Source organism: Sinohyriopsis cumingii, unplaced genomic scaffold, assembly GCF_028554795.1.
Source record: "Sinohyriopsis cumingii isolate HCF-2022 unplaced genomic scaffold, ASM2855479v2 utg000379l, whole genome shotgun sequence".
In the NCBI taxonomy this organism is placed as follows: domain Eukaryota; kingdom Metazoa; phylum Mollusca; class Bivalvia; order Unionida; family Unionidae; genus Sinohyriopsis; species Sinohyriopsis cumingii.
The window spans coordinates 298,076-370,164 of NW_028315894.1; the positions used below are offsets into that span (position 1 = coordinate 298,076).

Sequence of the window (72,089 nt, forward strand, 5' to 3'; positions counted from 1 at the left end):
CAGACATACTGACAGAGATATGGGTAGTAATGTAGTTGAATAGGTTATACGTAGGAATGACTGAATCAGGGAGTGAACAGAAAAAGAAGAGGCAGATAGATCGTTTTCAAGATGGATATTTAGATTCATAGATAGATTGCAAGATATGTATATAGAAATATTGTCCACCTATCGGTTTGGTTTGGTTTGGTACTTTACCAGCACAGCCATTCAAGTAGGTTACTTGGTGTCAGAACAAACTGAGATAATTGTAATGACCAATGAAACACATTAGACGAACAGGGCTAATGGAACTAGCACACACACATCAATCCATCAACCAGTATCTCTCTCTCTCTCTCTGACACAACAATTATTAGGTGGTTACATCAATAGAGATTGAAATATTGCTAGAATGGTTCAGTTGAGTCCTAAATGTGGTCTGTCCACAGAAGGTATTGTAGAGAGGAGCCACTGTATACGTTTACCGTAAATATCAAAATAAGACATATGCGAACGAATGTGGGTACATGGGATTTAGAATGAGTGGATATTATGGGTATGTTTTTATATTTGTTTGAATTCTTCATCTTTATTTTTCGATTTCTTGAAGAGTCGATAAAACATTATCGTGTAATTAAATAGGGCAGAATGATAGTGACCACACACAAACAATAAAATATAAATACATATGGATTGTTTATTATACATTATGATAAAAACAATGACAATGACAGTATCATTTAAAATGTACAATATGTAAACAAAGTAGGTCAAAACTGACAATACTGCTTCTTGAAAGAAAATCAACAAGGAATGAATCATGAAATCTTTCAAAAATATCATCCATTGTTATATGGAAAACAATTATTTCCTCACGGAACTAAACACTGCATGAAATCTAAACTATAATCTTCTGTCATGTGTAAAACAAATGAAGAAATAGTTTCAACTATTATTAGGAAAAAAGTTAGAAATCAGTATTCTCATAGTTTAGTTGCACCTACTTTCCTCCATCTCAAGATAACTGACATTTTTAGCCAAAAGTTTCCTATTTCATGCCAATTTGATTTACGGGTACTTCAACAATTAATGCACGGTAATTATTTTGCGACAAATGATCATATTAATACGCCGGATTTTGTCAAGGCTGGAGTTTTGATCCTGTATTTATCAGTTTAGATATCAGGTGATATAGATGATACCGGTGCGGTGAAAAACGTATAAGACAGTTATAAAATAATGATGTTGTAAATACAGTCTTATCGGTAAATGTAACATTTTTCCAACGAAATTCATGCGTTAATACAATGGAATAATGTACATTCTTTTCAACGGAAAGCATTTATATGACGGAAAGAGAGATACAAGGATATGAACTTTAAACACAAAAAAGTTCACTTATAATGAAATATATTTATAGTAAGTTGCTCCAATCCTGTTTATTGTAAGAGAGGCTTATTGAGAACTTTAGGCTATTAGTCTTTCTCATCAATTCAGTTGTAGAAAAATAACATCAGGTTTAAAGTCGTCTGCAAAAGTATGTTTCCTAATTTGCGTGAAAAAAAAAAAAACACAACAAAACAACACGCCCCCCAAAATCTTGGAAACTTCGACAGGTACGTTAAAGATATATCTACCATTTTTTGAAATACAATGTTAATTGATGTGTATGTACAGAGGCAAATATTATCGACCTCTCAACAAATGTGTTAACTTTTAATTATATATCAATATATGAATATTAGAAAAAAAATATGAAACAAAATTTGAAAAATATAATTTATATACACCGCTAGAGAAATAAAAGAAAAACACTTTTGAAAATTTGATTGTCTGCTTTACGTGAGTAAACACCTGCATTGTTCTTTTGAAAATATGTTCCATCAAATTTTGTTTAATAGCTTTGTATATTTATTTTGAGTACCAATATTAATTTATTTCATCGATGGATTATTTTCCGTCTTATACAAAATTGAGCAGGGAATATTCCCAATCATTTTAGATAAAATAACTTCAACATTTTGTTCTTTGAGTCATGTAATTATAATTTACTAGACTACAGCTTCATTGTACATTCGCAACACTTAAGTCCTTTTACGGTATACAATATAATTATGTCTAAATGTCAGTTGCTATCTGAATACCATTACCAAAATTACATAGAGCGCAAGTCACAGAAAAAAAATGTTGTTGTTATTATTTTTGTTTTAACACCATTTTTCGGCACAAGATAGACTATATATGGCGGCCGAGGAAACCCCGGTGAGAACCATCGATCCACAAGAAAACTACTGGCAAGGTTTCTCAAATACTTATACTGGCGAGCCAGATACTTGAACCCACCCAGACTAAGGTGAGATGTCAGTGATCGGTAAAAGTGCGCACTTTAGACCACTCGGCAACCCGGGGACCCATGACAAAAGTAGGTTACAGTTGTGATATTATATATGCATTAGTAATTTGCAACAGTGCAACTTACACATGTGAAATTAACACAAAGCCCACACTGTGTGTGCTATATGGAAATATATACCTTTTGTTTCTAGTTTTCTAATTCATAATTCAATAAAATACCTAAGTATACCATTTATAGGTCCATCATGTTTTTGTTCTTGTCATTCATAATGAAAGATAATCTTGTTAAGACATTGCCTCCATCTGGTAGTTGACAAATGTTCTATTTTATAATATATGGTGATATTGATACTTGGGAGGTAAAGCCGCCTATTGTGATCTTCGAATCTTAGAACCTTCTCCTGTACAATGGTGATCAAGGTCTGTTGCTTGACAATCAATGATGGCTTGTTGATCTCATGGTCTGGTTTGTTCCTTGAAAACAGAGGCTAAATGTGTTGCGTATAGGAGAGGCAGTTCTTCATAATCTTAATCGGATTCTCCGTGCCTGGTATTCCTCTGCTCTACATTTGAATTTTCATTTGTTTTATTGACTCTTGCGTCACTGTAGACGGACAATACCGACTGTCAAGAAAAAACTATTTTTGTTAATTCCTTTGGATTGTACTATTTGGGAAAATACAAAAAAAATATGTGATGAGTAAACATATAAGATCCGATGGTAATGGGTGCAAACAAATAAAGTAGACCGTTCTGAATAATTGTTGTGTGACTCTTTGGTTCGTTGAGAAGTGACCTAAGTGATTATCGTATATAAACACTTGCCAGGTATCCAGTATTAATTCGGTATTGGGACATGCATATTGTGAACATTACTTTACATCGAATTGCAATTTTTATTAAAGAAATATATGGGGAAATTATAATTGCATTGCAATAAATGAACATAAAATTGTTTCCTACACTGCCTATATGCCTATATATATTTAGAATCGATACATTATATATATATATATATATATATATATATATATATATATATATATATATATATATATATATATATATATCTATATATATATATATATATATATATATATAATGTTTTGATTCTGAATAAATAATTTCGGCGACTACATTGAGAGAAAAGAGAGGAGAGACTGATTGATTGGATGGTTAATTGGTTGGTTTGTTGACTGATTGATTGATCGAATGATTGATGAATTGATTTATTTATTGATTTATTGATTCCGTATGACGCAGAGTGCAATCAGCCAAATAAAAAAGAATAAACATCTGAAAGGAAATATAAATTATAAAGAATATAAAATGTTATAAATATTAAGCACAGTATACGACTGCTACTACTAAATATCTGTGCTGAGTGAACTCTGCATATCTAGCATGGAAATATGGGAAAACATTTATACCGTTCGGTAAATATGACTTAATAGTAACTTCATTTTTTGAAATAGTGAAGATGTAATATGAACTAGCGGATAGAAGTACACAGAACTATATGAATTCGCACTAAGCATACTTTTCACATAAATAACAGGAGTAGCAAAACACATTAGATATCAGAATGGCCACAGTCAAACATTTCTTATGCACATTTTCAACATGTATTCAATGGTTGTGAGAAAAAGATAAAAATGCATAATTTGATCATTGCTGATAAGAAATAGTAACTCTTGGGATATCGTTCCCGAAAGATTATTATCAAAATAAATATTGGACCAAATATCTATATAAAAGTAAACATGCACACTGAATTTAACCAATAATATGGCACCTAAGCCTGTCTAGGTCTGGTGTAAAGAAAATGCATGCACCTACGAAATGATCAACTACAGAAATTCAAAACTTTTGACGCTGAGTACAAACAATCACATCCGCAGACGAAACCATTTTAATTGTGATACTGGCAACAGCTCCATATTATTCAAGAGAAGCTTGAAATTGTCTAGCTACTTCCCATATTACAGATCGAATCAAACTTCAGTTATGCAATGGCTACTGATATCTATTAATTGAGGCGTATTTGTATACATTTCAAAGCATTTTCATATGGTGTATAGACTTTGTAGTTACTTACACGTTTCCAGTCAGTTTATACCTGACCGGGAATTGATCTTGATGTATGACAAATGCACCAAAAAATCCTCATTTAGATCAATATTTAGTATTTGTCTATAAATATCAGGAATAAAACTATTTTGTTTTATATTGACTCTTGAGTTCGGATAGTTGAAATAGCGAAGTAAAATACGTGTTTTGTATGGTAGACTACAAACAATCTGTATAGCTGCTACAGAAAAAACAATTAATTTATATCCCGTAGGCGTGAATGGATAAAGCACCCAATAAACTCAATGAATATCATTTCGTAAATATCTGTATAATTCTTGCATCGGTGCGTACATCAGATTTCGCAGCCATACAATTAGCGAGGTAATGCAGTAGTTGTGTGCGAGTTATTCTTTGAGACTGGAGTAAAACTGTACTCATTAACCAAAATATCAATAAAACGTAACAGAGATCTTAAACGTGTATATTTAGTCTCGTTAACTCTAGTATCATTTGGTTTGTATTTAGATGCATTAATGCTAAAATGTCTAAATTAGTATGTTTCTAGAACAGCTGCATATCCCAAGAATCTATGCATATTTATTCGCTTGCAGTCAGATGAGCTTTCATTAAAAACAATAATATTATTTTTTTGGAATTGTATCTGAATCTCAGCTTTACAGAGTACTGAAAACCTGTCTTCAGTAAGTGATCCATGGCTAGTTTTGAAAGATTCGAAATAAGCGTATCATTTGCTACAGTCGGTCAAGGACACGGATTGTGGTTAAAATATCAATTACTTCATTGATAATGACAATGCGAATCCAAGGGCATAACATTCTGCCTTGCCACGTGCCCTTCATCATCATAATCGGTTTGAACTTTTTCTTGAAAGAATACTACTCCACTTATGAGAGAGAGAGAGAGAGAGAGAGAGAGAGAGAGAGAGAGAGAGTCGTAAAATGTGACCTCGTCAATAGTATTGTACAGGTTTTCCTGGGACATTTCCTCAAAACATTCACGTCGAAGGTTATTTAGCCTTTCAGATTTGGCGCCAACAAAACTTTCATCGCTATTAATTTTCTTGTCTTTTCGAACTTTTGCATACAGAACTTCCAGTCCGATTCCATTTTCACTCCTGCTTATGTCGCCGGGCAAATTTTCTTCAAAGTTAGAAAAGCGTCTCATCTTTATGGCATCAGATTCTTGTGTACCATCCATATGCCTCTTACCTATTATATTTGAAGGGGAGTGCAATAAGTGTAAAGATAAGCCACTCCTTAGTGGGTAAAAGGAGTCTTGTGCTGAGTTCCAGATAGTATGCAAACTCCTAGATTTTCTTTTATGACTTGAATCCATTTGTTTGTAAAGTATTCTGGGTGTAGTTTCATGTGTGTTTGGGTGTGGTAAGGGTCCATTCTCTATCCTGGAAATCCATTGTGACAGTTGTTCATTTGTGGGTATTGGAGGATTCGCCACTGGTTGAGTCAATATTCGGGAATCTGTTTGCAATGGATATATTGGCGAGAAAATGATTATTATTAAATTCAACGAAGACGTTAAAATTTAATATAAAATACAGGGCTTTGAGAAATTTACGACTTTGATAACTGTATTAATCTGTGTATATGCAAGTCAGTGTTATTTGTATAACGGAAGCTACGGAATAATTGTCGTCAAACTCGAGGAATTGTGTGCAGCTAGCTCACGTAAATATGATTCCACATCTCCCAGTCATGCCCCATGATGGTAGCTAGTATATATTATACAAAATGGTCTGTCTCTGATAATAGTGTGAGTACAAAATGGCCAACATGAATGTCTTCTGATAAGGACCATACTATTTATTAAGTCTAACAGCAATCCACTAAAATCGTTTACAAATTCTGTCACATATTGTATCCAGCTGTAAGTATTAAAGGGCATAAACTTACAACAGTAACGGCAGAGTAAAGAGTTTTAACATGGACCTAATTTAATATCGATCTACATCCCTTCTACCCACCCACCCAATCGGGATCAGTTGGGTTCACAAAGTTCTATCTTACAATCCATTTAGCTGCAAAACAAAAGTAGAATATAACTCTAGGAATGGTTGTGTGAGGCTTGTAATTAGTCGATATTGGCCATACTATGCATACAATTTCAGGCGATCCATTAGAATTAGACTAGCTGTGATCGCAAGTTTCTATCATACACTATATCAAATTCCATGTCTTAAGAGTGAATAATTCTGATGAAAATAGCGAAAGCACAGTGATATGTATATATGAGTTTCTACAGATGAGGATGTAAATTTCATATGTTTCAGGTGGTCTATTTGAATGAAAGCAAGGATTAATATACGCTCACACTTTCATACAGAGGGGGATAATAATTAAATTTTACTCCGTTAAGATTCAATAATTTCAGTAATACATTGAATTAAAATTATTAGTGCTTGTATTTGCTAAACGGATTGAGAGCAAAGTGTATGTACTAAGAGATATGTTTGCTGTTGTCGGATCGACTCATTCGATATTTAATACTAACAAAATATTGTACTGTAGGGCTTCCATAAATGGCTTTGCCATGGTTAGAATCGATCAATCAAAATTGTAAGCATACTTATTAAACCTAGTAGACGGACATGTATTATTTAAGATAACGTCATACCTGTTTTATTAGAAGTATTTTTACGCGACTGTATGGCCAACAAAAATCCGATGACTGTGAGCAACACAGCAAATCCAGCTAATCCAATACCGATCATAGCGATGAAAAGACCTAATAAAATCAGACAATAAGTCGTTTTATATGCCCATCAGCTAAATATAATCACAAATTTGTTGATAATGAGGAGTTGTGGGAATTAAGTATTCATAAGCATCTTTCTCCCTGCATATTTTACTCTGTATGTGAAAGTGTTCATGCATGCATGCATGTATGTATGATATGTACGTATGTATGTATGTATGCAGGTAGGTACGTACGTACGTATTTACGTAGGTAGGTGGGTAGGTAGGTAGCTACGTATATACGTTTTGTATTCCGCATTTGCTTATAACTAAACGAGAAATAATATACCTGATGCAAAACCATACTATTGAGGCATATTTCGATTAAGCACTTGTATTACTTTCCTGGCAATATCTGTCAGCTACGTTTAATAACTTTACTTAGTTAATAGTCCGTTTTCACATTCTTAGTACTATGCCCAGATTTCTTCAAGCAACGCTAAACTGAACAAGATCTTGCGAGTTTTCGTTTAAGCGGGCGAATATACCAACTACTCTATAAGACATTGTGGTTATTAGCAAAAAAACAAAACAAAAGCGATCACACTCCGCAGCGTTTAAACTTTTGTTTAAAACATTATATTTTTCGGTTAACGTCATAGGTATATTGATACATATGGATAATTAAGTTATCACAGATATACAAGTTTTGAATACCAAGGCATATTGAACCAAGACAGCTAATTATTATGCCATCTGAACAAAATATCAAATATCAATACGTTTATTATTCTACTATACTCACAACAGTGTGTACAAACAATACGCAAGGATAACTTAAAGCAATATGTAGTACATATCAATACAAACTTATTTTATATTTCTAGGTTCTCTAATTATAAGCCATAAGTGGCAGATCAGTTATGTTGAAAGATTATATTGGATGGGTCTGACAACAACATGCTAAGACGATATTTATCTTATTGATCGGTGAACGACAAACAAGCCCCCATTTCCAACTAACATTCGTTGATTCTTATAATTTACACTCAAATATTAACACCTATCTTTAGAGAAGGTATATGATCTCCATGCATTTGTGATAATGATGCAACTGACTAACCCGTCAGGATATACAGTCAACTATTTACAAGCCTTTGATAATGGCTTACAAATTTAGACCGGCCTATAGTGAATTGTGTCATATGGAACGAACCGTGTAAGAAGCACAATTGGTAGAAAGACAATAGGCGGAAGGATACATCTGGAGAAAGAAAATCTATCACAGAACATCAAATGTACGTACGTATAATTGTATGTATGTATTTATTTATGTATGTATGTATTTAGCAGCATAGTTTGTCAACCGACCTAAGGGTGCCAGAAATGGGTGAAAAGAATAATGCAAAAATTGCATGGAACCGTTGCAATGTCCAACGCATGGTAATATAAACTATATGTGACACGCTGTGATGCTTGTTTTTATGTGCTATTAAAGGTAATATTTTTTATTTTTTTTATTTAGAGAGATCAACCGACCAAAGGGTGGTCAGACTAGGTGAAAATAACGTAAAAAATATCAAAATTTAAGGGCGTCAACAGACATAAGAACGGCCACACATGGGTGAATAAAATGACGTAAATAAAATACATGGAATCGATGGAATCACCAATGCATGGTAATATAAACTATATTTGACAAGTCCTGATTTTTTATGTGCTGTAAAATTAATATTTTTATTTGATTTCTTTTAGAGACAATATGAACAAATCATGACATAGTAAGGGAGGCCGCCAGACATTGGTTAAAATAACGTGAACAAAATTATCCAAAGTCCAGGGGGGCTTACCGGCCAAAACCAAGCCAGACGTGGGTGAAAATTTCGCTAAAAAAATATACAAGGCCTTGTTTCAGTAATCAATCGTTGAAAGAAAAATTTGCTATTATTCCTGTTGTAATATTTCATGGAACCAGACAAGGCTAATTTTTTAGTCGCCGAATGACTAAATCACAGGCAAACAAATAACTAGTATTGACAATAGATCTTTAACATGGAGGTGTTTACTAAATGATAAATAAGATCTTTGTTTCTTCTTAAGTTGTTTTGATGTAACGGAGGTAGTTATTCCATTATCGGCATACTGAATTGATCCTAGATTAATATCAGAATATTTTCTTGCAGTTGACATATATTTAAATTCAATTATTTCACCAGTATCAAGATTTACTGATTTAACTAGTTGTTATAATTTTTGTGTTTTACCAAGTTTGCTGTTTTTCCCCCGCTTACAGTTCTCTCTTTGTGTTATGGCTTGGATATTTTCCTCTACATTAATCGGTTTTAACATAATTTGTATGGTCAACAAATAAACAATCCTCGATTATACAGATAAAACACTCGTACACTAATCTATTTGAGTAATAACTTTGTTCCATGAATCGCAATACGGATCATGAGATATCCATGTTTGTTGATCTTTCCGAGAGTTTGTTTTTTGTTTTTGCAATGTCGTATAACTCCTGCTCTGTTTGGGTCGTAGTTGGTAAATAGTGGCTGTTTCCTAAAATCGTCGTCATCTTATTCATCAATTACTTTGTCAACTGAGGTTAATTGATTCATCACTGTCTTAGTCAATGGAGTCTTTATTAACTTGCTCAACTGAGTCTCTAATTTGGCTAATTGATTCATGAATGAATCTCTGGATATAATCTAGCTGATTTTTAATTTTTATATGATCATCAGCATTTGTTGCATCAAAATATATCTTAAGTCATCTGTACTTTTTTCGCCACAATTTACACATATTTGTGTCTTATCATTGACTCGGACTCAACAAACCAAACATGGTTTTCGTCCAGTACTTGCTTGTCGAACACAATGTGAGAGAATATCGCAATAGTTACCATCGCAATTTTGGCATATTATGTCATTGATCCAACTATTAACCATCAACAAGTGGGTTTTTTGAGTCATTTATATAATATTGATATTGTTTAATAAAAAAAATTTAATTTAAGGAAAAGTAATTATATAGCATGGGACGATGGGACGCAGCTAGAGCCATAGAGCGACTATATCAAAATCTCACTGGTAAGGAAACCACATTTCAAAAATCAAAAACAGATTTAAATCTCATACAAAATTACATCAGATCACTAGAAACAACACAAGATGAGTTTATAAGGTTATCAAAGATTGAGCCGTAAACATAAATATTTGATTTTGACCGAATGAACGATGATAGAAAACAAAAACCGTTTCAACTACAATTATATGAAATAATAAAAACAGCAATGAATAAGTTTTACAACGATGGTGCTGCTCATGTTTGGCCGACGTTTAAAATAGATGGTGTCAACATATTGCTCATAAAATAATACAAAATCTACAAGACAACAAGAAGTATTGTCTTCAGGATACAATTTGTGACAAAGCATCATACACCAAATGGATCACAGTGGATCATACGTGATGAATTGGATCCGGTAAATAAATCAACATCAGCATCAATAGTCATCCTGGAAAAAGATACAGCGCCAGGAAAAATATCGGAATTGACAATACATACTATAGGAACTCTTATTCTGCGACAGCTGTTATTTATACAATCTATTACCTAAATGAACCAAACATAGAAGATCTTGCCCCGATAAAAACAGGATTGTTAAATTGTGTTGATCAACGTGTAAGAGAACATTTTGTAGACTCAAAAGGAGGAAACGGACTTACAGAATCACGAACAAAAAAGGAAAAAAAACTGTGGACACTCTTTTATTAACAGAGCTAAGGAAAGGATGTTGCCACACTTGAAAAAACGTTGAAGATTCCGATTGTGGTAAAAACAATAACCACTCTGGCAATTATCGTAGCAAAAGTGCTCCAATATAATTAATTACTCATAACTCCCATGGGTGGACAGTCTTTGATAAACTTTCCACAAGAAAGAACAATAAGATTATACAACGGAAATATTTTGGAATAAATTCACAACATAAGTACAAACGACCCTGTAATGGTCTGGTTACTTTTCAGTAGCGGCGTAGAAGAAACTTTCATAAGTATCTTCGACAACGAATCATTTGATCAGTTTCATTTGCCGTCTGAAGTTCTTTGAATCCCTCTAACGTGCTATGAAACAGATTGCTGTAAAATATGACGGCGACAACAATGATTTACATGCTAGCTGTTTTACAGCGTCTCCTGTTGTTGCTCATATAGCCCAACAAAAAATAGAGAGAGTCAAACACCAAAGGAATTTCACAGCGATATATCACAATCTTGTGCTGAAGTAGGCCATGGTGGTCTCTGGAACACAACATTTAGTCTATCTGACATGATGTTTTGAAAATGTCCGTGCTAATCAGGCGGCTTTTCTTGGACTAGGTGACTGTCAGTCATATTTTGAGCGATTCGGATATCCAACACACGAAATGACACTAGTTGCAATAAACGGGTCACAAACAAATATCGATCTTACTGTATTTGCCGAGAGTGAATATTTCAAGTTTTCAGCAAACGTTCATGTTGCAATACCAACTTGGTTCGCCGTCATTTTAGTAAACTGGATACCAACGTCAATCTCAACGACTGTTGCGCAAGAGGTCAGCGTCGTTGGGCCATAAAAGTGCTATTACGATATATGCTCGATGCTAAGATTCTCACATCGTTGACTGTAAACTCTGCGATAATTTCATATAAACAACAATAAGTTTGGTTACCACAAGATGACAAATATATTTGTAGAATAATTATTGGCAAACTCACAACAGCAACATTACATCGTTGTACAGGATTAATCATGGTTCCAGCAGAATTAGATTTTGTTTGCAGGGACACAGAGGCAAAAGGCGTATTGATCTCACGGAGAAATGCAATAACATGAAATGAAACAATTATTGGTAAGATAATTAGCTACTGCGACGGCAATTCTCCTCAGTTTACTCTTTTGTGATCGTGTATGCTGGCATACTTGTCAATAAACATATTATCGATGATCAATAGATTTCCCAATGATGTTGTTAGAATCGCCACGGATTCTTTTTATATTGATAAATCAGAAATGAATCTCAGTGAGCCATTTATTTTTAAGGAAACAGCGGATACTAATTTAAGTTTGTGGAGAGTAATAAATGGACAAATACGCAATTATCTCGAGTCATCCGTCGTTAAATTATCATACATCTACCGCAGCAGGGATAGTTTATCACAAATGTCATCGTCACCGTCAATAAATGATTCAGTCATAAGACATAGCATGGTCTGTCTGAATGGTCATGATGGTTCTGGGCGATAGAATTATTGAGAAATTCAGATATGATTGTGTTGATGCCAACTCACCAACCTTCCCGAGACATGGAACATTGTGGTGTCAATGCATTCACGTATCACAGATTTTTCAGATGGTGTTTTGACGCACTGACACCCAAAGGAACGGGTCAACAATGTATCCAGAGAATAATTATTATGGACGAAATATGTACGGTGTCTAAGGATAATTTAAAAATATTTCTTGCTTAACTAACGAGAAAACACGGCAATAATTATGGTGTCGATCCTCTGCCATTATCGGGATAATCCCCACATGGCTGGTTAAGCAACTACGTTGGTTACTACGAAGAAATGTTCTTTGACCATCGATCACATGATGAAACATTACGACATTTATACTCGTTAATCAGACTACAACCAAATCAAATTCAATGTGAAAGCATGCGTACTGAAATTCCTGAGATATCAATGTAAGATTTCTGGAATTCATGGAGCCCTACTGATGTAATAATTGTATTCAGGAAAATTGTACGCGACTCTCTTCAGCGTAAATTATTTGATCTTCCCATTCAGCAAGTCTAGATATTTTACCGCCCTGCATATACACACCGGCAAAATATCCTCGTTGACATTTCTGAACGGGCACGGACAAAAACTAGTTCTTAATGATATCGTCGAGGTTCCAGTAGAGGCTGTACAACAGGAGCTGTCACTAAACCCATCGTGATATACTCTGGGACAAGAAATGACAATTCATTTGTCTTAGTGATTAGCACTATCAGATACAAATATCTGGATTGATGATGATCACATCGAATGGTCAAACTTAGTTTATCTGGCTGTGTCTAGAGTAAAAAACATATCTCAGTTACGCAGGGTTGTCTACGTGTCGATGGTGCCAACAGCGTGTTCGACTTTAAAAACAACAGCATCAACAGGAATTATCAACGTGGTGAAGAACACATTAGCTGGTTATGCGCTAGATGGTAAAAAACAGCACCAGTTTGATCTGGATGTGGAATTGGTCATGACACTGAAAAAGCGAGGAAATAATCACTGTGCCTGATGTAAAACAATAATGTTGTGGCAATATTTTCTTAATGACGTACATTTCGGCTATACACGGGAAAATGTCTCTCTGACATGTGGTGAATGTAACAGACGTAGAGGAGCTACGTTCCTCAGAGCGTGTGACTCTTGTTAGCGTTCTGGTGGTAACTGGGTGTTTCAGCAGTTACCTGTACGGAGAAATCCACGTTGAGGACCTGTTGAATTATATCTATACGGCTGATTTCAAAAGTGGTTTTGGCAACTTTGTCGCTGGCATCGTTGCCGCTGCCATTTGTTTGTGTACATTCTTGTGATATCGATAATAAATATCCCTGTTGCAGAAATTAATTGTCCGATATTACACCATCGTTTAACCCCGGGTAGGTTATTTCTGTGTGCACGTGCAATTTTCTACTTGTGCATATATATATTTTTTCTTGATGATATTGAGTATACCATCACCACTGACAACTACAGAGACACCGATTCTAGCCACAGGCAGTATCACGTTCTTCGCTGAACGCATATGCTTGATTATACCGAAAGGATTGTATGGGGTTCATACTGACATATACTAAGTTACCAAATGAGGCGTTATCTCGACGAATTACATCACCAATATGTCATTATGGTTAGGGTTCGGTCTTCTGGTTCCATCATAAGTGTTTCATTGGTATTGCTAGAGACGGTTTTGAAAAATCTGTCTTTGGAATAACGACATGGGTATCTTGTATATATATCTTAAACTTAGCGGCGTTAAACAAGGAGAATTTATACATCCCGGTAATATTAGCAGTATATCTGTTGCTGATCCAGCAGTCACTGTGTATATGATGTTGATGATAGGATTCGTGCGAATTACATCAATCGCTTTTGATGTTATCAAGTTCAGTGTTTATCGAATTGATTCTTGAGTTGATAATATTGAACTCATTATAAATAACTTGGAGGGTTGTTTTAGCTTTGACTAGATCAGCAAGTTGTGTACGAATGTCAGCGAACTTAATTTTGAAGACCGTTGGATTTCCAAATAAATTATCCATGGTTCTATTTATGTTTCTAGGAAAACTTGTAAACGCGGTTACATGATTATTATATTCAAATCTGAATGTGGTCAATCCGTCATTGTTTGACGTTAACAAGATCATTATCTGGACGTTGCTGCTCTCCACGTATTTCTTCGTTGCAAAGTCATCGTTTGATGCTGGTTCTCTCAATTTAGCAAAGCTATTTACTCTCATGTTGAGATAGCCACTCATTGCATCACCTGATTTAGCAAAGCCAATTCTGATCTCAGTTTTGATCGTGGCGTTGTTGTTGTCCACGTATTTATTTTGTTGCCATGTCATCGACTGATTTTGGTTCTCTCACATTAGTAATTGCATTTCTGCTCTTGCTGAGATCGCCGTCCACTATATCTCCAATTATTCTAATACTCCAGTAATCTCTCCTATGAATGTTATAATTGATTCCTCCGAGTTTTTAAGTTTAATGGTTTTAGTAAACAACATTAAGTTATTTTCGGTCGCCCCCGGAATTCGCAGAATAATTACTGTCAGCTTGATATTGATTGCCTTTAACCGTCCTTGCTAATCCTTAAAAACAACAACCTCATTTGTGTCAACATCAGCGAGTTTATCTCATGTTGCATATTTTGGATAAGTCAGTGTCACCCTGGGTCTTGCCGCTAGCAGATCTCCCGTAAATATCTAACATTATAAACTATTAACCTGTTTAAAACGACGTGTGATATATTCATGCACAACTTTATGAGGCGGCGTTACAGACCTTGACAAGACACAAAGTACATCTAGTACTTCTGGACCGCATATTGGTGGATTCGTTATTGTCTGTGTTGGTAATACTGATATACTGTAAAAATTATATTGGTGGTGCCAATCCATACGAATCAAAATTAACAACTCCAAGTTGGTCAACCGCGTATGCAGCTCAATGAAATCCTGGACAATAACGTCCATCGAGATTAATAATAGCGGTTTCAGCATGGTTTGGTTTTTCAGGTAATTGTTCACGCATAAAACACCTCTGAAGTATTTGGTTTATTCGCCGATCAGCATCAGGTAAATCAAAATTTTACATGGGAAGATTTAACGAAGCGTCCCCGGCAGGCTGAGACCTTTACCATACCGCGTTTCTGGTAACCATAGACCGCGTCCTTTTTTGAGGTCTTAATGCCGTGTCGGCACACTCCGTGTCTTGTTGCTTGTTTTAGTGCCATGCAGACAGTAGTTCCAACAGCACCAAGTGCAGCTACGTTTGCAACAGCTGGAGCCGCTGCTGATAATAAAATGGGTAACACCGCTAGAAAAGGAAATATACTACCGGTTTTTGTTGTGTCGCTGGTTGCATTAGCAGAAAGATGAAGTCGAACGCCAGATTTTGATTTCTTGGCGTCATTGTTGTGTTTGAGCTGACGTTAAGGCATCGATAATTCATTTGTTAGCTATGGTTTGCACATCCGGTGACTAAAAATTAACCTTGTCTGATTCGGGAGATAACAACAACGAAACCACGAAATTGCACAACGGGGCAGTAACAAGTTTTTCTTACAACGATTGGTTACTGAAACGGCCTTGTATAAATTTTTTCGTAATTTGCACCCATGTCTGGCCACGCTTGGGTCGGTTGGCCTCCTGGACTTTGGATATTTTGTTTAACGTTATTTTCACCTAATTTGACCATCCTTTAGTCGGTTGACCCCTCTCAATCAAAAAATAAAAATCTTGTTATTATTCAGTAACACATAACTATGACTGGTCGTTAATTTTTTGGTAACAAATATATTCACATTTTATAGCACATAAAACACATCACGAGGTGTCACACATAGTTTGCATTATCAAGCGTTGGTCATTTCAACGGTTCCATGCATTTCTTTTGAGTAATGTTTTTTTTTTCACCCATGTCTGGCGTCCTCAGATTGGTTGACCCCCGCACTTTAGATATTTTCTTTTACGTTATTTGCACCTAGTCTGACCACCCTTTGGTCGGTTGACCCATCTTAATCAAAAAATAAAAATCTTGTTTATTATTCAGTAACACATAACTATGATTAGTTGTCACTTTTTGGTAACAAATATATTCACATTTTAAAGCACATAAAAACATCACGGCGTGTCACATACAGTTTGTATTATCATGAGTTGATCATTTCAACGGTTCCATGAATTTTTTTGCGTCTATTTCTCACCCATGTCTGGCAGCCTTTAGGTCGGTTGACCCCTTGTGCTGCTTATGTATGTATGTATGTATGTATGTATGTATGTATGTATGTATGTATGCATATTACGTTGTACGTTACTACAGCGCAACATGATCTATATGGTGTAAAGTAAAGGTAAAGTTCGAAAAATGTAATTAAGGTTGTTTAGATGTGACCAAGGTTAAAAATTGTAAAAGTAAATAATGTATTGAAGATTTTTGATTAAAGAAAAATCGACTACATTTCTCGAACTAATATACAAACTTACTTCTCATCTCTTCCTTTCTACGTTCGTCCCCTGTAATTAAAAGACTGAATGAATCAAGTTCGTTTCGTTTTATCGATATTGTAATACTTGGCCACTAGTAACAACTGTCGTGCTATGGAACTACTCTTAACAGGAACTTTCCATAAGTTTTGCAGTAATGTGTCATTTTTAACGCAGTATCACTATGAAATACCAGTTTCATCTTCATGCAAGAAATTCTATTCAGTTTACATAACAGCACGTGTGGTAGTGTTGTTGGATGTTTCAATTTCGTTTGCTAAGAACATTTTCCATGAGCAAAGGAAATGTAAGGTAGAAAGATAAAGCAGTGCCCACATGGTATTTTGTCATATGCATTCGAAGTAGTACGAATAGTCGTAAGTTGACCACATCAGAGAAAGTTCTTAAACTATCCAGTATTGATCTCACCTCCGTTTGGCATTATCTGATACATGGGACAAAATCGAAAGATAGGTATTTTGTGGCGCATGAAAAATTACACTGGACAACAAATTTTTACAAAAGTCATGTTACTGAAATAAAATTAGTCAATTCTTATCAATTTTTATGTGCTGAACACGAATATGACAGTCAAATTGCAAAATTGGCTCTAGTTTTTTTGTAATCTGCAAGAAATTAATGTTTACATACCGAAATGCATTCCAATAGTAAAAGGTCAACTGTAATAGCCTACCTATAAAAAATCAAGTCATTGACTACATCTTAGATTTCTTCGCCTGTCTCTTGTACAGCTGTTCGGGAGCATCTCTGAGGAGTGTCCAGCAGTAGTCAGCCAGCATTGTAGTGGACCATTTTCCCTGGTATCTTTGTTCCATTGTTGCGATATCTTGATGAAAACGTTCGCCGTGTTCATCACTAACAATACCACAGTTGCTAGGAAAGAAATCCAAATGGAAATGAAGGAAGTGAATCTTTAGAGACATATTGCAGCCAAGTTTCTTATACTTCATCAACATGTCTTCTACTAGTTCCTTATAGTTTTCTGCCCTAACATTTCCGAGGAAGTTTGTAGAAACTAGGCGAAAAGCATTCCATGCTTGTTTCGCGTCACCTTCCAGCAAGTTGTTGAACCGGTCATCTTTGAAAAGCTCTCGAATCTGAGGACCCACAAAAACTCCCTCTTTAATCTTTGCTTCGCTGAGTCGAGGGAATTTTTCATGCAGGTATCGGAATGCTGGCAAAGTCCGGTCAATGGCTTTCACGAAGTTCTTCATCAAACCTAGTTTGATGTGAAGGGGTGGTAGCAAGATTTTCTGAGCCTCAACCAGAGCTGGGTGTTGGATATTCTTCTCTCCAATGGCTACATTCTGCCTGTGAGTCCATTCCTTCCTCATGTAGTGCATTTCCCTTGCTCGGCTATCCCACTCGCATAAGAAACACATGTATTTTGTATATCCTTGCTGCAGTCCCATTAAAAGGGCAACTACCTTCAAATCACCACAGAGGTGCCAGCTGTACTTGTTATACTCAATGGAATTCAGTAGCTGCCTTAAGTTATCGTATGTCTCTTTCATGTGGACAGCATACGCTACTGGAATAGATGGAAGAATGTTTCCATTGTGCAAAAGCACAGCCTTGAGACTCAGTTTCGAAGAGTCCACAAATAGTCTCCATTCTTGTGGGTCATGAGTGATTTTTAAAGCATTCATGAGGCCCTCAATATCGGAACAGAATATCAGATTACTTTCCTTTCTGAAGAAAGGCTCCAATTGCTGGTGGCGCTTTCGATATGCAGTAATTGTGACATCTTCTTCTAGAAGATTCCATTGTTGGAGTCTTGATCCTAGCAATTCTGCCTTGTTCTTTGATAAGTCCAAATCACGAATCAGGTCATTTAGTTCTTCCTGTGTTATTCTGTGTGGGGTTGATGATGCACCACAGTGAAAATCTGGATCACTGCATGCTGATGGACCAGGAGAAGAACAGGTCGACTCACCTTTGTCTTCGTCAGATGAATCAAGAGAATATTCTGCTGGAGGTTCTGGAATAGGAAGTCCCTCACCATGTGGAACTGGTCTCAATGCAGACGGAATGTTTGGGTAGACTATTCTCGACTTCTTTCGCTTCGTTATTCCGCCGGAAAGAGGAGGAACCAAGCAGAAGTAACAGTCATTTAGGTGGTTGCTTGGCTCTCTCCACACCACTGGGACTGCAAACGGCATTGATGACCTTTTGCAATTCAACCACTGTGAAAGCTGTGTTGTACATGTAGCACAGCATATATGCGGAGCCCAAGGCTTGTCTTGGTCACCAACCTTGCATCCGAAGTAAAGATGATATGACTTCTTCACTTGGGAATTGATACTTTTCTTCTGGTTGGCAAATGTCACTTCCCCACAAATATAGCAAAAATTGTCCGCGGTATTAACACACTTTCGAGGCATTACTGTTCTTTATTGTACGTAAATGGATAAAATAATAAGTTTTATGTAACAGTAGCTTGAACTGTCTCGCACAACGTCTAAAATATTTTAAATGCTGAACCTATCTGATTGGGCTTTATATAGTACACTGCTTACGTCAGCTTCAGCAGCCGCCTGGCATTAGTATAATAGGCCTACACATGTATAGTACACTGCTGACGTCAACTTACTTCAGCAGCCGCATGGCATTAGTATTGCATTGCATCAGAAAATGATGCAATCAACTGTGGATGATGTGAGCATGATGGTATTATGCAATGTTACATCATTATTCCGGATGTTGCTGCAGTTCTACTGGAGAAATTTACACAGTGAAACATAGAAAATGAGGTATATGAATATCTTCAAAACTAGAGCCAATACAATTTTTTCACGGTTATATTCGTGTTCGGCACACCAAAATACTACAGATTAGGGCCTTTTCAAGTCAGTAATGATTTCACTGTTGACCAGTGTTATTGAAGTTGGTCAAAGTTGTTTTTATTTTCTTGTTAAGATTTTCAATACTTTCCAACGTGGACAAATTTCATATCTTTATATAACGAGCATTCGTGTTCAAGACATCCAAACGACATATATTGTACCTTCAGACTTTATATACAAGTATAGACAGGCAATTGCCTTTGTTGCAAGCAATCTTGCGTTTAGGCAATCGTTACACACCAGAAGAATTAGTCCGATCAACTAGTTAAGTTTAAATTGCAATATTCGTAGCATCAAAGCATATATAAAAAGTAACTGCTATTCAAGAAAGTCAGATTCCACATCATACCGAACGGCACGATTTTTTCCATAAACTGAAAATTTTTCTGAATGTTACTTATCATTTCCTTAGATACCACCTGCTTTATGTACTTATAAACAAAACAACCAGAATCAAAAGTTACTCATTAAGGATTTGCGGTTCTTTAAAGTTAATTACTGTCACGATCGACAAAAATATTATTATAATGCTCTTAAGTAAGTTTTGAATTAACTTTATTAGCTCATTTGGTTTAAAGTTGATCGTTTTTGATGATTGTCGTTGAAGGCGCGGGTGCTTTATTTTTCAATATTTTCTTGGTTATTGCCTAGAAAATTAATCATATTTATACTGTACAGCACATAATGGGTTTAAAACCTTTTATTGTTTAGTGGCAATATGAATTGTGAGATCATGCAGCTTAACAAATCAGACAACCTTCATAACAGCCTGTAGTCTGATAGTTTATGTTCAGTTTCTATGTACATCATTTGATTAGACCATATTAATAAAATGTAAACACATCTTATAGGTGTGTGTACTGATACATTTCTACTGTTTATTTGTCCGTGGCATTTTACGCACTTCAAAATGATTTTTCATTTGTTAAACATTTGTGAGTGCATGTGTGTATGTGATGTAATTTACCAAGTAATGACACACCTATCTGAGATAGACATCTGCCGGGCATTTCACGGTACATGGAATGATACTATGAATGATAATATAGATTGGTAATCACTTAATCGAATGTCAATGTGTGTAGAAAAAGTAATTTCTGTACACTGTTTGTATTCAACCTTATATATCCCAATGTTTGATGAACATATTTTTTACGTATAGGTCATATTTGCGTTGTTTGAATAACCATTTCTATCGAACCAGTAACAGTATTACACCTTAAAAAGTGAAATAGAAAGGATGCAAAATGCGCTGACAATTACTAGTAACCCGATTTACCTTTCTCTTGGTGGACATTAATGGGTTTAGACTTATATGTAATATCTGTTTGTTGAGTTGTAACATTACATGTATAACGTCTTGCCATTCTTGACCCAGACCTTGTGCTTATTAGTTTCTCGTGTTCGAAAATGTGATAATCCTTCCACCGTAATGTGTAACGTATAATGCAGTAGTTAGCACTCGCAGGTTTGGGGAAATAATTTGGATATTGAAACTAGCATGGTAAATAAGGCAGCTTAATGTCATTAAAAGTGTGCAAATGGAACTGTATTTCATGTAAAATAAATAAAGAAATAAGAAAAAAGAGAAAACAGATCAAAATATTTTGCGAAACGTTATTAAGTTTCATGAGAAAAAAATACTATGTTGGTATTGTACTAATACAGAAACTCTACCTCCCCATTATTCCTTAAGCATGTCCTCTGTAATTAAAACATTTTATAAATCCAAGTTTTAAAATTAGTTTTTTCGACTTGTTCGGCACTATAATATGTATCACAATGTAATGTAATGTATTGCTATTAAACCACTCTAATTACTTTTAGCAGGAACTTTCGATGAGGTTTGAAGCGTATTTTTTACGCAGTAAAATACCAGGCTCATCTTACGAAAAAATGACTTGTTTATGGACTTTCGTATGGTATTGTTGTTAAATGTTTTAGTTTCTTACGCTAACAACATTTCCCGTGGGAACAAAGGAGTAGAATCGGAGAATTAAAGCAGTACCGTTATGATTTTACTTTCTTCTGTCACAAACCTTCCCGAGATAATTTCTTAAGAGAATCTAAAATTTGCAGAACTTTTTTGGTATCTATTAATACTGTGTACATTATTTCCATAAAAAAAATTCCACATATTTTGCGGCACATGAAAAATCATTAAATGTTAGGTTTGTGTTGGATTTTTAACGTTGCTTTAACAATTTTTCAGTCATATCGTTACGATGTCTGCAATGTAACAGTTTATAGTGATGTCTTGCATTGGGGCATCACCACGTAGACATGTAGCATGATGTCCCACCCAGCCACATTATCGTGACACCAAGCCGACCAGTCCTAACAATAACCTCTTAATGCTGAGTGCCAAGCGAGGCGGCTGTAAGTACCATTTTTGTAAGTCTTTGGTATGACTCGGCCGGGGATTGAACCCACGACCTGTCGCATCCGAGGCGGACACTCTAACCACTAGGCCACCGGAGCGGTTAAAAGTTAAATTTGTGATTCTTTCACGAAATTACTGTCGCCACTTACAACTTTGGAAAATTAATAGATATGTTAAATAACAATCAGAGGAATATAATATTCATATGCCTGTTCATAGAGTTTGCATTAAAAAATATTATAATAATAATTTGAATAATTGTGTCATCTCACACCTCCATATATATAATACACTTAAATATGGGATGTGCGTTGATTTGCAAGCCTTTGGAGTGACAAAGCTTTGCGTTTAGGCAGCAGACCATTTTGCAAATCAACTCAAAAGAATCAGTCATCGCAAATATCACGTTCAAGCTTTATTAGTCCGTATTTGTAACGGGTTCATACATAACAGGCAATACTTTTCAGCAAGTGATTACATAAATGCTTTAAATGTAATAATCTTTTTAGTAGAGCAAGTTAAATGCTGCACGGCTCTGACGGAACGGTTGTTTCTGCTGAGACGGAAAGGTAACAGAAAATGTAACGCGGCAGCTCCATTTACACCTCCTGTTTTATTTGATCATTAGTATATTTTTGAGTACATGTTTGCCTAATTAAGAATTAATGATTTGCGTGGTCTTTGAAATTCAGTTTGCATTACGATGAACAATACATTTTTGATTAGATAAGGTACCCAGTCTGATCAAGATTTAAAGAAAAGTCGAAAAATATTTGTATTGCAGTATTTGATTTGAAGGACATGAGACAATAACTTGCAAGAGGTTTTTTAATGGGAAGGTGGGGCTGTGTAATTTCCTAGATTTTGGCTAATGCCACAATTATGCATCTACAATCAAATTTAACAACATAATTTAATTAGCGTATACCCTCAAGATGAGTTTTGAACTTTCAGTGTTCAGTGGGATATGGTATCGCCAGAAGACGCAGTTGTGAAAAACAAACAACCTCTGCAGCAATTTGCAGGTTGACAGTTTTTCATGTTTAATGTTCATGCACATTATATTATTATATTGATTGATAAACTGATACGTATAGTAGGTTGCTTTACCGTTTTTTATGTGCTAGAAAATGGTTTCTAAATCATTTAAAGAGCATGTGATTCTGCGTGTTTATGAAATATAGTACAGATAGTACCAATACGCTTACCTGAGGGCGACTACTGCTAAGATTGAGACATTACATGGAATGGGATGATGAACGAAAGCATAGAGTGCTAATCACTGAATCACGAATCAATAATTAGAATGTCAGTACTTGTAGGGTTAGTTTTGCAATAGGTTCATGTTTTGTAATAGAATTAATGGATATCTTTATATATATATATATATATATATATATATATATATATATATATATATATATATATATATATATATAGTATTTGTGATAGATGAATAAAGAAAAGCATGCAATCAAAATTATTAGTGACTGGATATACCTTTTGCATAATGAATGATAATTGGTTTAGACTTTGCCGTAATATTTGTCTGCTGATTTGTAACATAACATGTGTACTGTCCGGCCATTCTTGGCTCAAATTTGGTGATCGCTAGTTTCTCGCTATCGATAGTGTCTTGACTCTTCCACTGAAATGTGCAAGTTGGGTTGCAACTGGCGGTACAATGTATTGTAAAAGGCTCATGTTCCTTGAGGTAAAACTGGCTTTCGTTGAGACTCAGTGATATTTTGTCCGGTCCATCTGAAAGTAAGTTACATAAAATGAAATTGTCATGTTAACGTACATGAGCTATACTTGTTATGGAGAAATTTAATTGATTCAAAACATTCAAAGGTTAGCTACGTGTACGTACTTTTGCCGCATTATATGTTATGTGTGGATAACACCAATGTGATGCTTCCTAACTGGTTGATTTTTGTTTTCGAGTTACTACACCTTCTGTTTGCTTTTCTTTCAAATGACTTGCATTTAAATAGTTCAGGTCTACGGTTTCATTTTACTTCGATATAGGTTCATCCAAGAAATGAAAAGTTTAAACCATCATTTAAAGCTATTATAGCAAAATATTGTTGTTTTTGAATGATGTGAGCTATATTTCCTTTTTTTTTTTTTTAACTCTCCCACTCTTCTGCATGAGTCAATCGGTATGTAGTATTGCGGTCACACGACTGAGCTGTCTGAATAAATTATCCGATCTCCTGGATATACTTATCTCCACCACTAAATCTAGATGTTTTCCTTCTTTTTTTGAAACTATGTCTTATTTGCTACTTTTCCCCATTGTTACGAATGCGATCTCTTCCGTTGGTTCTTTTCCTAATGAACTTCTGACGTTAATTTTATTAGCCCGATGTTACACCTCGTAATTTTAACACGTGTTTAATCTTGTATATACCTCAATATTAATTAAATAATCATATCCACCACAATAGTATACGCATATATAATCCAGATAATGCTACGTATCTAGCAGATCTTACATTAGTGCTAACTTGACTTGAAATTTCCATTTTATTTTTTTTAATTGAGAGCCTTGGCAAGAAGTATGTATGTAGGTAGTTAGGTAGGTAGGTAGGTAGGTACGTACGTACGTATGTATGTATGTATGTATGTATGTATGTATGTATGTATGTATGTATGTACTCACATATTATTTCCGTTTTGTAGGGATCGCTGTCTGCTGAGCAGCCATCATGTTTGCAGATTACACTTGAGAAGTTGCTTGCTGTTTCATTGAGACATACTTGGCATGTTACTTGACTGATATTGTCAGTCAGGCTCAGACTGGCGACATAATACACATTTACGTTACGGATGTGTGTTATCTGAGAACCATTTATTTTCCACCTATATATAAGAGATTCAACTTGAAAGGGAGCACTGCAGATCATTTCAAATGGCTGGCGAAGGACAGGTTTCCGTAGTTCCTTAACTTTTGCCTTTCCTGAATGATAAACAAGATATAATTTTCTAGATAGTGCATGAAATGTTTGGTCGCACCTAACGAAAGTAAAACGTAATGACACATCCTATGATTACCAATTGTCAATTCAATAGACAGTTTACTCGACATAAACTGATGGCATGCACATGCTTTGCTCGCTCCCCCCCCCCCCCGCCTTCGAATTTTATTTGAAAATAATGAAATAAAATGAAAATAAATAAACTCTATATATCATTAGCGAAGACCAACATATGACACTTTTGACGAAAATAATGCATGTGAGGGAGTCATACGAGCGGCGATACACATGCAAACATGTGAATCATATGGACCTTAAAACAAGCCCATTATTAGCATGACTAAGAAGACAAGTGTACCCTATTTTAACTCAACGTTACACCCATACCATAGAGTATTGGGGCAGATAGATACATGCCGTTGCATTGTGTAAGCATATCTATTATTATTATTATTATTATTATTATTATTATCAACATTATCAGCATCATGAACATCATCATTTTCATCATTGTTTGCAACCACAGAAAATTGTTTTATATTGTCATTTTTCTTAAAAGATCGTTGCAAAAAATATATGAAGCATCAAGACCTAAAATGATCAGTATGAAAATCAAACGACTACATCGTCATGTCAATGCCATCCCAATTAACTCATATATTCCTACATATAAGTCATGAAATGTAAAGATATAATCCATCCAACCTGAAACATTCAGACATCTTTATTGCCACATCCCCTTCATCACTACGTAAAACGATTAAGTAAATGTTATTTTCTACTTTTCACAAATCTCATCGGAAATTGCATACCGATTAGAACAGCAATAAATACGTTTACCCGTTTATTAATCTGCATGAAAATTAAATTCACTTTTATTAAAGAATCAAGCATATACGTTTTTACGAATCCACAAATTACTATTTAGAAAGCTATGCTTGCAAATTTTCAAAAGCATTCGCTTTTCATCTTTACATCATAACATTTAGAGTATACAAAGAATTAAAGCGATTATAAAAAAAATAAAGTAAAGAGGTCACCGAACGGCTTGATAAAGGTGCACGCTAGACTATTAATTAGAAATTAGAATTTGAACTGAATTTAGTTGATTTCAGAGGGAAAAAATGTCATCGGAAAACTAATTTCAACGGATTCTCATTAGTTTGTCAAATGAGGTAGTAGTGAACGCGAAATCAGCATTACATTTGTCAAAACAAGCCTACAATTTATAAATTAGATTAGAGTGTTGTGCTCGATTTGTAGTTAAGAAAATCTACAATTTTAAAAGAAATTACTATAGTACAATGTTGCCTTCAACATTAGAATGGTAGGAAATGCGATGTACCCGTAGATATGGCACGCCCTTGGGATTTATCACAGATTGAGCAATAGTGTTAACTATCTGAGAATAATCCAAGCAAATCATATTGAACTTATGTGATTAAAGAACAATTATTTTCGAAGAAAATAGATAATATTTGCCAAAGTACGAAACAAAATTTCGAGGCTAGAAATTCTCCTAGGGAATTATAAAATACGACAATTTGATTCGTTATTTTATCTTTCTATGACATAAATCACCGAATGTACAGTTTATTTTGGCGCTTTTCAAATTTCTTACTTTAGCGGACGCCTCTAGATAAAGGAAACTACTTAGAATGAATATGATCCAAAATTCCGTTTTCTCAATTTCTATAAACAAACCTACTGTCCACAGTACACACATTTGTCATCATCTGAATGACTTTTATAAACTATAAAGGAGAGAGATTTGATTTGATAGGAGATAGTGTTATAGTAAAGATAAAATCACATTCCCATACTAATAAACATATAGAAAGATATTTGGTCCAAAATATTGTTGTTTATTGTAAAATGCGAACAAAACATCAATATAAATATTCAGTGACTTCAAAAAACTAAATTTTACTAAATTATACATGACAAATCACATATAAATTCACACTTTTGTTACTATCAAGATAAAAAACAGATATTAATGTAAAATATTCCAGCTGTATAAAAAGAACTTGTATAGATTTGTGCATTGATTTGTACAAGGCAGATTATGAAATAATGAATGCTCCAAAATGTCAAGCCGACATGTGATTGTTAGATTGCAATGTTTTAAATTCACCAGCTTTTCACGATGTGTTGAGATGTTTGAGAACATCATGAATATGATTACGTAGAAGGTGACAAATGAATGTTATTTATGCTATTTATAGATCTCACGAAGTCAGAAATAACGTTTGTTTTTTCCAGAGTCAGACTGTTATAATTCATTTGCTCAATTGTGCATTAACAAATATAATCCCATTTTCTACATTGTGCGTTTTATTTAATATAATAATGACATTAACTATGTTATAAATCCTATAACATTAACACGTTTGTATAGATGTATTGCGCCGCACATACTTGCCGAGTAGCCACATAACTGTTGTGTACCGCTCCGGTGGCCTAGTGGTTAGAGCGTCCGCCTCGGATGCGGCAGGTCGTGGGTTCAATCCCCGGCCGAGTCATACCAAAGACTTACAAAAATGGTACTAACAGCTTCCTCGCTTGGCGCTCAGCATTACGAGGTTAGTGTTAGGACTGGTCGGCATGGTGTGCTAGCGTCGTTGCGAATTTACTATAGTCGGCCACATATCGTATGGTAGTCTACCGACAAATAACACATTTGTATTTTCACAAGATCATGGATCATCTTTTGATATGGTAGAACGTCCTACAGGTACGTATGATATTACCTCAGACAGTGATGAAGTCGGACAAAACAAACTATGGTGTTGACAGTTGAAGACCAAACATTCTATTCGTGAACATGAGCCCTTACTCAGCTACGTCATCGCAATTGAATCGCATCGGTATTTACTTAATATGTGGACACTCGTCGTTGGGGACAGTGTTTCATTTAGTACAAACATCTTCCCGAAAATAAACAATTTTGGCGTGATCTAAAGGAACTGCATATCATATTGCGCCTGATACAGTCAGAATTACTGCAGCGACACATATCAGTTTAGTATGTAACGCTGTCAGTGGTTGAGATGAAAGTAGGTCAGAAACGAAAGGCGTGGTTTTTCAGGTTTATATAGTGTCTGTGTTTTCACCAACCGCAGAACCAGGTTATTTGATATTAATTTCTCCCGCATCACAAGTGTATCATAATAACCGGTTTGCACGTATTCGTTTGAAAATTGTGGATCAAAAATTGCACGTTGTAGATCTGCATATGACGAATTGATGTTAGAACTGTGCATTAGAGATAGACCTGATGTTTACATATAATCATGTCATTCGTACGTGATCGTGTGAAACCCTTGCGCATTGATAACCCGAGAAAACCCGCTTATCCAATATGTTATGGAACTGGCCTCGGTGACTTTGGTCGTAGATGTTTTACAGGCGCATCAAAGTTGCTCAATACCTTATCATCGTGCTGAACCAGTTGCTAAATAACTTGCAATCCGATCTGTTGATAGGTAAGATGAAACAGAATGAGAAAACTGGGATTACAGGTGTCTCAGTTAAATCGATATACAATACAACGATGAGTGATTCGAGCACCATCAATACAAGCAAATCCGGCTACGGTTGGTAAAATTATTAATGAGACCGCTCAACAATGACTGTCTGATCCGTGTTTACATGTGCAATACCCCACCATCACATAATTTTGGCGTTGTAGTGATGTTCGCAATGTTATTTGTTATGTTAAACGATCAGTCACTTTCTTTTGTAAAAGCAAATCTAGTGATGCATTTTGTCCAGTAGAATGTGTAGATGGAAAGTTGTGTTAGAAACATAGACTTTGTGGTTACCTGTGCTAGCGCCTTCACTGACTACAGAATCACATTTTTTATCGTTTGTGCAATGTGAAACCGCGTCAGCACTTTTGTTTCTCGCATATACCGCATACGCATGCTCATCAAATAATATTTCGGGACAATTTACTTGGAAAATAAGTGTTCAACATGACCTTACCTTAGGTTGATTTGCAGCATTTCAACTTACAGAGCGAGATAACACTCAAACCAATTGTAAGATGATATTTGACTTAGAAGTGACGGAAGTTTCGCAGCGTAAAAATGGTCATAGTAACCCTCTGAAGAAATTCGTCTTAACTATGCAGACGCTACTCATTTTTTGCATTTCTATATCACAAGTTTTGGTCGTATATCAACCAGCATTAAAACGTTGACGCTGGTTTGCAGATTTCCCAACAAGACTTTTGTACGTTGTGCACCATTAACTACTTTTCCCTGGAACATCAGGAATTGTTCAGTCAATCTATTGCTGGGGTGTACTTTCATCCACGGGTAGATAACGCTACCTGTGCTAATTACAGTGGTACGTTCTGACCAGACCCTGTCGTTGGAGGATAGTGATGACTAAATCAAGGTCCCCGGCGCACATGTGGATATTTATTTGCAACAGCACCCTTTAACTTGGCACTATTATCTTTAATGTCAACATTAGACGTTTGTAGTTTACCAGCATGATCTTGAAAATCACAAGCTCGCTTGGGTTGACGTCAATAACAAAAAGACTAGAACACTCACTCAAATCCGCTTTGATGGTAAACCTGCTAAAATCACATCGGCGAATAACGTCCGTAAATATTAATATATATTTGCACAATATTTAACGTACCTTAATGTGAAATCTATAATTTCTTCGGGGTGGGTGAACGATCAAGAGCACGCAAAGCTTTAACTACAAGATGCGTACATACATCACAACGTGCCGACCTCGCTAAAACTACACCACATCGTCGTACACTACATTATTGTTTTCGTTTGCATCCAAGTCATCAGTCGTGGATTCTTCATCGATGGTGGACAATAAATCAATGGTGGCGTTGTCACTCAACGCGTTTTTAAAATCTAAACATCACAACACAACTGGCTATCAGGAAACGGCACATTCACGTACAACCGAGCCATAGTATAATCATATTTATCAACATTTGTGTTTTGTTTTTCTGATGAAACTGAACCAACGATCAGTGCACGAATTGAGCTTGGAAATATAAGATAAGGCTTCTATGGTTTAGGTGTTGTTTGAACATTTAAATCAAAGACAGTAGAAACGGAGCTTTTGAAATCTTTAGTTTCCGGAAAGTATATTTGAATTTCTTTTTCCGTGATGCAATTGAATAATACAGGTGCTGGAGAACGAATCGCAAGATGGGTTACAAAGAAAGGTATGATGGGAAAAGTTACTCGTGGAGGCTTGGTCTATCATTAAAAGTAAATTAGGGCGATATAAACAACAATAGGCAAATGATCCCGGACATTGTAAAAATATAATACAATGCGCTTTGGTATTGGGAAGGTGAGGCCGCCATGGAAAAGTTAGCAAATGCAGTTAAAATCACTCCTTGGATTGCTTGAGCATATTTAGCCCAATTAGCGCTGTGACAAATTTACCTACTAGTGCCAATAAAAACAATACGTGGTTGGTTTAATATTGAGACACCTATTAAAGTCCATCAAGCTGATCACTTATTTCTGCATGATCGTGTATGTGGTGCACAGGGTCGATTGTACACTTACATGTACGCGTGAACCTTTGACCATTTTAGGAGCAGATACAAAGAGGCTGAGCCGTTTACGACAAAAGATGCACTCGAACGCATCTAAAAACGTTCACCACTAACGTGGCTAAGATTGTTGCAAATCGTTCCTGGTAAGGAATTGGCAGGATCTGTTGCTACGTTGCTGACCGAACACCGTGTGCGCATTCGTGTTGAACATGTCAATATCTATATAAAGCGACCAAGCTATTGTGGAACAATTTAATCGCATACTTGCAGAATGTTTATTCGGTCGTCAGCGCTCGCTGAAATTATTAATGAGATTTCGGAGTACAAAGCAATTTTGGACCCAATGTTGGCACACTCGGAAAGTCATCCATTACAGGGATATGCCGAAAGAGTAAAGCGACTGCCATTATTCATAGCAGCTTTTGGACAATACAATTCCACGCAAGATCGGATTAAATCCAGCTATAGCGATTCTACAAAGGAGTTTCACATTTTAGCAGAAAATGATCTTACAATCGGCACCGTTGCAACAACTGAGAAACAAATGTTTTCGGTATCTATATGAATCTAGCGAGTTTGAAGTGAACAACGTTATGCTACTAACATCATATGGTCTGTCGATGTGTTTATAATTTTGGAATGAATTGATACTCCAAGAAAACCAACACGTTAAAGTTTTTGGTGGATTAGTGAATGAGTAGTAAAGTCTCCAAGTCGAGCATTTGTATGAGACGAATTGCATTTCGTTCTTAAAAATACCGAACTACCACCAACATTTGTTTTGATACAATAGTGGATGTCCTTGGACATTAATCACGTTGACATATCAGTCATAATGTGATTCACAACGTCATTATGTCCAATCGCGTAGGTGGTGAATTCATCAGGGAGTATGCATCGCTTGGTGTCTAACAGTGACAAACTCACTTTGGTGTATCAGTAAATACTCATGCGATGTTGCCGACACCGTTTCATATTTGATGTGTGTGGGAATTCACGTCCGTTTCCAAGGTATTCACGTACATGTCATGTTTGAGAACCTTTTGCACAATAACCCGTAAGACACATTTGGCATTTTTTATTTGTTTAGGTAATCCAGCGGATGGATCTGAAACCTCCCATCACAATCGATTACATTTTAGGTAGCAATCCCTAATACTCATCGATTGGCTTACCCGAGATATCGTATGTGAACTCACCAACGACCTTTTTTTTTGGTGTTACTAAACAAAGGATATTCTTTCAGATAATAGCTGGTATGAAATTGGTGTAACAAATTTGGTTCAATCATGTACGCATACACAACACTGGTTGTGATCTGCATCAGCAGCGAGCCGAATCGGTATACAGCGTCTTGACGCGGTCCTGGTAGAACGGTTTGATCTTATCATAGCAAAACTCGTACATTAACAGATTGCATAAGTCCAACACGGACGAACCATCACAGATTGGTTTTTTTTATCAATTTTAATTTCGCTTTGTTACTGTGATCGGCAACAAGTCAACTATCAAAGATCTTCCGAGACTCATAGGCTTATTCAGCGATATGTCTTCGAAGTTTGTCTTGTTTGCTATCACGAGCATGATCTACTCGAATTCGTTTGTTCAGATTCCCTATGGTTTACCAGAAAACAGGAGAGTTTATGAGCTTGCAAAAAAAGTCTTTCTCAAATATTTTTGTAGCCGTTGTGTGCAGATCCGTTTCTATTTGTATTGATGGTTGCCATGCAAGCGTGCTAACAAAATGCATGGACTTGATGGATCTTGTTTACACGCATACCCGATCGTAGACATAGCGTGGGGTTTCTGACTTGTGGTGCATAATTGTGTTTCATTCTAAGACTTGGTTCTAGTTTAGTGCATTCAGTCATTACGCACTGATACGGGGGACAACGACAGACTAGGCACCGACAACGCTTGCATCGCTAATGGATACTCGTTGTGTATAGCATGTCAATGTTCTGGATATTCCAGGTCAACTTCAAAGAAGTTCCAGTGGTCACTATTGGTGCTGTAATCGCGTACACGTTTTTGTATGTCATCGTTTCTAATACTAATCCACCAAAACCCGCCAACCAGCAACGGTTGCATCGCTGTACACCTATAGAAGTTCTTGTTATATAGCTACATGATGTTACTGTAAGGGACAACAGGGTCATAACCGTCTATATTTGTGTTGTTTGCACTTGCATATTATCGACTCGCCATATAAATCCCGCCAAGAAGTGATGCTTCAATAAACAAATGCTGGTCAATATTGGTAAACAATTCCAACTCATTTTTGTGTTTCGACAGCAACGCATCCTGGAACAAACTGACTTAATGGTATTCACTTATCTTATTTTTGCATTAAATAAGAATAGATTGCCAATATAACAAGGAGCCAAAAATGTATTATCTGAAGTCGACTGGTGAAATCATGTTATCCCAAACAGACTGTTGAATTCAGATCCATATAAGCAGTATTACCGTGATAGCAGCGTAATAGTTCTCACTAATCGAAAAGCTCGTTCCCTTCATGACATCTAACCAAAGGTCGGTATCAAGCAACGATATGCAAGGTAAATCATTGGCAGTCACTTGTACAATTACTAAGGAAATGAGCAATGTCCTGGATATTTAACGCGGCCAAACTAAGGTATTAGGGGAATACATATATAGAGGGATAAAGTCATTCGAGGGCAATCTGTTGTAAGGGAGCCATTAACGGGACAATAATTCATGGTAAGATGCATCAATGTACCATAAAGTGCTCTTAAGTACTTTAGGAAGAGCTAATAACATTTAAAAACGGTTTTCTACTATTTTCTAGCATTATTGTACGCTGCGGTTTTTCACTAATTCCAACCCAGGAAATGTTATAGACAGTGAGCTGTTGCTAGGGTTAAATATATATATGCAACATCGGCATGGACCTTTTTATGAACGCATGTTTTCTGTGGCTGTTAAGCAACCGGGCAATGTTCTTTATTCATACGTAAGTCGATACTGGTAGATATATATATATATATATATATATATATATATATATATATATATATATATATATATATATATATATATATATATATATATATATATATATATATACATATATATATATATATATATATATATATACATATATATATATATATATATATATATATATATATATATATATATATATATATATATATATATATATATATATATATATATATATATATATATAACAACGATACCTGGGTTAAGTGTTTCAAATTCGTTCAGTGTTGCCCTGGTAATCTGCATGGGAAATTGGATCTTGCCAAAATTAAGTTCATCTAGTGCTGCCTGTATTTTCGAGGCTGGTCTTGGTTATCACTAGTCAGATAAAATGCTAAATAATTGCCCAATCAAAACATTTGTTGCCAATATTTTTACATTAACACTGACCTTGCCGGAACATACTTTAGTGTTGATATGACACGGACCAACTAAACGGTTGATTTGGGGTGATACTTATCTCGACCAGTGCACATTTTTCAAGAGTCAATGCCAATCCTACATTGGTGTATTTCTCCAACGTCTCGATAATCTTTTCAATGCCTTTGTCAATTTTATCATTTACGGAGCTGGTGTCGTTAAGGTTCAGAATTTCACGAGCACCGCTGTGAATCCAAGGTTTAGTAGTGTTAAATCCATCTTTGCCAAGTAGCATAAGCAAATACGCATTAAGGACAATATCAGCTTTAACTCAAGAGTCGCCAAAGTCTTGTAACACCAATATTATTCCAGGAATCATTTTTGTTAACAGTTGTCGAGAGTCTATTCGTGGTATGTATGTGTTTGTGTGTCTCGAATGTATATGTCATGCTTTCTCAAATAAAAATGACGTTTTTCGGCATCAAAATAATTATTTTCACTAAGTCAATGTAAATTCATCTGCAGTCGCGGAAAAGATAATGTCTAACTTAGTATCAGCCCAAAATAACTCAAATGACCCATTACGCGAACTCGAGTACAGACTTTGTACATCTGTATGCAATAACAGCAAATGTCCTGTAGCGTTGGTTTTCCTTTGTTGTTCATTGTAGTAGCTTCTGAAAATTGTTTCCGGTGCTTGCGTCGCTCCTTTAAATTTACTGCACCGTTGTCATAGACATACTAATGATTGGTGAATTTAGATTAGACATTTATACTAATCCTCAGACATATTCGTTTCACTTATTATTTCTTTATATATTCATCATAACATGTGAAATATTCTTTCAAATCATCATCAGAGAATTCATTTGCATAGCTTGCCTGGGGTGTAGCAAATTATGTACTCAACTTCAGGGACTCCATTTTTCTTGCAAAGTATGTCATAAATTCATTCGTTCATAAGCTTAGCCTATATTATTTGGTCACATTCCGGATGCATGTTTCTGATAAACGTATATAACATCTTTTGAACCTTTTTGATAAATATGTACAATGCATTCAAACGAAAGAACAATTTAAGATTTTCTGCCACATGATTTACATTCCAGTCATTATATAGAGGAATGTCATGTTTAGAGATCTTCTTGAATCCTATCAAGATACATTGAGGTGAGTCGCATTTTTGGGGCATTATATATATATATATATATATATATATATATATATATATATATATATATATATATATATATATATATATATATATATATATGCATACGCCGTGACAATTCATGAATATGAACAAAGATCTGGCATGCCAAACTGTGCTTTTAAATTAGTTCTTTGAAATTATTGGCAAGCGACTAGCCATTCCATATGACGTTTTTAGGCTCAAGGTAATGTGTGCAGTTCACACGAATTACAACGATTCGATATGAATCGCAGATGCACCACTAACATGACAAACGACTTGCCAGAAAGTCCGGAGGTTACTTCAATGATTACGCCTTTTTATATATCCGTTACTAACGTCTACTTTGCAGGATCAGATAGATACTTATTTTTCAAATTTCATGGGCATAGACTGATAGGTCTCAAAATTAGTAACGTAAAATTAAATGTTTTCTCCAAAACCTTGGACTCGAACTAACAATGTTGTGTTGGATAGCACGGCCATTGTTTGCGTTGATGCAGTGAATGAAAAACAAGATATTTCAAGCTAAAGTTGGGGGAAAACTCGAGTAACCCCTCTCCTAATGCAACTAATACCGAAGAAAGATGTCATATTAAATTATTATTTCACAACATTATTATCCATATTTATTCACAGCTCCGTGAAATGGTAAGCACACACATACAGATTTTGCCAGGGTATTCACTAGAAATATTCAGGATATTTGTCGATATTAGGAAAACAGATTTTGCAGCTTTAATAATTTTTCAGTCATATCGCTAAGATGTCTGCATTGTGACAGTTTATTTTGATGTTTAGCACTGGGTCATCATGTCACAGATATGTATTATCATATCCCACCCAGTCACACTATCCTGACACGAAGCCAACTAGTTCTAACACTAAACTCTTAATGCTGAGTGCCTCGCGAGGCTTCTGTTAGTACCAATTTTATAAGTCCTTGGTATGGTTCGGCCGGGGTTCGAACCCGCGACTACCCGCATCCAAGGCGGACGCTCTAACCATTATGGCCACCAATGCGGTCTAAACTTAAACATTTTCGCCTTGAATTTAAACACACAAAAGTAATACTTTGCTAAATTAAACAAAATATCTTTCTTCCGACTTAAGAATCCACTGGCTGCACATATTATGTGCCTTGCATTTCAAAATGGGCACAAATCACGTGGGATACAAAACAACGACGAATATCGGGACCTAAGAATGAAGGAAATGCAAAACGCCATTATAACATTACTCAACTTGCTTCAAATGAACGATCTTTGTTCTCTAGTGAAAGTATTGCATTGATACATTTTAACTTCTTTGCTAGATAACATTCAAAATGACGCTTGAAAGCAAACTATAGTAGAATACTATTTTCAGTTCCCAAGGTGCGGGTTTGAAAAACATAAATGAATAAAAAGGAATACTAAACGTTTCATATAAGTGATAAGACTCACCAATTACTATCAGCCTTTTAGAACTTGGACGATATGCCACGTCTGCATTTTGTAGCTTCATTGTATAGGTGTCACTCGTTTGTTCAGTTACTTTGAATATAGTCAAAGATAAGATCCACTCTTCATCCTGGTTTGATATGTTGCAACAGGCTGATGAGTTATCCACAGTTCTGCATTCACCAACAGCAAGTTCAGCAGTTACATTGAATGAACGATAAACAAAGCCATGAATGACGTTCTTATTTATTTTACCTAATTTCCAGTGAAACGAAACGTCACACCCGGCAATGGCAAGTATATCAGCATCTAAAAATAAAAAATCAGACCGTTGACATTTCGATTGCTTGTAGTATTCACTCAAACAAGAGAACGTCTCTTGAAAATATAGGACTACTAGAAGCTTTAATGAGAAATGTAAATTAGGAAAGGTACTACTGAAAGGATTTTACTCTTTTATCTTGTAGTTTAAATACTAATTAGGGAAAATAACATTTGTTCCTCAAAGTCAACGTACCTGGAGCTAAGAAGAATATTAGTCATTCCAAGGGTTTCTAAACGTCACGAGGAAATATTCTTTAAATTTTCCATTATTAATGTTACTGGTAGATATCATATTTTATTATTTATTTGAAAATGACTTGCTGCAAGGAACTTCGTACATCATATTAAGAAAATGCAATATGTGCGATAGAGAGATAGAGAGTCAATAGCAAGACACCACAAACAAACCAAGCTTTCGCTCCATGTTTTAAATAAGCTTTATCGTCTAAGGGGTAACCAAAGTATGATATTCACCAAACCAGATTTCCGTTATTGACAATCGTTGGATAAAGAATAAAAACGACAATAACAATAAATAAAAGTGGACGTATTACATCCTTACTCAATTCCAAATCAGTAACTAATTTCCCGGAAACGCTAACTTAATCATGAGCATCGAAATGAACAAAATGGTCCTTTATCCTCATATGGGTGTGGACTGTCGATCTTACGACTATGCATGATCATTATAGTTCGTAGATTGGTTGCAGATTTTGTGACTGGACCACTAAGTAGTATAATTTCAACCTTTGATCAATGATCTCCCGCGTGATCGTTCAGTTACTCCAATGCCGAAATTTATGATTCACCCTGTTATACTGGATCACCCTTTAACTTATCTGCATATTTGGTCAGATCGGTTCTGATGTCCAATAATCTGAACATGACCTTCCAAACATTCAAATGGCAACAAATTCAAACAACTCTTAACGGATTTTATGCATGGTGTCTGCTGCCGACAGGGCGCTGTACTATGCGACAGTGAGTTTCCGGAATTATTATTAACCCATTTTGTCCTCACTACACAACAATGTTTCTATAGCCCTCAACCGCAGGTTGGTCAGGTTTCCTGTTAAGCGTTGATATTCGATTATACTGTTATTGCTTAATCCATCATCTGTCCGGACGCTGTGAAGTTGAGAACGTTGCAAAGTGATCTTAAGAAGACCAGCACTCTTTAATGAGCCAATATAAACAAGTGAATCCATATCAACACCATCAAATTGCAAGATAACAGTGTTTGTTTCTGATCTATAGCCCATACTATTATAGTTTCATCGTAATCCTTTATCTCCCTCCCACGAGCAATCACCATGAGACATTTTCAATGACTTTGGGCGTGGGTTTTGAGCTTTTCCATTTGAGTGAGTCACGTGATGCCTCTAGGTTTACAGCGAGTCCGTAACTTTACTGCTGCTTCTAATTTGGAAACATTTTCAACGATTGCACCGCGCATGCTGCCGTTCCAGAGCTGATGTGAATTTACCTAGCATAAGCCCTAACTTCTGTCATTTTAGAACACAGTCTGGTTAGTTCCAAAGACGGCTTGATAACGTCTATTGAACTTTGCTGATATATTGTCTCCTGTAAAACTTTTCGGTCATAAACATCAGTTCTTTTTCACCTTTGTCAACATTTGAACATTTCTCACTACCGATAACGCGGAATGGGTTCCTCAGCTGCAGTTGGTGATACTCTGACAATGAGTCTGGTTAGGTCTTTTATTCTGGCTATACTTATTGTATTCAGAACCTAATCGATGACTGTTCCAACAGTGTCACTCCCCCCTAGAGTTTCGCCAATTCCAGTAACTTTGCTGACCTTGGCATCTTCTTCATCATTCCATGCACCCGACCTATATCCAAAGAGAGAGAGTTCTGAATAGTCATTATATACATATATGGAGTCACCATTGTCTGTAACACTTCCAACACGGTCGCTCGTTTAATGATATTCCTCTTCAACTGTCTGACTGAGCATGCGGATTACTAGTATCTACACAAAGTAGCGCACACATTGGTACTCGGATGCGTATCTATGACCTTCAACTCGCTGATTCCCATGCGATATGCTAGAGACCAAGCAGACCTTCGGGTCGTATTGGTCAATAGATGTTCGAGTGCCTGTCCTGCCTACTACTTTAGGAGTTGTTTAAGATATTCTTCTAGGTAAATTTTTCTCCTGCCCATGCTTAAGGCATTACATATTATCCACTGAAAAAGCTATGGTTTATAACTACAAATGATGGATTATTGCGTATACGACGTTGATGAACAATACAGTTTGACCAAAGCACATCCATGCCCTCCTTGATCGAGGATCATGTAAGAAACGTTAGCAATAAGGTTTGTAGGTGTACAGCTATCGTCTCGACACGCCAGACTAAACTTATTACAAACCTTTTAGAAAATCTGCTAGTTGTTGCACGTTGTTCGAATAAATAAAATTTGTGCTTGATCAGGGGCTATAATGACTACATATTTGAAGATTTCAAGGACCGTCTTTACGCTGTTCTATACACATTCCCCGAAGAGTATCGCAGCGATTATTTCACCATGATAGCGTTTGATTATGTGTTGTCAAAAGTCAATTGCGTACTTAGATAGCCCATCTAAGTTTAGCTTCATCCCGCAAGAACACGCTTTTTTCTGCAGTGCTGTGCAACTAGTTCGGTATCTGGTGACCCGTTGAGAACATTTAAATGATGTGCGACACATTAGTATCCTTCATGGCAAAAGTATTCAAAGTTAAACAAAAAGATCAGCTTCTTTGTGCCAGAAAATACAATCTTTTATTTTAGTTGATAGCGTTTCTAAATCAGTCGGCAAGATTATGTTGTAATGGAGAAATAAACAATTGTTCAGCCAAGCCTTTAAGCTAAACTTTGAAGTGTCCACTTTAAATGTTATGGAGTATAATTTAATATTAACAAAGCCAACAGAGATTTCACCTATTGCTTAGGCATCCTTTCACTGCGAGAGAAAAATCAATTACTGATTGATCTCAGATTCGGAACGACGGAAACAGCGTTATCGATATAGATAAAAGCGAGCAGAAATAAGCTATGGCATATGATTGTATGACTGTATAAGTTCATGTTAAGATCACTATATCAAAGGCTGCTGAACCAATTAATTAACGCTTGATCGAGGAGAAACATGTTTATGCTGTCCCCGCTGCTAAAATAGCGTAATCTCAAGAGTTTCCTAAATTAGATAATTAATGCATGTTGATTTAAGCAGGGTTTGGAGACCTTCTGCACTATGTTTTATAGGGGTAAAATAATGCAATCTCGCTCATCCTCGTCAAAATATGGACGATGGTGCAAAACGGTTAAAGGACAACAAGCTTTTAAGAAACCTTTCGCAAAACATCAAAGTTAAGGGATCTAAGATGTTGTCCGAAAATAAATATCCCCTGAATGAAATATACTTAAATAAATAAGAATTGATTACAGGAATCACGAAACGACAGCCGAGCATCAGTTAGACCAACTGCCATTTCATTAAGTAAGGCGTGGCAAACGCAATTATTGTAGCTAGAACTGGAACAGCTGCTGCAGTGGAAAACTGTTGTATGTGGTTACCGTACACGTTACCCGACGTTTGCAGCGGTGCAGGCAGGTAATATATCACTTGGCAGATACACTCATCCCCAGGCCTTGAGGTTAATTGATGCACTTCTTGGATACTGATTTGATGTTGGTCATCATTGGAACTGGGACAGCTGGGAGAAACAACCCTTTGTTTCTTGTTTTTTTATAGAAAATTTTCCTCGTACATAGGCAGCCATGGGTCGGGGAACCATCACACAGACTACCGTATAAGTCATTCTCTATGTAAGTTTTGTCTTCTGTAATTAAGAGCTTCAAAACAGTTATACATTGAGCTATTAAACGGGGTATATGTACGAGGAAAAATAGGATAGCGTGAAAAAAGAAAAATACAATAAGATGTAAGAAATAAAAGTGAAAGAAGTCTGGAGCAAAATAGATTAAGAGACAGGAGTGTTGTAAAAGTATATTTGTATAATAGGTATACATAAGCATTTTATAAACTAGATCCTAATGATATGTACACAAATATAACCAAGATATAATTCAGGTTTGTAGATGCATCAGCTGATTTTCATAAATCAATAAAAACATTTCAAGCAATAGACAGAAGAAATTAACTGCTATACAGCGCAAATTTAAAAAAGGTGTGGCAATCAGTTTCAAAACGTTCAAATTTATTATTTTTTTATACTAATTCCATCTCGCAAGTGTTACATCGTTTAAAAAAAAATATTTGAATAAGGTAGGAGTGGATGTTTCCTTTCATGGGGCATATTGTATATGCATCTTTTAGATATCAGCAGTATAAAATTGATTACATTGCCTTATTTTAACATATCGACAATTATTCTTGTAAGTGAAAAGGTATGCAGAAAATTAGTGTTGTTTCTCATTCCGAAACTGCTGTTCAGTTGCACAGACCCAAAAAGGTGAATTAATGTTTCAGATGCATCCGTACAAAAGAACATTCGTTATTATTTGCTTTTCCAGTTGTTTGTAGGAAGGTATTTACTGCAAGAACCCTGTACAGTAATTTATCCTGAAACCTAATTAGATTCGAATCTTTTGCATTTTTGTATGTTAAGGCAAAAATATTGCCCAGTCTAATTGGTCTGGTAAAATGAGTTGCATTTTCCATTTAATTAGTGCTTTAGTGTCTAATATTCATTTCATTTTACTAAGATATGATAAATATGTATACAAACTTTCCTAGTTTTGAGGATAGGTAAGATCTGTCTTTGCAATAAGGTTTTTCAAAATTTCCGAATGGGATTCGATACACAATCTATTAATATATGATTAACATAATTAATGACCCCTGCATATTGTAGAAAGTTAATTCTAACATTAGATATTTCGCTCACTTTTTGCCATGAAATGACGAGTCCATTACTCATGGCAATATTGTTTATAAATGGTTTACCATTATCAAACAATTCTTGCTAAACAATAAAGACCCTCCGATCCTAATGTTTTCATTATACATTAGAGCCTCACTAAGAACATCTGAAAACGTCTTTGGATAAACATTTTATAGTATATGATATAAGAAATAAAAACATCCTTCCAAAATATATTATCAGCATATTCTCTGTACCTTTCTATATAAAATACAATTGATACCGGACATGTTGAATCCTTCAAACAATTTAAACAATGAAACCTGTGTTTGCTCGATTGTATTATTTTGGTAAGCATTCTTCTGACTCAGGATATTTTGAGAGAACAAATTAATTTTTTAAGTCAATCATTGCAGGTCCCCTTTTTTCACAACTTTTAATTATTTCCTCTGTTTTTATCTTATCAATTAACCATTTCCCAAAGTACTTGTAGAATAAACTATTTAATTTCTTAATGAACCATTTTGGAGGATTTGGCACACTTATTTATATGTGTTTTAATTTTATTTACAAACGAATGATTTTAAAGAACTAATTTTCGCATAGGGAAACAACCCTTTTTAGGGCTGCTAGAGGCTTCTTTATTATGACCGTTCGATTTTCAAAAGCCTTTGCAGTTCTTAGCTCGGAAATGCCTGAGCAAATGTAAAATTCAGAACAAAAATACTTTACCAGAGGAATTTATCATATGATTGTATAAATTGTTACTTGCATGGAATACAGTTCTCTCAAAAGGTTTAGGATTTTGTTAGCTATGGATAATTGAATAGAATTAAGTCTGGGAGAATAAGTCCTGACATTGCTGCTCGTAACGACCAATAGCAATGGTGCTTCCCCAACAGCCTTTGTCACCAAAATGAGCCAAACTCCATATCGCCTTTAAAATTACAAAGGCAATGATACTAATTGCGCTTCAGATAACAACAAAGCATAATGTCCTATTCTTCATGCATTCAAGTGTGAATAGTTTCTGGTGAACTTTGGGAACAAGTTGATTCTTAAGGGGCTAGTATTTGATGAATAAAGGGTGGACAGAGATAGTCTTATTAGAAGAACGGATGAAAAATACCATGCTTTCCAGGGCGGCAGATCTTGTAACCTTAATTTAATGATAACAAGAACGAAGTGGGTATTATAACAATTTTGGAAATATGTTAGAGGTTTTGTTCGAGGCAAACGTACAGAGTATTTATTTTCAGAGCATCGGCTACCATATGATACAACGCAAATATTTTTTGATCTGCTAAACGAACAGAGTCGCCGATCAGAAATATGGCAGATATCTTCCTACTGCAACTTAAAAACAGACATTCGCGTTTGCTGCATGCTGGAATATAGTCTCTGTTTCCCCTGCTGATGAATCTAAAACGTTGTCTGATGTATGCAGAGCAAAACAAGTTTTCCTAGGAAGGGGGATTTGTTCACATAGCCTGGGACTGGTTCCACCGGGAAAGCAAAACTATGGCCAGCTGGAACAGCAACCGCACTCGAGGATTGATTTCTCCACGTATGCAGACGCCTTTCAAAGTAAGCAAATGCTAGAAAATATTGTAAACAATATGTGTTGTGGTATCGTAAAAAAATGGTTTTTGCTAAGCGTGATAAAGAAATTGCAACAACGTGATTTATATATCTATTTATATTTATCTGTATAGCCGGTTACTTCAAATTCTAGTAAAACATACATTAGCTTTTGCTTTTAATACTAACAATAACTCGCGCAGTGGCACGTCCTCGACCGCAATTTCAGATGAAACAAATGGATGAGTTGCAGACGTAATCGACAACCTAACTATTAAACTGGGCTTTCGTTTCTTGTCAATGCCGTGCAAGTAAATTAGATGGGATTAGCTGAATGCCGATTTGTATAAAGTTTTTTTTCTTCTCACCAACCTTTGTCAAACCGATCTAGCAATACGCTTGTTGTTTGCTTTTCTGACGCCGAGAACTGACCTTGGAACAAGTACAACAGGTAACCAAATTAACGTGCACGAATTACTTGTAACACTTTGGAACTAAAAGGTATCCGTGAGACTGTTGAAAGAATGGTTTTTTGCGGTATGGTCAGAATAAATCACAGAGTTCGGTTTCGTATTCAAATATAAACAGAAAAGGTTATTACTGTGTATTGCATCGCAGGAGGCTACTGGTGCAGAGAATGCTCAGCTACAAATTTAGAAAACCCCAACAGAACCACACATGCAGATTAGACTCAATTTGTAATATTGTGTCAAAGGATCGCAACATTGCTGGTTTTGCTCAAATGCGCGGCCGAATTACTGTCTATATGCACAATTCTGGTGGCAGGAACTCATTTATTATGTGTATTCTGTCCATGACGTCTGCTACGTACGGGTATAAATAGTGCGAAGTTTTCTGTGTTTTACACGTGTATTGTGGACATAATAATTTTGGATTTACACCGCTGGCGATTCTTTTGCAACCTCGCCAGATTCATTTTTTATGGTATGCAAATCTTTAAAAATATTATAGTTGTTATTTCTGCAAAGGTACATATCCTTCGCTAGCTATTTACCATGCTCTTCATGTAGGTAAAACTCGTCCTCTACCTACTTAAACTCAAGGATTTTGTGCAACAACTATCTGCAGCACACGTACATTTGCTCCTTCTTTATAACATATATCAGCTCTGTTTCTCCAAGAGTGATTCTTATGCTCGTAAGCTATTTCCTGATACAAGTATTTGAGCATGTTTTCCAAATTTGAAACATGGATGTTGCTTTCTTATCAAATCTTTCCGCAGAAATATCGTCCATTCTGTTTTAGCACTCTCCACAGCAGCATCATTCTGGTCTAAAATCATAGTGACTCTAAAATGTATCCGACCTTGATCATTCTAAACATCATGTATACATATCAGATATCAAAGTCAAACAATTAATTTATAACGTAGCCACAGGTTCGGAGTCTGATACTGTCTTGTGCTGTAGACCTTTCCTTGTCCAGCGGAATAAGGCGTACACGTTTCATGCTGTAAACACCAATGATGCAGTTTGCACATGGCATTCACTTAGTGCTTAGAATCACTTATTTTAGTGAAAGACTAAGACTATATCTGGTGGCGCAGCTCATGTTTAACACACTGTGTTGGCACGTGTTTGGTCTTCAAAACTACTTTCAAGACTGAACTACAGCCTGGCGTAAAACCGGTGAACTTGGCACTGGTCTGCTGTTTATGAACAGGAATGTCTGTTCATGTTAAGGCAAGCTCGCCCATTCGTTTATTGTATTTGATTTGACGACGATCGGTCTTATTGTCTGCATGACATAAATTAGAACGACACGCCCCTAATCAAGGTAGATGTTGTCATCAACTTTACATTTATGACGTGCCATTTGCAGCTACTTCTTTAACAAAATAGAATGTGTGGTCTATACCGTCAACCACCTACGTCATTTATGATTTATTTTTAAGCCTTCAAAGATTAAGTGCAATTGCTTAACTAATTACCAGGATGATTTCCTAATCTCGTATATTTGGACTGTACCCGACGTAGGATGATCCTTTTCTTATTTATCTAACACCTTTTGTAAACATGTAGTGAAACAAATTAGCGCTTTAGCGTTTCTTTTCTCTCATCCATGTGTCAACTATTCGGGCATTGACGGTTTTATATATTTTAGACAGGTTAACGAATCACTCTAGCTCCAATCAATGTTTCAATTACGTCGATTACATCGCGCGCAGCCTTTGTGTGAGCCATTGTACTACAAACGTATTCCTAGAACGACTTTCAATGCATTTGTTGTAAAAGACAAAATCCAATGTTGTCCCTATATTAGCGACAAAATTAAAGTGTGTGTAAGAGTATTTATTACGGTTATGTCATATTCAGTATATATCAACTGCAATATATGTAAACATGATATAATATAACAGTGTGAACTTAACAGTTATTTGTATTCCTAATAGAGCATATTTTCAATACAAAATGAAATTTCGCAAGATTTCTGCTTTTTTCAAGTCCTCAAAAATTAATAGCGATTTCAAGAACACGTTTGCTTCATTGATATAAGACATTTTAGTAAGCATCTACTAACACAGTGGTTCGCAAAGTAGGTTGTACAGCTCCCTTGGTGGTGGTGTGATTACTGAGGGTGCGCTAATGCTGAATAGTTCTTGTTAAGAACCTAGGAGGTGGTGGCCAGAACAAGTTTGGAAACCACTGAAATACATGTGCAGATGTCTTGAATGTTCTGATTTGAGTCCATCACTAAGGAGCAGAAACGTGAAGGCGAAATGTTTCACACAGACTATATGCCATTTTTGTTGCAATCCAATTTCATGATAGCACTTTACAGTAATGCAAAACGATTTTACTTGTTTTAAACAATTGACGTTCAAATTTCGATTCCTATTTGCATGGACAATTATATTTTTCTATTTTTGTTTCTGGTTGCATTTTGAGGCATTCTTTAACGCAATATTGGACGAGCGCAACAGATACAGAATCGTTACAGTGAGGAATGATGTTCACAGTAATACAAACATAAACAACCAATGATAATATATTTCATTATATCTATTACTCTAACGAGCATCATCAAACAATGTTATTGTCTAGATCTTTTAAATTGTGAACAGTTCATGTGTAGAGACTGATGGTGTAAAGGAAAAACTAAAACCGTTTAGTTTTACAAATACAATTTATCGGAAAGTAGCTGTTTGAGCATAGCCTACTTTATTTATGTTTTCGCTTTTTTTTTTTGCTTTTCTGTTAAATATTGGATAGTTCCTATTTAGGTTGCCCTCTGTAATTCATGCGTATTATGTCCATATGTAATTCTTTCGTATTTTGTTCACACCATTGCCTTATTTCTGTCTCACATTCAAACGGTTTTGTTTCTGATGAATAACTCAAACTGTTATCTATCCAAAAGTTTGAATTACGATTTTAAGCATAACGATCAAAGTATTTTTTTCTTCAAAGCACTGCAACTTCAACTGGGCGCTTTACACATTAATGTTGTCAAAAATGCTAGGTTGTTTGGTGGGGTATCAAAAACATTTCTTATAAATTTGTGGTAATATCATGCGGAGGAAATGTAAGCTTAGCGCTTTCCCAAAGACACACTGAGACAGCCGGCCCGGACTGTCACATGAGAAGGTATCTCACACGTGACCCTTATATTACTAATCCGACGCTTTACCAAATGAGCAACCACATCTACCACAAACACCCCAAACGATATTGTGGGTTCTTAGATCATAAAGGGGAGACACGTGTCTCATGTAAATTGAATTTTTAAAGAATATTTGGTAATTTTTCAAATCATCGCTCAACTGCAAAAAAATATATATATAGCTATTCAAACTTTTAATAGGCACGGGTATTGTCGCAAGAACTTGTGCGCATCAATTTTAAGTTATAACGCATTTTAAGTTATAATGCCTTCAGCATATGTAGCTGCTACGGGGGGAATGTGTTGTCCTGTAAGTCTCTCTATAAATCATCGGAGAACTATTGGGATATCATACCCATACATTTCTGTTACTATTTGTCTAAGATCATGGGTAACGAGAGAGAGAGAGAGAGAGAGAGAGAGAGAGAGAGAGAGGGAAAGACAGAGAGTGAGAGAGAGAGATTTGTTGAATGACCCACCTAGAAAAATGTGCATTGAGGGTGCTTTAAAAAAAATATTATAGCTTAATTTGTGCATGTGTATTGCTTGTGAACACGTTTGAGTTGCGCACGCGCAAACTGAATTCTTGTCATTACCATGCAACATTGTCAACGAGTCGCTGAATAATTTCAGATTAAATGATAAATTAATATATAATATTTATAACCGAGTATACCGCATCATTAAAAATAAAATGACTAGATCATTATGTCTGAATGTGAATGCCCATACGAGTGTGAATATGTGTGAATTCTTCTGCTGAATGAATTCCCAATTAATGCTCAAGAAAAGCAATTTTAACACTTAACAGACCTGAATGTTTGTTTATTTCATTATTTCATTATCAAATTCAACATTATAAAATTGGTTATTTTATTCAAGACTTGATTTATTGTTTAATTTGGGGATGTTGTACATTTATTTAGAGGCTGTATTTTTGTCTTTATTTACCTCAGGATTTTCTTCCACTAATATAATGTATTTATTATGTTCTATTTACTTGCATGCATAAGATCAAGAATATATTTTTAGTATTTGTGATTCTCACCTCTTTGATGACTTCTGATTGGTTAATTGACAGTAATGAGACTGATGAAACAATGGTGGGATGAGGGGTGGGTTGGTTATACATTTGTACACATACGTTTGTAATAATCTGTGTACTGTTAATTTTTATTTTCGTTCCGTTCATTCTGGAAGCACATGCAATGTAGAATACAATGTAAAATAAGAAATTGGTTCCTGTCCACTCATCTACGTAACAATGTATATATTAAAGTCAATACCCTCGGTCTTTAACAAATCCATAGTATACAGAAAACATGTGCTTTAAAGCTATGTACTCTCTCTCTCTCTCTCTCTCTGTCTCTCTCGTTCTCTCTCTCTCTCTCACACACACATAACAATCTAAGCTCAAATATATAATTTTTTGATCATTGATAAATATAAGGAATACTTGGATCGAATTGGTAATAAAATAAAGTATAAGTTAAGCCTTCCTCGCTCATACATACACAACACTAATTTAATCAATGATTTTCTGAACATTTTGTTTTGATTCTTAATTACGCACTGTAGCAACATACTGCTACTAAACGAAATATCTGCGTGGTTTAGGGGTGTTTATGTAAATACCCAAATTGTTATTCTGTGGCAATCAAGTAAAGATTTGTATACGCTTAGCCGCTGTCAAACATAAAATTAAGCATAGCTGTTTAAACGAAAAAAGAAATATGTATCAAATGTAATCAACCGTACTTAAGGTAAATATACGTCATTTAGACAATGTTTGAAAACAAAAATAGATATTTCTACATATTTTCAGTCACTATTAGGCATATTGTGTGCACATTCCAAAACTTAGATGTAACTCTTCTTGGTAGTGAGCATATGAGAATTTTAATCATACTGTCTAACCCACGACAATATTTTCCACAACAGAAGAGAAAACTATTGACCTTTTAATAGTCGAATTATTTTAATTAAAAACGATCTTAGATAAGAATTAAATACATATTTTGGGACGAGAGATGGTGCTCTTTTATCTATGTGAGCTTCAAAAGAAACTGAGTGTGGGCAAAAATCGACCTTTATCGATCCTTGCCCTTTTTGTAAGTAACAGTCTACGAGGTAAATGAAAAGGACAATTAGCAAATATATTTGCACTAGGAATCTCATCTATTATGGTTGTCATTTTCGAACTTAGTATCTGGATTAACTTTCCGTTTGGATGAGCATTTGCATATGCTTGTTTGCTCCGCTATAGGTGATCTTTTTCCGAATGTCAAAGGTTCGGCAAGTATAAAGCTCGGTTCGTCCATGTATTGTGTGACAAGATTTGTATCGTACGTAGTACACTCACAAACTTTGTGCCATTGACAATTGTTTGTGTACGGGAGACAATTTGCATATATGCAGTCTCAAATATATTTTAATATGCCTAGTCACACTCCATATTCATATGCGCCATCTACTTTAGTGATTTATATGCTAGGTGGCGTGTGCTTAGCCCTCAGCCGGTATTGTTAACAAGATCTAAGGGAGTTTTTCAACAATGCTATTATTGTTAATTTAATTTGTTTTTTATCTTTATTTAATTATATGTAGCTGCAATGCCATTGACAATCCTGCAAAACAGATTGACATCAACGGTGGAAGAGACGACACTACTTAAACAGTACCAGTTATTCTTTGCGCCTTAGACGAGCTCAAAGACCACACGTGAACCATGTAAGTGGGCCAATTGAACCGGAAATTGACTTTGACATGAATCATGAATTAAGTTTTCATGACCAAAATTGAGATAAGACTGGTTCAGAATATATCCTACTTGTCACTATCCAGAATATATAATAAAGCAGGTTTAACGTCAGCCAAATATGCATCGTTATCTTATCATTGGTTTTTGAAGACAAATAATGTTGTCTCAGCTGCTTAATATTGCAACAATATCCAATATAATGTAACATCCTTAACGGCTCTGTTTGTTCGTATCTGAGCTTTAATAATCTCTCAATATATTCTGTAAGTAATTCTTCAGAGAAAACGGCCAGAAAATTATCTTAAAATTACCTGAAATATATTTAACAAGATTTTTCAGTAAACAGTCATTAGAAGATATGCACTTCTTACGAGCATCAATAATATGTTACATTATTACTTGGAAAGATTATTTTTTATTCCAGTTGCATCTATCTCAGAACATCTTTGTCCAAGAAAGGAAGCCAAGCGAAAAACATTGAAGTTCTACGTGACAGAATCAATACGTCATGAAATATAGTGACCGTGCTAATAATACTTAAATGTTTCCAGGGTAATGCAACATTGGAGGCCACTTTCGAACTAATCGCGCCCCTCGCTTGCCAAGCTGGATAAAAATGTAAGCGTGAGTAAAACATATGATGGTTGATTTAAGCTGAAGAAAACAGGCCGAGCAATTCGAAATGAAATGTCATATGCTGGGAGAACAATATACGCATTTATATACATAGGTTTACATTTTTGCAGCGAGTAGACGATTATGCTATGCAAGTAATTAATTGGTGAACATGCTTCAGCATTTACAGATTCATGCGACCTTTTACAAAGTTTAAAATACAATGTCCTGGGTACGGTTCATTGGAATGCTCATAATCAGTGGTCTTTGCATGATAAAGTAAAAACGTATAAGATAATGAATTCATATTATGAACATACATTTATACTTACCACTGAATTCGGCACTTTCCTTTGCGTGAAACACAGCAAATACTAATATTGCAATACAAATGTGATTCATCTTGTCAGTTAGATGATGCGCATTCAAACTGCTTTGTGCAAAATTATTTCCAGTTAGATAAGTCAAGGTCTCTTCCTGAGTGATATATGTAAAATGGCCAATAAGTGTGAAACATAATGGGCACATGAAACTATATGTTTACACAGCAGTGCTCGTTGAATCCCATTGCACTCTAAACATAATATGTATCGGAATATATAGCTACACTTTATTGGTTAAATTTAAACTAAGTACATTGTGATATTAAGAAGAAATGTATTATTTGGTATACAGTATTTATACTGGTGAAGAATCGTCATATACAGTTGTAACATATCATTAGTAATAACGTGCTACATGTATACCAGAGAGGGGAAAGGCCAAGAAATAGACATAACAACATCTTTCTGAATTAATGTTGGCAGTATACAAATAATTTTACTTCATATAAAAAATAATTTAAAAATGAAACCTGCGTAGAACTCAAACCCTGAGAAGTCACAATTCGAACAGCATTTTTGACTCATAATAAAACAAAGTAGCATATCTGCTTCTTATGCTGGTGTCGTGTCTGGAAAAGTGAAGTGTAGAATCGAATACAAGTTTAATGTTTCATACATCCTCTTGCTTGTAGAGTCGTGTTTTTTTTTTTTTAAAGTCGATTACTTATACAAGATTTTTCACTTGTATATATTTATAATGTGACATTGAATTATATCAGTGGGTGGAATATAACATAGCCAAAGTGGCGACACTTTTCTGTCTCAGTTAGGGTGTTTTATGAACCCATATTTGCATATTGAGGCCTATTTCAGTTGTCTTATCTGCACCATTTCTACCTCCATACACACACATGCACACACTCACATCATGATGAACACATCTTAAATTACGTCACGTCTTTAGACACTATATTATACATACATGTAATTCATGATGTGGTGCCATTAAGAATGAAATTTCTGAATTGCAATTAATATTGTATTTAACATAAGCAAAGGAGCTTAAAAGATTAAGTTGACAAACATATTACAGGATTACGTTGACAAACATATTAGTTTACTCCGCAAGTCATTCTGAAGGACGTTTATCACCGTGTGAGTGTAGCTCAATGTAACTGTCCTGCACATTCCCACCGAAAAGTATGTGTATTCTCCATGACCGTTGACAACATAATTTAGTGATGTATGCAGCGTCGCTTTCATGTTTGTGGACATTTTGGAGGATGTGTTAATGAGAATGAAAGAGAGTTGCCTGTTGTGTTCAGTTGACAGTAGTTGTTGACAGACTTAATATTTATATATCCAGGTAATGCATCATTTGATTCGGAGTTGTCAATAAATGTTTCATAGAATGCACTAAGGCGCTGCGGCTTTTCAAGCTTTGTAAGAAGCATACATTTTCATTTATGTGTATAAATCCTATACTTTGATCTCCTCAGTGATAAAATCATGCCATGTTCATATTAATGTGTAAATTCTATACGTTGATCATCCAGCGTGATAGATCCATAGACCAATCATATCTGGCTATAGGTTCCTCGTGCTGATTATGTTTACAGTATTCGTTACATTACATATTGATTAAATTCATATAGTGATATTGAGTAATAGTGATTCTTAATGAAACAATACTTCTCTCGACCCCCTGTTGGCGATCACGACATATTTCCGGTTCCACAGCTCTCGCGACATGGTCAAGGACCCACCACGAATGGTACGGTCCTCCCAGTCTGGCGAAGGATCCCTCAGGAGCCAATCTATTCCATACAAGTCACATAGTCCCGAAGTTTAGGTCCCTCACTGCGAGGAAACTAATACCGATCCCGGAACCAACGTTACCCTCGACTGCCGGATAATGGTTACACGAAAGCCCACAGTTATATGACTTCCAATCCAAAAACATCTCAAATTATAACAAATGAGTCGTGTTATACACGAGATACGGTTAATTAGGAATGTAAATTTATACATTATGCATGCACATAAGAGAACCGGTTTTGTTAAAAATGAAAAGATTTCATTGCATTACCATACATATATTATCATAATAAGCACGTTCGTACACGAATCGTGTCTAACATGAATACTCTCAATAAATTATAAGAACTCAAACAGTACTCAACATTCAATGCATGCTAGGTATAATTAAATTCAAAATGTCTGTCCAGTTATAAAAATGACTATATTGAAAAAGACTACAGTCTATCTGATAGCATGATATCTGACTATGTATAAAATTGCGAATAAAGTCTGAAACATCTTATATATTAAAAAATTCCAATGTATACTATTGATATCGAAAAAGAATGCAATGCTATATTTCACCTACCTTTGCAGCTGAAGATTGCTCCTTTAAAATATATTTTTGCATGTCATTTTCAAGACACAATCAGTACCTGATTTGGTTGGGCAGAACCTGCTGTAAGATATTTTACCTTGCAACCTTTTGTGTGTTTAGGAAGCCGTCCGTAAAGGTTGTCGGTGTGTGTATTTTTAAACACCCTGTCAATATTTGGTATGATTGGACAATGCCAGCTGTAAGATATTTTGCTTACAAGCTTTTTGTTTGTCCCGGTTATCGGTGTATGCATTTATTAACATACACTAAATACTTGTTTGATTGGACAGAGCCTACTGTAAGGTAGATTCCTTTACATACTATTTGTTGTTCAGGAGCCATCCGAAAAGTGGACAGCTTCCTGTCAAAACTCATTGCGTTTTGATAAATTAACGCCATTTTTCTCTATAAGTACTTAGGTGGCGATTTGAAAATCCACAGCCAAAGAATTTGTCCCCGTGTTGAATTTTTTTTGTACCTGTCGTGATGTTAGATTACGTGTAGCATTAGTCTATTTGTAAAGGAGGACGCTCCATTGCACATTAGTAAATTATCCAAAAATATATCTTATTATATAAAAATATACTAACATCAATATATTTTCTAAATATTCAGTTTAGAATATTCTGTTATGTTATATTTATCTTGTGTCATCACAGAGCGATATGTTGTTCTGACTCGGTGCTCAGTGGTGGTAACTTGTCCACATTTCATAATATATGTCACAATGAAATCAAAAACGTTATTACATTTTATCGATTAATTTATCTAAGTATAATATAATCCTCTCATTATAGATCCCTACTTATTTTGTCTTCTATTTTAAAATTTCTATTTCTTGTTTATTACTGTCAGAGTACAAAATAACTCTGCTTTATTTTATTTATTTATTTATTTATTTATTTATTTAGGCGGGGGGGGGGGGGCAAAACAATCACGTTTACATAGAGGAAATTTAGATATAACTCTGATTAAATGGTTACGCATGGCCACCGTGCCTGTGAATGTATTTTAGCAAAATACTTTGTCTACTAGTTGATTTTATTAATGAATATTTACTCCAATCTGCTTTCCAATTAACATCCCTATTTTTCTTGTACCTTAAAGTGTATTCTATTAGTGAAGCCAGGGATGTTGTTCAAACCATTCATCTTCAAATGAACGGCGCTCTTGGTTTATTAAAGATTCCTTAGGGAAACTGAAGTTGAATGGGTGATCCGGACTACTCATGTTAACATAGCAAGTGAAATTTACGGAATGAATCATAATTTTAGATTGTAGCATCAAGTAATACAAGATCAAAGTAATGTAAAGTCCTTTTTGTATGGATGTTACTCTTTTCTATTTGTTTCCCACACAAAGGGCACGTGGTCGCCAGTTTAACAAAACAATGGTGTTTTTTATTTTTCACCTTACCTATCGGCGGTCAATGTATTATACACGTACACATTAATCGCTTCCAATTATCTAATAATTGCTTATGCATTATTTAACACGCAAGCACTGGCCGTTTTTCCAATATATACCGTCATAACCAAGGTGACAAATAACATGTAATATTTATGAATATTTCCTATTTATTGGTACCAGATAAATAGAGGATTGTATCCATAGATTGTTTTATCTTGCCGAATTATTGGTATTATTATTATTCCGTTGCCTCTGATTCTAGAGTATAAACATTGACCTTAATAATGTTGACCGACAGGATGAGTCTCTGCATGAAATTAAATATCTGACAGTGAGGAGAATCTGTATATACGCAATTGCATTGCCTTGTGAAATTTTAAGACTGAACTTGTTAATTGCAAATGATATGACCTTTTATCTATTAAAATAAGTTCCAATTTAGAGAAAAAATAAATAATAAATAATAAAAGACAGCTTGTTATGCGGTTTGAACCCGTGCCGACGAGCTCTAAAATGTTTGCATGCGTCGTCCTAACCGTCGTTTTAAATAAAAAAAATGTTATTTCATACAAGAGATGTTATTCTAGTCCTTTTTGTTCATGTGTTGTTAATATTTATCATGCTTACATCCTTTCTGTCTAAACACCTGGTGTTTTGCTTCATATGCGTATCAGCAATGGTAGAAAGAAAGGCCTCCAGTTCCAAGGCGGTCAAATGCTTCATAACAAAAGGCTTCTCCAACTGGGAAGACAGCTACAAGGACACAGTTCAAGAAACATCAGCACTCAGAATGCCACGCGGAGGACGTGGAGAGATACAACAGGCTGCTACCTAAAACAAAAGACATCGGAGAGACCTTGTAATCCGCACACTCACAAGAAAATAAGAACAACAGACAGCAGCTTCTCACAATCCTGAGAAATGTTAGATATCTTTCGCTCCGAGGACTGGCACTTTTAGACCATGACCAAAGTGACAGTAATTTCAATCAGATAATGAAACTACGCGGCGAAACAGAACATTCAATATTGAAGTGGATGGGAAAGAAAACTGACAAGTTTACATCTTCGGACATACAACATCAGATGTTACACGTGATGATATAAGGAATTCGCAGTGAAGTTGCCACAAATATAAGAAACGATCGCTTCATCACCATCACGGCAAACAGGCTACGGACAGTATGGACATGCGTAATATCACAAATAACTTTATGTAATCTGAGGAAACACGACAGGCAAGTTTTAGAAAGTTTCTGAATCAGAAGTTAAGTGCTAATGTGCTAATGTAAATATACTGTTTTAATTAAATTTTAAATCATTGATTTATGGCTTTATGTATTAATTGAAATAAAAATAGAACTGATTAAGTTTTAATTTGAATAAGATTAGAATTCTCTAACAAGTTCCATTTCCTGTGTTCGTCTAAAACAATAATACCAGGTGGAGGACCCCTAGCAGGAGTGGGGAAACCTCCTCCCGCAACCACCCCCTGTCTGTCGCGGCCCCAATCTCAAAACTGCTCCTGCGCCACTGAGAATAATTTGTTTCATTTTATCTCCAGATATGTAAAGCAGATATTCGCAGATATTTTCGTCCTTTAGGAAATGAAAAATGTGATGTAAGTTCCAAATTTATAGAGTTCGAAAATTGACACATAACAATCTCAGAGAAGAAATTTCTGTTTTAAACGGTTCAACCTCTTTCATTTGTTGGGATGTTTCTATCTCTAAGGTGTTCTGTCTAACGGGTCAATAGGACAAGTCACCGCAGTTCAGACTGGCAGAATCTATTTATTACATGGGAGGGGTCATACAATTTTATTTGTGAATATATACACACAGATTAAGAGGATGCAATTATACCCCCACCCCAACCACAGAACACGTTCTTGTTCTACTGTTGTGAGCAGTAAAGGTAGAGAATGGTTATAAATTGTGGAACAACAGCAAATTAGCAATATAATTAACATAAAGTATAGCTAGAGCAAAATAATTAGAACTGCAGCTCGACTGTACCGTCAGTTGACGTGCACACAGGAGAACCAATATATCATAACGTGTAATAAAGGTATGAATTTGTGCTTAGGGAAAAACAAAGTCTAACGATATAACGCAAAATAGCAAGGAGGTGACAGAATTCATGGTAATATATGTCAAGGAAGGGATACAATGCTGACTGGAGAATACATTTTTGTTTGTCTTGATAATTACAGTCAAGGAGAGGAATATGTTGAGTTATAATGGGTCAGGTAAAGTATGGTGAAACATGTAAAGTATGTATTGACATGTTATGTTTGATTTACAGGCTGGTGTCAATTTCTAAATTTAAAGTTATTTTGGGAGCAGAATAATCCAGCTTACCACCATGTACCAATTTAATGAACATAGTTCAGTGGGAAAAAAGTAAGCTCCTATTCTACATTTTAAACTGGATAGAAAGAAGAATAATAGTGCATTACTGATTACTCGTTCTTTATGATAATTTGCAAACATATAATTATGGAATATGTTTGATTCAGCACATATTAGGAGGGACATGTCCACGAATTTAAGGAATGTGTGGAACGTATTGAACGAGTTTTTCGATAGGTTCTTCAACCATTTAATTGCTATGCTTTGTAAGGGAAAAAAAATAGTTTAAAAATGAAACATAAAAGTCAGTTATTTCGATACAGCTACAAATATTGTATAGTTTTGATTTAAAAATTATTTTCGAAAACGCATTCTAATTTACTGGCAACATATAATATATACTTTAAAACAAACACATATCTCTAGTAACTGGGTCCGTGAATTTATTATATACACTTTTTCAACCACTGGGGAAATCCGAGTCATACGCCGTTTGTATCTTGGGTTCTAAAAGGAAGTTTTAAAGTTGTCGGTAACTGATCTTACAAGGGACTTGGCCAAAAATGAAGGCGGTGTTATTTTAATGAAATTCCTTCAGAACTCTTATGCAAGTTTTATATAATTCGGGTGCATGTAAAATATGGGTATACATGTACTTATTGAAGCCTATATTGGGATTGAAAGATCTTAATTGCAAACCATTTCCAGTACATTTCAAAGAATTTCCATTTGACTTAACAATTATTATCGAATAATTTTGATATATGTTGGATACGTTGCGCTCTATTTTATGTTCGAAATGAGCAATATTTATACAACCGTATTGTAGAGAGTTAGCACATACAAAACTAGCAAATGGGTTTTAAAATTTTAAATTCCACATAATTGTAAATATGGTTAGGCTGATTAAATACTGCGGTGCTTAGGAAGGTATATCACGGTGAAAGTATATCAAATTTGACTACAGGCTCTAAGATAACAAAAACTGAAATTTGGAGATTAGGGATAGTTTTCTATTTGTTTCCATAGTAACTGTTGTTATCTATGTCAATGGTTTGTTTCTTTACCTAAACATAAATGCCCCGGATAGGTCTTTCTTTTTTTATTTATTTATAGGTTTATTACAAGATTTTTCCAGTGATATCGTTAGCTAAACGTGTCCGAAAAGAAAATCTACTATTTCTTTGTATTTATCAATCCAAGAAACGCCGAAAGGATCGTTACAGCGGGTATGCCAGTTTCTTATGACTATGCCGTTGGCTTCATCTTACATGTGTGACCAAAATCATTATCTTTCAGTTGATTTGTCAGTGCAACATCAACTCGTACTATGATCCACATAAAGGTGGGCGGGGAGGTCTTACAGGCCTTTGTTGCACCTGGGACCTGCATACCGATAATTTCTGGACCATTACGAATTTTCGCTGTAAACGTTCATGCACTATTACGTATACAACGGGAAAAGACTGCAACCTCGACGTGCTCTTCTTGAAACTGAGAAAGGTTGTGAAATAAAGATTGTTAGTTATAACGGAAAACCTTATATCGTTTTAAATCATAGACACACATTTAATAAAATCAGGGTGAAAGCAGAATGATTATAAGGTTTTTAACATAAACCTGTAGTTAACTCTGTCTGGTATTTTCTTGATCTAAACCTAAATGACCCGGATAGGTCTTTCTGTCATACATAATGAGAAATATTTATAATGAAATGACCATTATTAAAAATCGAACGACCTTTAACTTTACATGTTTGGTTCATGTGTATAAATTTGGACATAACATTACCTAGTCTGTTTGTAATAATTTTATAATCCAGATTTAAAGGGAGATATGTCTCCAATTATTCATGTCATTTGAACTTTGGGGGTTATTACATTATAGCGTAATGTATGATAATGTTTGCCATTCAGACAGAGTGTTTCAATAAATCAGTTTTAATAAACTGACAAGTGCGTCGTCTAAAAGTTCAAAACATCTCGCAAAAACCTCTTTCGTTACTAGTTCAGGTACATATGATTTATTCGCATCCATCACAGTGATAACTTTCCGAACTTTGTATCGAGTTATAGGTCTAATAAAAACGGGGTTATCCCCTGCCGTTACCCGCCGTAAATCGCTTAAAAAGTCAGCAAATAAATACTTATACATTTATCCAGATTTAAATAATTTGGAATACAAGTCTTCAAAACAATGTCAACTTTTGTTCTGGAGTTGTATGTCACGTTCTTATACTTAATTTCATTGATACATTTCTTAGAGACAGCTCCGACTGCCTAAGTGGTTAGAGCGTCCGCGTTGGATGCGGGAGGTCACGGGTTTAAACCCTGATGCCGCAGTGTTAGACATCGCTGTAAACTGTCACAATGCAGATATCGTAGCGATATGACTGACAAATTGTCAAAGCTACATTAAAGATATAATTCAAACACACACATCTTTAACAATCCTGTTTATTTTTTAACTGATAAAACAGTATATTGGGCCTTGATGGATGTCTAAAATGTTTGCCTTACGCCTAGTAATTTTACTTTTGCATAGATCATTTTGTAGTTCGTTTATAAATATACGTAATTTTTGCAATTAGAGTTAGAATTCTTCTTTTTTGTTTCTTTTATACCCCTGTCTTATTATATTATATTCTTTTTTTTTTAAAGATCTGATTTCGGAAAACTTATGTTTTGATAGTTGTCGAAAATAACTATAATTTCATATTTGACTTTTTAAAGCATCTCAAAATTGTAATGAAAAAATGTTGTATTTTAATTTTGTATTTATACGGTCTGTAAACAGCGTTTTTAATAAGGTTTGGCGAAAGTGTGAGTTACTACATTTTCAGGAGCCTTTACCATATGTTAATAAATAGTTTCCTACTACTAGAGATTAAATTACTGCGTCGTGGTCAGATCGGTTTTCATTGACAGACAATTTGCGTGTTAAAAAGTACAATTGCTATGCTTTTGGAGACATACAATCATTCTATTTTGTTGTCTGATATAGGTAAGGAAGGATCTTGTGTAGCCATATACCATGTACAAATTTTAAGTGAAGAGTTTAATTGACGAAAGGAGTCGATTAAAATAAAATTAAAAATAATTTAATAGAGGTAACATGATAATTATTAAAATCACATACTCTAACTTGGTGTTTAAGACAACTGAACTCACCAGCCAAATAACAGAAAAATTATCGTGACTACGTTATCAGCGTTAGGAGCATGCATATTAATGGCTCCATAAGAATAATTTATTATAAGTAAAGCCTACATACACTAATGTTCCCTCGAAATCTGTATCAAATTTTGAGTATGTAATGTTATTGTTAAACTTAATTATTGCGACTCCTGATCAACGACTCGAGCCAAAACTCCCAACTGCATTAAACCATTGCAGATTGTACTGAATGTCTGAGGCAATGGTTCTATTTTATACAAGAGTTTCTTGTATACAAAAGAGGCCAATATAATTAAAAAATACCACGTTTTTATCTCACAAAGCTTTTTATTTGTATTGGCTCTAAGGTCATTGCTATTTAGTGTAATAACGCTAATTATGCTCATGTATTATTCATTACGCTACAGGCAATATATTTCCAAAACAATCAAAAGTCGTTTATTTCAAGGTAACGAAGCGCGGTTGTTATGCGCCAGCCGGTTGTTTGAGGTTAGCCGGCCTGAACTCTTGATGAGTGAAAATCGTTGTATATGAGGATACATTTTGTAACCAGAACTGACTTCATTGTAGGTAGAACAAAGGAAGACTTCGTTAAAATTATGATTAAAAATGGGAAATTGAATGAAAAAATATGAATTGTAATATGAAATGAATAAATAGTAGTAACACTATACAATTTAAACTAGTAGTTGGAAACAGTAAATAGTAAAACGAAGTCTAAAGTTAAGTCGCTTGGTTAAGTACAACTGAACCACAATTATCTCGGCTCAGTTTATACACAAAGTCGGCACTTGTAAGCATTTGTATTAGTGTGCATTTCAATCAATTAGCCAATCATAAACGACGTTCCTGTGGGAACATGGATACCCGACTGGAGTACTCATACGCCACCGTAATCCAAATCACATGTCATTTATTAATACGATGGCTCCGGTTGCTCAAGTGGTTAGGGTGGATGCAGGAGATCACGGTTCGAAAAGATTTATACAATGGTAATAGCAGCTGCCTAGCTTGGCGCTCAACATTAAAAGGTTGATGTTGGGCCTGGTCGGCCTGGTGTGAGGATAATGTGCCTGAGTGAGACATGATGTTTTATGTCATCTGCATGATCCCCTAGTGCTAGACATCACTATTACCTGTCACACTTTAGACATCGTCACTGCCGTCTCACCTCTGTCTTCGTGGGTTCCAGTCTCGGGTTCGGCCAAAGCGAATACGTGAGAAAGCTTGCCAGCAGCTTCGCGTGGGTCGGTGGTTCTTTCCGGGGTTTTCCCGGGTTCGTCCTCCGCCATTTATACTGGCCGCCATGTATAGCCGATCTTGTGCTGAAAAATGACGTTAAACTCTACAACAACAACAAGAACATAAGACTGTTTAGCGATATGACTAAAGTAGTTAAAGCTAGTTAAAATTCAACATCACACACAAACAGACACACACACATTCATTAATACCAGATATCGTTTGTAATGAGAAACTTATTCGAATATATAGAGGATATCTACTTTTTTAATAAATATACGAGTGCAGTAGAAACATGGTATTGTACGAGTGGCAAAGTCACAGGTGACAATAGAAACGGATTCCACTTCACAAATGAAATGTTTTCTCATAGCTAGTAAAAACAACCGTAGATTTTCTTTTTATTATACATTTTTTAGGACAAAATATTCAATTTGCAGGGATTTTGATCTTTATTCTCTGTTCATGCAATTAACGGCTGCATTATTGCATCGATAAGAAGTTCCGAAATGTTACAATGGCTTTAGGCGAACAAAGATTTACAAATTAAGATTTTGTATATATATATAATGCCTCAAAATTGTGTATTTGGTCAAATTCAGTATTGTTTGCATGTAATAATGAAGAGATGTTTGTGATCGTCAATACGTGAACATTGCTGGTGCGGGATTTACTTGAGCAGCATGACAGAACACACCAACAGGCCTAAAGACATAGCGGCATAAATACTACATTGTAAGGATTATAAGTTTATTTGTAATGATTGTGGCTGTTGTTTATTTCAACAGACTGCCCATAAAAGAGGATTTTATGATTGCGCTAACCAGAACCTTATATGAAAATCAAAGACAATAAAATGACTAGGTTGTTTTTCAGAAGTTTGCTTCCAGAACATTCTAAACTTCACAGAAAACTAGACGGTGAACTCACATATCAGTAAAAACCTATTTTTAACTTATTATGCATAACCAAAGGCAAATACACACCAAAAATATATCCATAATCATAGACAAGGATCAAACGCATAATACAAATTAAGTATACATAACTTATAATAATAGCTACCAAAGCCGTGGCTACAGGCGGCCATATGGTTTGTCAATTAGCAAGATGCATATGTAATATAGGCTAAAAATGTAACGGGGCCTAGGGTTTCTATGACATGCAGTTTATTTCACAAATTCCTCGTCCCTTCGAAATAGTCAGTGGCATGAAAAGTCGTTAAAGGGCCAGTGATCAAATCACCTATTTAGTGTTTTGCTGAAAACCATCCAATGAAAGAAAAGAAACACTTGCAATTTAAGAGGAGGTATATCCCCAATTATGCGAAATATTTGTATGGATGCTCAAAACCGTAGATTTAGAGAAATATAAATTCTAATTAATTCATTGACATCGGCCGGTGGCAGATTTCTAAACAATTATAACTGGAACCAAAATGAAGCAAAATGTTTATTTTCAGAAACTAGATTTATTCATATTAACCAAATGACAATTTTTTAATGTCTCCGAACCCGACGGTGGGAAATAAAGAAAAGAAAACGAAGAAAAAGAATAAGAAATACAACAAACCCACTGAAATTTAAGTCAATCCCCACTGCCGAGAAATATGAACATTGAATGCTGTAACCCTACGTTTTCAGAAGAGATGGATTTCTCGGGAAGTTGCCGACAAAGACACCAGTTATTCAAATATAAATACTGGAGACAAAATGTATATGTTCAAAAGCGAAATTCATCCTCATTAAAGTAATAACAATTTTGAAATGTCATCGTCCCTTCTAGTGGAAGAAAGAACAAAATATGGACAATTGAGCCTGTAAAGTTCGTCTTAAATAAGGATAACATTATTAACATCCAGTATTCATTTATACTCTGTCTCAAAATAATAGTTCAAGATTAATATTATTACAAAGGTTTGGACTACGGTAACCACGTCGCAGTTTTTTGTCTGTCTACAGTTAGGATGATCTATTAATCAGTTGACAAATTTAAGTTTCATTTGGATGGTAGAAAGAAACAAAACACTACCGACAAATATGTATCAAAGAAAACTTAAAATGTCGGTCTCAACTTTCACGAACGAAAACGAAACCAACCATTTCCTGAAACATCATTATTGAATCAAAACTGACGATTATGTTTTGCTTTCCTGAAAAGCAATCAACATAATGGATGTCGATATATGAGGGAAATAGTTTAGTCATACGTAAAATACAAACGAAAACTTAAATGGCAGTGGTTATTAGCCATCCATTGTTTGTTTGACGAAGATTATGTAGATATGTGTTTCAGTTTAAACCGCCACTGCCGCTGATAGTCATACATTTCACTGCTCTTTCAATCTAACTGAGGTTTGGAAGGAAAGGAGTGATTTCTTAAAAAAGCTATCTGACATAAATTGTTCTTTGAAATAATAAAGACCTAAGATTTAAATTCAAATTGTATACAGAATCAACGAGTGCTACCCTTTAATGTAGTCGACGAAGTCGGTCGTAACTGTTCGTGCTCGGAATACGCCAAAAATAGTGATGTAATACATTTGACTAATTCCATTAGGAACTAGTCTAATAACACTAACATTCTTATGTGGTGCACAAACTGATTCCAGGCGGAATTAAGGGAAATAAGCCCACCTTTTAAAAGAGGATCTGAGAAGAAAAATCATGTAATATATACAGATAAGGTTCGAGTAGATATTGCTGCTCAGCTGTGACGCGCCAACACTGAGAAATATTTACCTTGGGCTTAAGAAAATCCGAAATAGCGTGCTGTTGGATTATAATGTTGACAACGGTGAAATCATCAAATCCTGTGTTGCAACTTTCGATTAAATCATTTTACCCACGGAGGCCGTCGATCAACATGGAATTAATTTTCTTAAACATTTGAAATATGACCGTCGTCTCAGAGGACAAGTTACTTGGCTCGTAATGTGTTGAAATGATGATATATTAATCGAACCCAACGATGTTTAGGACCAATATATTTCATCATTCAGTACAAACCAGATGATTTGGCGTATAAGACCAAAACATTTACTAACACGTCGTCAGAGTGGCCAAACCCTTCTCGTCTAGTCTTAAGCAGCATTATTTATTAACAAGCACAAAAAGAACAGTGTGTAAACTCGAAGTAAGTCCCATTAAAAATGAACATAACATTTTATCTGCTACTCTTATAACTTCCTCACAAAACCCTTATGGGTACAATGCACTTCCTTGTCACCTTATACGTTCCCGACTCACCCTTCGTAATCAAAACACTACCTACAATAATTCTCCGACTATATACACAAATGGTTATTTACATGTGGTCACACACATACATGCATAGGAATTCTCAGACATACCCAAACATACATACTGTCACACATATGCACACTTTGCAAACATATATGTATTATATCATCCATGCTGTTACACGTAAAACCAAAAGTGCTCGTTACAAAGGAAATTAAGAGTATCGGTCAATAAATCGAGAGCTGGGAGCCTAACTTGTAAGAATACAACACGAGGGAAAGCACAAATCCGACTGCCCCCCCCCCGTAGTTCCAACAGTGCTCGTTTGTCCTAATTTCGCCTGCAATTTTCCAACATCAATCTTGAATAGTTCAGTTTTCAAAATAGTTCGGTTCGTGACATACTGGAAACAATTCGACAACCGTTTGTCGATTTTGACTTCTGTACAGTTAAGGGGTAACGAAATTCCCGTTTGCATTCGGAAAGTCTTGGATTTAGCTATTGACCAAACGGTAAGATGTGAGTAACTTCTAGTATAAACCCCTTTCGGTCACTGTTGTCTTAGATTACTTAACTGCTATCCATTGGTTCGTGGTTAACATTGTCAGAACGTATGTTGTGAAAATATGTAATATCAATGCTGTACTAAGCGGGTGTGGTTCTTCAGTATGGTTTTCGTTTTTCACTCTAGATTTAATAAACTCACTGCATTTCCTACACTCTGCCAACTCACTTCTTTAGAAAAAAATTTGTCGCTCTTGATTTAATACACAGAGTGAAATGTTAAAGATCGTAATGCATTGTTGGTGAAGAAAAGAGAGAATTAGGTTTTCCATACTGTGAAACTATGTAATAGTTTCAAGTTAAGCTAAGATAATGTAACAATACCAACAACAGGAAAGTTTGCGAATTATTAACGGTGTTCCCACTTGTGTACCATTTGCTCGCACCTTTGACAAAACATACAAGTTTATCAAAAAATGAAACGATGTGGTATAGGTGGACAAATCGTCAAATTGGAACATCAATATAATATGCAAAGTTATGAATCCGAGAATTATTGAATGACCGTAACAAACTTTCCGAACCTCCTCGTCAAAATAAAATAAAGCAAAACCAGCGTTATTGGCGAAATTTATGTAGCACAATATCTTTACTTTACCGGAAACTTTGATGTTTTTCATGTCCCTATCTATATATTTCATCCATGCACTCAAAAGCAACTATGAATAACATACCTCATCAAAATTTACAAACAAGTGAAAAATACACGTTTTATGTGACTTTGCCTGAGCAGTCTGATTTCGAAAGACGATTGAGCACGTTAAAAATATTCTTAATATGTGGATAGATTACTCAGTCCCAACACGTTAGGCAGAGTATGCTTGTGTACTACAGAGAAGGCGGTGTAATAATATGTTTCTAATGTAGTATGAAGATCCAGGAATGGGAATATTAAAACGCATCCTTTTTTGGAACATGCCAGATGGTCACTGTTTTCTCACATTCGTCCTATGTTGGGGAATGATTATTATCCTAATGAATACTTTAGAAGAGAGAATTCTTTGTTTATCTCCTGACTTACGAGAACGTATTTGTAGAGATCAAGCTCAGATGAAATGCAAAGAAAAAAGACAGACTTTATGACAACGATTTTTAAATCTTTGGTTCCTGAATGATATAAAATGGCTGATAATTAAACACATTTTCAACTTTTCTGCACTTGATGAAACTTCACACGACTAATAAATGTTCGTTGCCATGATTTATATTTAACAATATTGGATTAGTAGAAAAGAACTTCAGAGGATGAAGACTTGCAGGACAACTAAAACATTTAAAAGAAGTTACACTTCAAGACGAAATGTCTTCCAAAAATATGTGTTGTCCGTTCATGATTTTTCTCACTGTTTACCCTTACATATCATTTGTAATAATTATGACTTATTTCTCAAATCAGAACTGCATTCCCGAGAAGTACAAATATAACAATTTACCATACCATGACTTTTATGACCAGTGTTACAACACATTATGTAGAAGGAAGTCAATAACAGCGTTCAGGACATAAGTAAGAAGAGCTGATTCTTCAATACGACTGAGTTTTATTTAAGTGCCGTGCGCCTGTGGCCATTATTCTTAGAATTTGTTTACCAGCGAGTTCGATGTGTACATCGTATAAATAGTATATGCAGCAAAGACAGCTCTCTTCAAATCTTCCTCTGGTCACGAAAGACTCATTGCGTTAGCAGTGTTACGAAATGTGATGAAGAAGAATTGAGTACCACCTTGTGAAGAAGTTATTTGCCGCCATTTATTTGCGCAGCATAGCGTACCAAGGAGTGTGTATAGCTAGTTGGTTACACCAACAAATGCACAACTGGAAAAATATATGTGAGTAGATCTTTCGTGGCTTTGATGCATGGATACAAGAAGTTCAAAATTATGTGAAAGGCACGGTGTGTCACTAAGCAAAGAAAGTAATTTATATAAGAGGTTCAAAGAAAGTCAGATCAATGAAAACATAATTATAGACAAATTTAGAAACAGTAGTATTTGAAGAAGAAATAGAAGCGGAGGAGGCGGAAGTGTGGACGGTATTAAAAGATATAAAGTGTAACAGTATTACAAGTATACAGTCAGAAAATAATGACGAAATGACAGAGTGATGCGATCATGTGAACCCCACATATACTAGAGAAATAGCAGAACTTGTACATAGTTTGAATGTGGCATACCTCGATCGAAAATGTTGCACTGTTATGTTTGAATGCAGTTGCGATGAATTTGGTTTGTACCTATATGTAGCCGCATTAATTTATATCTTGTTCTCTTAATTTCAATTATTGTACACTAACGTTGAATGTAAATTAGGGTAGGCATGCCTTGTAAAACACTAGAGGTGTACATAATGTATAAAATGTATTGTGTCATTGATGGCATCCTATAATTCTAAACGCAATTGTTTAACTTCATCCTCCGTTATCAAGGCGATTGACGAAACTTTAGATCGTCAAAATTGGGAGACACTCTATGTTCTCCATACCGTTAACGCTTTGATTGATTGACGCAATGATTGAAGCAAAAACCGAATATGTCAAACGTTTGATCAAATCTACGACAATTGCTCAATCGTTCTCCTCAAATTAGCATGTGCTAATGCAGAAAGTAGCAATCAGCTTACATATTACTAAAGGTAATCAAGGAGAATCTATTCCATTTGAATAAGACATTATTCGCGAATAGGAAGGGATCGTATCGGAATTTGTTTACATAAATATTTTGTGTTATTGATGCTATTTTAAATTCAGCTTGCTTGGCTGCTGTGAATTATCGATGAACTTGTTGATGACTAGTTGTCACATTGACTAGTTGTCACCATGATTAAATAAATAACAAATAAAATAAGATCATCATACATAATACTCAGCGTAGACCCGTAATGGTCAGAGTACTAAACTTACCAATCTACAGAGCGATTTACGGAGATGGACTTGGTGATGTTGTTCATGGATTATTTACAAGGATAGCTCCAAAAGTAGCACCTGTTGCAAAACAATTATCAATGAAAGCTATTGATGTTGTTCGTGAAAAAGTTCCTGGTGCAATCGTCAATGTTATCGATTAATACGAAGATCAAAACCAGTAAAATTACCAAGCACTGAAAATATGCCTGCAAACATCAGTAAAGTAATAAATCAAGCCGCAAATAATAAACTAGCAGCCTTGATAGATCAAGGAGCTGATGAAGCACAAATAAATATTACCGCAAATTTGATAGCAGGAAGTGGACTTCGTACTCGTTGGTAGTTGATTTAAATCAAAGTAATATAATAAAATGTTTAAACGTTCATGTGACACAGCATTTGACATGAACGCACCGGTTCTTAAAGATGAATCGGTACGTGATTATGAGTTTTATTCTTATGATGCAATACAACCAAATCAGCGGTCAGTAATCGAATTACAAGTTCAGGATACAAGTATATATTTCTTGCCCGCTGAGTCGTTTATTGAAGTTGAAGGTGAACTTGTAACAAATGTTGTGGATAATACGCCATATGATGCCAATTTGCGAGTTGGTTTTGTCAACAACGGGATTATGGCACTGTTTGATAGCGCTACATATATGATTGATGGAAGAAATATCGAATCGATTCAGATGGATGTCGATGTTGCTACAACAATAATTGGTCTAGCGAGATAGTCTGATGATTACACAAGATCAGCCGGTCCATCAATGATTTTTTGCTAAAGATGTTACCAACAACGCCGATTATATTCAGTATACTAAAATACAGATGCCACAAAATACTGCAGCCGATCCACAAACAATTGATTTTGAACATGAAGCTAGACCAGCTGCTACTTTTGATATTATGGGAAAAGTTAATACAACTTACAACATAGGATTTGCAACACGCCTATCAATGTTGTCAGGAGAGAGAAGAAATTTTTCACGTGCACTTCCACTGTCTCACATTTTTGGGATTTTGCAGAAATGTTAGAAAGGTCAACTTTGGAGCTAAACACACAGTTGTGCTCGTAAGAAAAGGTAATGATAATGATGCAATCTGGCGATGGGATGGTGTTGCTGTTGGCAAAGTAAACATAAGAAAACTCTCATAGTCGATGCCGGTAAAGACTCCATCAATCGCAAAAGAACAGGAATTATTGACATTTATGGATCAAGGTGGTAAATCATTGCTATCATGGTTAACAGTTACCACAGATGCTACTCAAAGTAATCCTCGATATATATTTACTTGGCATATAGCATCACAACAGGGTGTTTCTGTGCCACGACATGTTTGTTTGCGCTGCAAAATTATAATCGGACGGGTAGTCAGGAACGTTCACATATGATATTTGACAACTTCTGCGTTACCGAGGTTTCGTTGAAAATAAACGGACAACAAGAACCATCCGAAGATATATTATTAAATTACGCGGATAGTCATATAGCACGCGCATATATCGTTTAATGACATTTATGGGACGTGATCAAAATATAGATACTGGTTTGCAAATATCACAGTTAGATTTTAAGAGTATGTATCCGATGTATTACTTTTCGTTGGAGCATCTTGATTTATCCAAGCAATTTATCACTGATATACATTTTCGAGCTCGCGTTAGTAATCCGCCAGGTAGTGGTGTCCAATACAGAGTTATCGCCGTTATACTCAGTGACAAAACAATGTTATTTGAAGGTGGTAGCGGTCGAATGAGACTTGTTGATGCACCAGTTGAAAATCTTTAATCGTGTTATTTAAAAACACAATTATTATCATAAAATGCCATATCATCACATTAGTGTTAGCCTCACTCCTGGTCAGATTTAAGAAAAACTTCAAACCAATTCAGCAAAGAATTGTGGAACAATAATATCACTAAAACATGATCAGATCACGGGTGGTCAAAATAAACTGTCGTTGACAGAATGGAAACTTAAACATTTAAACTGTGCTAAACAATCAAAAACTGTCGTTGACAGAACGTCAACTTAAACATTTCAACAGCACTAAACAATCAAAAACACACGTCAAACTTAATCTCTTTGCGGGTGCGATTAAAGAATCAATTAAATCAGGTGTTATTGATTAAAGAGTCAACTACAACAATTAAAACAGGTGGTAGCGAAATCAGCCGCTGCTGAAATGGCATTAAAGAAAGCAACAGGAAAAGGATTTTAAAAAAAGTGGAAAAGGTCTAAGGTTACCTGGATCGCATCGAGGAAGAGGTCTGAGGCTTCCAGGAACACTTCGCTAATTATTCCAGCATCAAATTTTGATTTACTTGATGCTGCTAAACAATTAAAAATACAAAACTTCAGAGGTGTTTTTATGCGAGATCAATTACCACAACGACTAAACAATATTGAAACGGGTATTACTAATCTTGATGATAATTCAGGACCCGGTACTCATTGGGTATCATACGAAATTGATCCACGTGGAATCGTTTATTTCGATTCGTACGGGTTAGCTCCACCTCGTGAGTTTATCAAGTATGTCGCTCCGCTTCACGAAAAAGTTTGGTATTCAACGCTACCAACACAAACAATGACAGATCCGCCAATATGCGGGCGTGGGAAATTAATGTACTTAACTCTGTAGCAAAGTCTTCCAATGCACCTCATAAAGTCGTGCATGATTATACAAGTAACTGCTTCGTTTTAAACGGATCTTAAATTATAATGGTTGATATTTACGGAAGATTTTCTTCTACCGGTGTTAAGAAAAAAATCCGACGATATTGATCTGTCGATGTACGCTACTAAAAATGAACTTGCTGATATTATAGTTGACCGAGATGAAAGTTGTTGTTTTCCAGGATAAATACGGTGTTTTAAAAACGAGCAACATCAAATGGAATGATTATATTCGACGATTATTCGACGAGTACTCGGTGCTGTAACGGATAACATCCCTGTGTTTGCCGACAGCGGAAAAATCAAAGACTCAAGTATATCATTTACAACCATCAGACATGAAATTGCAAGAAGTGTTGCTAATCGTCTAAAAATACCGGTGACACAATGACAGGCGAACTTAGCATGAACGGAAACAAAATAGTGGTTTTAAGGGATCCAATATCCCACGAAGACAAGGCAACAAAAAAATAGGTTGACTTTAACTACAGCAATTTTTTGGTACTCCGCCCACCGCTTATATGAAACTCTCTGATATCAAAACTAACAATGATACGATTAAAAAAACACAAGAAGATGTCGTAAGTGGAATTCCTGAGATCGTTATCAAAATTAGTCTGATTAAAATCCCACCTGGAGTAACTCCGGGGCATATTACTAACATAGTATTCACAGTATCGTTTGGATTTGCAACATGGTCACATCAAAATAAAACTCTCAAACATACCGCAACAGTCACTGGTGTGCACTGGCTGTCTGTGTTTAGTGCTGCAAAATTCGAGATATTTACAACGTATCCATGTCGTCATTCAACATATAAGTTTTCTGGAGTAGTGTTTATCCTATTAAACAAGGGAAACGAAGAAATATTTATTCTGGAAGCAGCTGATACAATTAACCGCAACATCTTTCTGATGGTGTCTAGAATTTGTAGCTGAAACACCTCAATTAGTCACTGTATAAAATATAATGAGTACCTCAATCGACGTTCAAAATTTTAGGTACAATCAAACACGTGAAAGGCAAACAAAATTAAAGATCGAATCGAACAATACACAATAAAAGTAAAGAAATATCGTAGTCGATTAGTTATCGTCGACGTAATCATTTATTCAGCATCCGCTGTTGTTGCCGGAACCGGCGTATTATTATCAACCATAACAATAATGGCGCCAATAGCTGTAACAATCTTTATTTCAGCCACAACAACAATTGCAGGTGTTCTCAATATCGTTGTAAAACAAAT

At 35.4% G+C, this 72,089-nt stretch overlaps 1 protein-coding gene across 3 annotated transcripts; it reads right to left on the bottom strand.

The window, feature by feature from the left end:
- Positions 1 to 659: 659 nt before the first annotated feature.
- LOC149774198 (uncharacterized) lies at positions 660 to 54,014 on the bottom strand. 3 transcript variants are annotated; one of them, XM_089945625.1, is made up of 8 exons: positions 50,878 to 54,014; positions 36,748 to 37,053; positions 24,854 to 25,150; positions 23,686 to 23,946; positions 16,936 to 16,965; positions 7,063 to 7,173; positions 5,377 to 5,909; positions 660 to 2,961 (listed from the first exon to the last, which is right to left on the bottom strand). In XM_089945625.1, exons 1-8 carry the CDS (start codon positions 51,071 to 51,073, stop codon positions 2,866 to 2,868), a joined length of 1,830 nt encoding a protein of 609 aa, XP_089801751.1. In that variant the 5' UTR covers positions 51,074 to 54,014; the 3' UTR covers positions 660 to 2,865. The 3 variants fall into 3 exon arrangements, with proteins under 3 accessions (XP_089801751.1, XP_089801753.1, XP_089801752.1); XM_089945627.1 differs by lacking the exon at positions 50,878 to 54,014 and adding an exon at positions 40,667 to 44,845; XM_089945626.1 differs by lacking the exon at positions 50,878 to 54,014 and adding an exon at positions 40,655 to 44,845.
- Positions 54,015 to 72,089: the final 18,075 nt, after the last annotated feature.

Excerpts from the sequence above, each read along its gene's own strand:
- LOC149774198 (XM_089945625.1), bottom strand. The coding sequence starts at position 51,073 with ATGTGCCCATTATGTTTCACACTTATTGGCCATTTTACATATATCACT. Across the intron at positions 23,947-24,853 it reads CTACAAAACGGAAATAATAT|ATGGACCGGACAAAATATCA; the intron begins GTGAGTACATAC and ends ACTTACTTTCAG. Across the intron at positions 7,174-16,935 it reads TAGAAAGGAAGAGATGAGAA|GTCTTTTCATCGCTATGATC; the intron begins GTAAGTTTGTAT and ends TGATTTTATTAG.